The 72,089-nt window shown below is 42.4% G+C and overlaps 1 protein-coding gene across 1 annotated transcript; it reads right to left on the bottom strand.

Moving 5' to 3' along the window:
* Positions 1 to 13,015: 13,015 nt before the first annotated feature.
* LOC309556433 (mycolipanoate synthase-like) lies at positions 13,016 to 64,907 on the bottom strand (the record flags this gene model as incomplete). The annotated part of the gene is made up of 6 exons (XM_082258896.1): positions 13,016 to 18,505; positions 22,391 to 22,572; positions 37,917 to 38,120; positions 38,680 to 38,840; positions 50,239 to 50,392; positions 64,850 to 64,907. The coding sequence occupies 6 exons, from the start codon at positions 64,905 to 64,907 to the stop codon at positions 13,016 to 13,018; spliced, it is 6,249 nt and encodes a 2,082-aa protein (XP_082115022.1).
* Between the last annotated feature and the right edge of the window lie 7,182 nt (positions 64,908 to 72,089).

Genomic DNA, 72,089 nt, shown 5'->3' with positions numbered 1-72,089 from the left:
AGGCAGGTGACTTTTACCCAGAGTTACTGACTTCTGAAGATTTCAGAAAGGAGAGTCAATTTCTAGTTAAACGCTTTGCCCGTTGAAACGATCAAGTGTCTTCCTTCTCGCTTTCTTCTTTGTTTTTAAGCTTTTAATATCCTGCTGCCAAGAACATACACCGTATCCTGAGCCACCGCGGCCTTAAGGGTCCTGCATCCCAGCATACGCCAGTTATTACCATCCGCTTGTCACCTATTGTCATCTGGTAAGGTCGTTTAGGGCATATGGTGTTATAATTACAGCATGTGTGTGATCTTGGTATCTCCTATGGGCATTTTGGATATAACTATCCGGTAAGCTGCAGTCCTGTTGGTGGAGGGTTTGTTCACATCAAAACATATTCACGTTTGTTTGATTTTTACTTTTGGTAAGGAGTATTTATTGGATTTGTCAGTGGAGGCTTTTCAATTTTTCACCTTTCTTTTCTAAACAATTTTTGGCACTGAGGTGACTCACTTTTTGAGATAGTGCTATCCTATATATACCTTTATTACTCCAATTTGGTGTTTGGTTTTACGCTATGGCGTTTTCACTTTTATCCCGCATATAACCCCATCATCGAGAGGGATTGGTCTGGACCACAAGATCCCCTGTGGATTGTCCTTGGTGAAAACGTCAGGAGTTGTGTTCTCATTTTGCACGTGTTTATTTGGTTTCTGGTAAGCCTCTCATTCATAAGGCTATTCACAAGTCACATTTAACAGTTGATTCTATGGACTATATGGACAACGTGTTTAAAAGTTGATATTGTTTTGATCATTTTTTACGTTTTACAAGTCACCTTGTATGGACTATATGAACAATTTATCCAAAGTTTGATACAATTTGAATATTGTTGAAATCATCTTTAGCGTGACTTTTTTAATATTATTTAATATTAATATTAATTACTCTACAGAAACTGCCTTATTAAAACTCACAAACGATCTACTAACTGCTAAAACCAATGGCCACTACTCCATACTTCTATTACTTGACCTTTCTGCGGCCTTTGATACTGTTGACCACCCGCTCCTTCTTAATAAACTCTGTTCCCTTGGCCTCCAAGATTCTGCTCTATCTTGGTTCTCCTCCTACTTATCACAGCGCTCCTTTAGTGTTACCCACAACTCTACCTCCTCCTCCCCATTGCCCCTTTCTGTGGGGGTTCCCCAAGGCTCTGTTCTTGGACCCCTCCTCTTCTCTATCTACACCGCCTCCCTTGGTCACTTGATAACCTCCCACGGCTTCCAATATCATCTATACGCCGATGACACTCAAGTCTACTCCTCACCTCACTCCTTCAGTCTCCTCTCGCATTGCTAACTTACTTACTGACATATCAACATGGATGTCGCACCACTTCCTCAAACTAAATCTCTTTAAAACAGAGCTGGTAATATTCCCTCCCGTCCGTGCCCCCCTCCATGACTTTTCTATCAAAGTTAGTTATGCAACCATCAATCCCTCCCCTCATGCCAGGGCACTAGGTATAATCCTGGACTCTGACCTGTCCTTTCAGCCCCAAATCCAATCATTGTCAAAAGCTTGTAGACTTCACCTCCGCAACATCTCTAAAATTCGCCCCTTTTTAACAACTGAAACCACCAAGCTACTTATTCACTCCCTAGTTATTTCTCACCTCGACTATTTCAACTCCCTTCTCATAGGCCTACCACTTTATAGGCTATCCCCTCTTCAGTCTATCATGAACGCTGCTGCCAGGCTTATCCACCTTACCAACCACTCAGCGTCTGCCTCCCCTCTCTGCCAATCCCTACACTGGCTCCCGATTGCCTAGCGAATTAAATTCAAAATACTAACCACAACATACAAAGCCATTCACAACTCTGCCCCGAGCTACATCACCAACCTTGTCTCTAAATATCACCCAAATATCACTCTCAAGCTCCCTTGTCTCCTCCTCTCATGCTCGTCTCCAGGATTTCTCCAGGGCCTCTCCCATCCTCTGGAATGCTCTACCTCAACCAGTACGGCTATTTCCTACTCTAGCTGCTTTCAGGCGATCCCTGAAAACTCATCTCTTCAGGGAAGCCTATCACACCAACAACTAATCTGCCATCAGCTGATTCCCTACACTTACCTCTTGTAACGCCTGCCCCACCCCATAAGATTGTAAGCTCTTCTGAGCAGGGCCCTCTAAATCCTCTTGTATTTTATTGTATTGTATATGTACTGTTTCCCTCTATTATTGTAAAGTGCTGCGTAAATTGCTGGCACTATAGAAATCCTTAATAATAATAATAATATGTGCTGCTGTACAGAACCCAGTGTTCCCAGGTGGTCCCCCATTCATCCACTAACCAGGTCTAAACCTGCTTAGCTTCTGAGATCAAGCAGAGTGGTGTGGTGTGGCCATAGGCTATCTCCACTAAGGCAACTCTGATGCTGTAGTCCTGGGCCATCTCCAAGAGCCAGGCAAACAAGCCTTTACCTGAACTGAGAAAACTTAACACAAGCTTCCCAACCAGAGCCATTTCTCCTCCACTCACGGAGAACCTTATCTACTCTAAGCAATAAGTACTAATAGGATAGGCACAGGCTGCACATAAAGTGCCAGTTTATGCTGTTGTCTGTTGCCTACAACCAGAAGTAACCTTGCTGTTGTCTCTGCAGCAGGTAGCAACAATATTGTAAAGCAGTGCAAGCTATATGCAAACACTTGGGAATGGTAACTACATCCAGTGTTCACAGTAACTTTGAGGCTATAAATAGTGGACAAGAGAAACTCTGACTACTCCATTAAGGCATAGACACATTCTCCTTCCTGGCAACGTATCCTCCCAGCATCTTATTGTGCTAAGCATAATGAGAGGAAGATCCTTGGACTACCTCCTTAACCACTTAACGACCAGCCACGTAGATCTACGTCGGCTGACTTTGAGTGGTTATACCGGGATGATGCCTCTAGCTAGAGGCATCATCCCGGTACCGTTGTTTGAAGCCGGCGGTCGGCTTTCCGTCGGTAACGATCGATGCGGCTCGGGAGCCGCTCGATCGTTACCCGGGGGGGCGGGAGGGGACGTCCCCCCCCTCCCGCCGCCTTCCGCGGCTTTGCTCGGGGCTCCCGTCCCACCGGGAGCCCCGAGCACCCAGCCGGCACGTCCGCCGGCTGGATGGAGTCCCGATGAATGCCGGAAACGGCATCGATCGGGTCTCCGATGACGTAACCCGGAGGCGGCGTCCATGACGTCACTTCCGGGTTACCGTGCCGCAAAAGGCGGCAGATTTAAAAAACGGCTGTATGCAAAAATGCAGTTTTTGGCGTTTTGCATACAGGGAAGTGTAGTGGAGGGGTCTAGGGTCTTTTAGACCCTCGATCCCTCCATAAAGTGTACCTGTCACACATATTGCTGTCACAAGGGATGTTTACATTGCTTGTGACAGCAATAAAAGTGATCAGATTTTTTTTTTTTAAAAAAACCTGTAATAAAGTTAAAAAAAAAGAAAAAATAAATAGGAAAAAAAAAATAAAAAATTTAGCCGCCCCCGTCACCGTTAGCTCGCGCACAAAAAAAACGTATACGCAAGTCGAGCCGCAAATGAAATCGCTGTTCAAACCACACATGTGAGGTATCGCCGCGATCGCCAGAGCGTGGGCAATAATTTAAAAAAAAGAGCTACACTCTAACTCAAAACTGGTAACCGTTAAATAAATTTAAAGCGTCGCAGATTGAGATCTCTATTGACCGTAGTTTGTCGCCATCCCACGGGGGGGCGCAATTTTAAACCGTAACATGTTTGGTATCTATTTACTCGGCGTGACATGTTCTTTCACAATATACAAAAAAAATGGGCTAACTTTACTGTTTAGTATTTTTTTAAATTAGTGAAATGTGATTTTTCAAATTTTTTCCAAAAAAATGGCGTTTTAAAGACCGCTGCGCAAATACCGCGTGACAAAAAATTTTGCAATGACCGACATTTTATTCTCCAGAGTCTTTGCTAAAAAAATATATATAATGTTTGGGGGTTCTAAGTAGTTTTCTAGGAAAAAATACTGGTTTTAACTTGTGAACAAAAAGTGTCCGAAATAGGGCTGGGGGTAAAGTGGTTAAGGTATTGCTGACATATCCTCCAAATTAGTGAGAAGATGATGTGAAGCATTTGCCAAGTGACAGCACTCACCGTGTCAATATTTCAAGTGACAGCCGTGTCAATATTTCAGTTTGTGATCTCCTGGGGAATTAAAATCAAGGTTGCAGGGTGCTTAGTTCACATTCATCCCCACTACACTGTGGCTCCACACTCGGTCAGGTCTATGCGGAGTGACCAACTGACGAAAATGTATTCCATCCTGGCCAAATACATTGCTCTCTTTTTTTTTTCCAAAAAAGATAAAGAAAAACAAAAACACATTCCTTCCCATAAAATCTTCAGTGCTTTGAGGCTGGTGGCAGCTTTAGACAAAAATACCCCAAGCTTCAACACAGGCAAAGTAGACCAGGATGTGAATGTACTCACAGTGAGGGGAGCAGAGACCCAGTTACACACAGTGTATGGCCACAGAGAAAAAGGAAGCCAACTGCACCTGCAGACTGCCTCCACTGATTAACCAACAGCTCCATAGTGATCAGAGGAAGCCTGGGCTGCCCCCCTCCCCCATACTGGAGCATGCAAAACCACCATCTCTAGTGAACTACAAGAGCCAGCAAGCATGTTTAAGGGGAGAAAAATACAGCAAAGAAAAATCGCCAGCCAGCTTCATCATTCATACTGTAACAAAAGCGAGGAAAGAACCTCCACTGGAATACGGCATCTGTGGCAGTTTTAACTGTCAAGTAATGGTATCAGTATGAAATGCAGCAATTTATATTGCAATGTAACTTACCCCCAGCACCAAGGGGAACCCACCATCGAGGGAGATTTACAGCCCATAAGAGGGGTTCTTTTTACCCAGGAGAGAGGCTGAACCTGGGAAGGCTACAAGGAAGGATAAGATTTTTTTTCCTTTTTTTTTTTAAAGTTGTCCGGAGCGAGGACGAAAAAAGAACAGCTCCACCAGGTACTGCCTGCCTTTTATGCTATTTCAGGCATGTCCTATGGGGGTCAGAGGGGCGGAGTTGACCCCTAGTCTGATGGCATGACGCAGAGCCAGGAAATGTATATATGAAAATTGATCGATCCTGATGTACTGACGGCCCCTCTCTCATCTCATTTCTTGATGCCTTAACCACTTCAATACCGGGCACTTTCACCCCCTTCCTGCACAGGCCAATTTTCAGCTTTTAGCGCTGTTGCATTTTGAATGACAATTGCCTGGTCATGCAACACTGTACCTAAACCAAATTTATGTCATTTTTTCCCCACAAATAGAGCTTTCTTTTGGTGGTATTTGATCACCGCAAGGTTTTTTCTTTTTTGCTAAACAAATTTAAAAAAGACTGAAAAGTTTGAAAAAAAATTTTTTTTTGTTTATGTTATACAATATTGTAAATAGATCATTTTTTTTCCTGCACTGATGAGCACTGATGAGGCTGCACTGATGAGGAGGCACTGATGGGGTGGCACTGATGGGGTGGCATAAATATGCGGCACTGATAGGCAGCACTGATGGGCACTGATATGTGGCACTGATAGGTAGCACTGATATGCAGCATTGGTGGGCACTGATAGGCGGCACTGCTGGGCACTGATAGGTGGCATTGATGGGCACTGATAGGTGGCACTGATGGGAACTGATAGGAGGAACTAAACGGCTGATGGGCGGCACTGATAGGCGGCACTGGTGGGCAATGATGGGCACTGGTGGGCAGCACTGATGGGGAGGGTACTGGCGGGCTCACTGAGCACTGATTGCCATAACTGATGGCCATGGTGGGCATCCCTGGGGTCATGGGTGGTCATCCCTGTGGTCATGGGTGGGCATCCCTGGTGGTTCTACTGGCACCCCCTCCCCCGAGGGTCTGCACTGGTAATCAATGATCTGATTAATCTGATCACCAGTGCTGACCCCCCCCCGTCATCAGGAGAGCCGCAGATCGGCTGTCCTCTACTCGTGCCTGTCAGGCACGAACTAAGGAAAGCCGATCAACTGCTCTTCCTGTGTACTATGTGACCAGCTGTGATTGGACACAGCTGGTCACATGGTAAAGGGCCTACATCAGTAGGCTCTTTACCGAGATCGGAGATGCGGTGTGTCAGAGTGACACGCCGCATCACCGTTCGCCACTCTGGCGCATTATCCTGCCGCCGTCATATGACGTCCGGTCAGGATAATGCAATCACTTTCCCGCCGTCAATCGCCTATAGGGCGGGCGGGAAGTGGTTAAAATGCCAGTACAGTATAGATATCCCCAAAATTTTCCCTTTTTGGAAAACAGACAGTCTAAAGTATTTAGTAAGAGATGTGGTGTGTTTTTTTGAAGTTTTAATTTTTTGGCAAAATTATTTAGAATATAAGGAAATGAAAAAAACTATTTTTTAAATACTGTCACCAGTGCAGTATAGCATCATCATATGACTGGTGTGGTGATGATCAGGGACATTGACTAGTGAGAGTATGTAAAATAAAATAAAAAATCATAATATCTTTTTTATTTTACGATTTTCTTTTTACATTTTGTGACTAGAGCATCACAGTGTTCAATAGTAACACTACTACTCTGGGGATTTTTTTTTTTTTTACACATTATGATCACTTACAACTGTGATTATTTCGGTTATTAACAAACATTTGTTGTGCATTAACCTATTCATATCAGTGTGTATTGTTGTGATTAGCTGTGATTGGCCTCCTCTCTAAGTCATGGTCACATGCTCGCCCCTACCATGTACAATGCAATGTTAATAGCCATTTGTACAGGATGAGACTGACCACTCACAGACTGGAGCTTCAGGAAGAAAAGGGCAGCACCAGAGAGGGGAATGGAGCAAGTAATCTTGCCTGTTCAAATAACCCCTACACATAACAATCATATAACCCTTGTGGTGCAGAAGGGCCTGCTGCAAGGGTAGATTCTTTCTAATTCCTGGAGTTGAGCTTCATAGTCCTCTTTCAGAAAGGGGTTTGTAATAACCCTGAAACATTGAGTGAATTGGATTTCTTTTTCTCAGCCTGACTTTGAACCAAGTATTTCCTATACGTATATGTTTGCTACAGCTTTTGTGCATTGTTGCTCAGTTGATCATACACGACTACTCCTTATATCTTCTGCCCCTATGCGTATGTAGAAATACACACTGTGGTGATGTACCAGTACAAGTAGATCCTATTTGAATGTATACATTTGAGCTATCTATATATTATTACTTTTTGTATTAATTTTTGCAAGTACATTGTCTGGTGGATGTACTTATTCACATTTATAGAAAATAAGGGGGGAATTACCGCGCTTCAAGGGATGGCTATGTAATGTACAGTGATGATACAAATTATGTTGAAAAATGTGCAATGGATATAAATCAGTAAAAAAATGTGCTGATAAAAAAATAAATAAATATTCAATGTGTTGTATCAGAGCATGGATTGGATAAACTTATGATATGTGATATACAGTAAAACCTTGGTTTGAGAGTAACTTGGTTTAAGAGCGCTTTGAAAGACAAGCAAAATTTTCAAATAAATTTTGACTTGATATACAAGCGATGTCTTGATATACAAGTAGCCTCAAGTCACAGCTAAGTATAAAAGAGAAGAGAGGCGCCTCTAAGTGTAGCAATATGGTTACATTTAATGAAGGTACAACTTTTAGCAATTCACATGGTTGATGATTGGAACAGGCACATCTAAGGATTCAGGCATCCGGGGTAAAGCTGTCCACATAGGACCATCCTCCGCACCGCCATCTACATCATCCCTTCCATGCTGCCCCTCACTTTCAGATCTCTTTACTGCAGGGTGGTCTTCCCGGTCAGGATTACAGACTGCCAGCTGGCGGTGCAGAAAATAGTCTATGTGGACAGCTTTACCCTGGATGCCTGCATACTTAGATGTGCCTGTTTTATTCATCAACCATGTGAGTTGCTACTTGTTGTACCTTCATTAAATGGAACCATATTGCTACACTTAGAGGCGCCTCTCTTCTCTTTGATACTCTGTAGCTCCTGCTGGATTTTGCTTCTAATCCCCTTATGGAAGTGGCTATTTGTGGATGGACATTTTATGCAACCTATCGCAATGCTATAATCTTTTTATATGGACTATAAACTGAAGGACTTATGAATAAATGGTTGTGGAACGAATCATCTGAGTTTCCATTATTTCTTATGGGAAAATTCGCTTTGATATAAGAGTGCTTTGGATTACAAGCATGCTTCCGGAACGAATTATGCTCGCAATCCAAGGTTTTACTGTATATCTTCTAAAAAAATGTAAAATTCATTCCGTGTACCAATAAATATTAACGTGCTAAAATATGTCTGATAATGTACAATATTCAATAAAATTAATCAATAAATATATAAAAGTATATAGATAAACTGATATACAGAATATATACATAAGCTGCTTATGGTGGTATTGTGTTCATTATAAATTAAACCAATATATATGTGCCAATAAAGTGATCAGTGCAGATATAAACCAAAATATACTTTAGTGTATAACACAAAGTGCCAAATTATATATATATATACAGTGGGTACGGAAAGTATTCAGACCCCCTTAAATTTTTCACTCTTTGTTATATTGCAGCAATTTGCTAAAATCATTTAAGTTCATTCTTCTTCCTCATGAATGTACACATAGCACCCCATACTGACAGAAAAACACAGAATTGTTGACATTGTTGCAGATTTATTAAAAAAGAAAAACTGAAATATCACATGGTCCTAAGTATTCAGACCCTTTGCTCAGTATTTAGTAGAAGCCCCCTTTTGATCTAATACAGCCAGGAGTCTTTTTGGGAAAGATGCAACAAGTCTTTCACACCTGGATTTGGGGATCCTCTGCCATTCCTTCTTGCAGATCCTCTCCAGTTCTGTCAGGTTGGATGGTAAACGTTGGTGGACAGCCATTTTTAGGTCTCTCCAGAGATGCTCAATTGGGTTTAAGTCAGGGCTCTGGCTGGGCCATTCAAGAACAGTCACGGAGTTGTTGTGAAGCCACTCCTTCGTTATTTTAGCTGTGTGCTTAGGGTCATTGTCTTGTTGGAAGGTAAACCTTCGGCCCAGTCTGAGGTCCAGAGCACTCTGGAGAAGGTTTTTGTCCAGGATATCCCTGTACTTGGCCACATTCATCTTTCCCTCGATTGCAACCAGTCTTCCTGTCCCTGCAGCTGAAAAACACCCCCACAGCATGATGCTGCCACCACCATGCTTCACTGTTGGAACTGTATTGGACAGGTGATGAGCAGTGCCTGGTTTTCTCCACACATACCGCTTAGAATTAAGGCCAACAAGTTCTATTTTGGTCTCATCAGACCAGAGAATCTTTTTTCTCACCATCTTGGAGTCCTTCAGGTGTTTTTTAGCAAACTCCATGCGGGCTTTCATGTGTCTTACACTGAGGAGAGGCTTCCGTCGGGCCACTCTGCCATAAAGCCCCGACTGGTGGAGGGCTGCAGTGATGGTTGACTTTCTACAACTTTCTCCCATCTCCTGACTGCATCTCTGGAGCTCAGCCACAGTGATCTTTGGGTTCTTCTTTACCTCTCTCACCAAGGCTCTTCTTCCCCGATAGCTCAGTTTGGCCGGACGGCCAGCTCTAGGAAGGGTTCTGGTCATCCCAAACGTTTTCCATTTGAGGATTATGGAGGCCACTGTGCTCTTAGGAACCTTAAGTGCAGCAGAAATCTTTTTGTAACCTTGGCCAGATCTGTGCCTTGCCACAATTCTGTCTCTGAGCTCTTCAGGCAGTTCCTTTGACCTCATGATTCTCATTTGCTCTGACATGCATTGTGATCTGGAAGGTCTTATATAGACAGGTGTGTGGCTTTCCTAATCAAGTCCAATCAGTATAATCAAACACAGCTGGACTCAAATGAAGGTGTAGAACCATCTCAAGGATGATCAGAAGAAATGGAAAGCACCTGAGTTAAATATATGAGTGTCACAGCAAAGGGTCTGAATACTTAGGACCATGTGATATTTCAGTTTTTCTTTTTTAAAAAATCTGCAACAATGTCAACAATTCTGTGTTTTTCTGTCAGTATGGGGTGCTATGTGTACATTCATGAGGAAGAAGAATGAACTTAAATGATTTTAACAAATGGCTGCAATATAACAAAGAGTGAAAAATGTAAGGGGGTCTGAATACTTTCCGTACCCACTGTATATATAAAAGTGTTCAAGTGTCCCAAAACATCAGAGGAAACAAAGAACGCTGATCTTCCTCTTTCAGGTGTTTCAATAAACCTTCTTTCACCTTTACACCAAGTGATAATGAGGGGTGCTCTTTGGTGCTCTTCACCTATGGGTGTGCTACATGCTCACCTCAAGCTTTTAGGTAATGCGCCTTTAGATCTATAAAAGATCTGATCTCTCCTCCTTTCCTTCTTAGGGTGTATATGGTGGGGGGATAATGGTGTACTCCGCCTTAACTGGATCAAGTTGAGGACCCTCCGGTAATACCTCGGATCTCAAAATAAGGGGCCGATATAGTGCAGTAATTTCAATCAAGAATTTATTCAATATAAAATTGTAACAACTCCCATTTTAAAACTGCCATTCAGAGCGGTTTGCATTCAGTTGCGGGACTTCCGCCTCCCGTACGTCACTTCCGGTGCTATGCCCTACGCGTTACGTCACGATCGCTCACGTGACTTCTTCAGGGGATCATGTGCTAAATGCTCACCTCCATGTCTTAGGTACTGTGCCTTTAAGAACTATCAGGGAGTCTCCTCCTCTGGACATATATACTGGGTCACGAGGATGGTAGTATATTCCTCCTTGCAGGGATCCACTTATGGGACCACGGATCTCGAAATAATGGGGCCAATATAGTGTAGTATTTCCAAACAATATTTATATAAAAAGATGTAGCCACTCACATTTAAAACTGCTACAGTGCGTCTATCTGCTGCGGGACTAATCCTTCCTGTCCTCCGCTACGTCACTTCCGGTGCTCTGCCCTACGCGTTACGTCATGACCACACATGACTTCTTCAGGAGATCCCCCTGTACAGTGTATTATCACTGTACATTACATAGTCATCCCTTGAAGCGCGGTACTTCCCCCCTTATTTTCTATAAATGTGAATAAGTACATCCACCAGGCAATGTACTTGCAAAAATGTATATAAAAAGTAATAATATATAGATAGCTCAAATGTACTTCCCCCTTATTTTCTATCTTTTTTAACTGTACAGTTAACAGTAAATGAGTACAAGCTGCATTAAGGGTATTCACACCTACACCTCTTAGGACAGCGCGAGATTCACACCCGTACATATATATTCACATTTATAACATTTATAATAAAAACATTAGGTTGCCTAGGGTGATTTAAACCACTATTTTTCTTTATTATAATGCTTTAAATCTGTTTGTTCTGTGAAGTGCATATGCAGTTATCATGTTCAATGTAGACCTATTTAATTTGTTGAAAAAAATAAATTGATATTATTTAAAAAAAAGCTGCCCAAGGACTAGCCAAAGGCCAGTAATATCTCTAGTGTTGTATTTATTTGAGTTTTTGAACGGGCCAAGTGTCTTTCATTACCCTGCAGATGAACCAGATACGGTTGAGCAAATAAAAAAACAAAAGAAGTCTTGGTTCAAAAGTGCCATTACTTCAAGCAATGTTTAAGATGCCTTTCATGGAAATGATATATGCATATACACTTCTAAATTGCATGTATAAATCATATAGACTTCACAGCGCAAGATACTCTGCTGAGCAAAAATCACTAGAAATGTTCAGAAGCCCTCTAAAGAATCTCCTGTTGCTTGGAGCTGCCTTGAAAACCCAATGCTTGTCAATGGGTTTTCAGGGCCCAGCGTTGTTGGAGTATGGGAAGCTGATATCCAAGTGATGTTAGCATCTCAGTTGTCCCATAACGCTGTTAAAACAATGGATGCTCAAAGCAGTAAAACCCTGATCAATGAAGGGTCCTTGTATATAGCTTTGCCAATTTCTTTATAAAAGATGGAAAATCTATTTAATGTATATCAGATATTAGTGCTCCTTTTCACCTGCAATCCCCACACACAAAATTATAGATGATGGTAATGTGATGATGGATACTGCTTGGAACATTTAAGATTTTGTTTTGGGTAAAACAAACGTGGGTCTTAACTGTTGGCGCCCTTACCCTATGTTCCATATACCAAATTTTGGATACCCGTGAAATGCAGGGGAAAGGCAGTAGAAATGCTCATTACTGGGTCCCTTAGGTATGTACTTAGTTGTGGACTGCAATCAGTAAATAAATGAAATGCCACAGTGTATTTGATCTTGTTTATTTTATATCCGATCTCACAATTTCTAGTAAATAGAAAAGAAAATCAATCGCAGTACCATTTACATACACTGATAAAAATATTAAACACAAATGTAATATTTTCAAATGAATAAACATAGGTCCTCTATGATTACAATTTTTTTTAGGAATTTTCCTGGAAACGTCTTTTAGCTTAATAATATTGTTTTTTATAGTTCTACCAAAACTTTTTGCTATAAAGTTTTTTTTTTTTTTCTTGGATAGAGTAAGGAATGAATAAAACACCTGTAAATTACATCTGTGTCCATTGAGGAGATTCCAATCACTTCCTGTCCCAGGAATTGTGAAGAAATTTTCCCAAAGTAAGGTATATCCTTTCTGACATAGTGGTTACTGTAACAAGCATTTTTATTCTAAGACTCCCCCTCTATTCCTAGTCCAGCAAAAACTCAAAATTTGGTATTTTCCCTTAGTTTCAGTTCTGGTAACAATGGTCACCAGACTAAACAGAGAGGGTGTATTTCCCTAGCAAATACACAGAGAGCAATTTCAATCTGACACAGTTGCTTATTCTTCCCCACTCTATCCAAAACACAAAACAAAGATCTGGGATTTAGATACACTTTAAATGTATGCTTGAAAAGTCCTATTACAGCCTGGTTTCCAATATGATGTTCCCCACCAGCTTTTCTTCATCAGGAGAGTTTTGTTTAATCAATGATGCCACATCTAAAACAGTTGTGTTGGGATCCAGTAGTTTGACAACAGGAACATTTACTTCTTTCTCTTCAAAGATACGATTCTGTAATGTCATTGCCAACATGGAGTTAATCCCCAATGAATTCAGAAGGCTGCTCATTGTGATGTCACTTGTTGTGACACTTGTAAGTTCACTTACTAAAGACAAAACATAATCCTCTGATTTTTGTTTAATAACTTTGGATTGCTTTGTTTGGTTTTTGTCATCCAAATTGTTGACATATTCCATAACCAAACTGTAGAATCGCCTCTTCATAGCTGGAATGCGTGAAGCCAAACTGTCATACATCAATTTAAAATCAAACTTGGCTATTGCCTGTTGACAATTGTCTATAAGGAGGCTTCTCTTCAGGTATTTATGAATTTCTGGTACAGTAAATAGAAGTATTCCTTTTGCTTGCAAAATGTTATGAACCTGTGTTTGATCAAGTAACAGCCCGGTATTCAGAGCTCCCCAATTAATTGATTTGGCAGGAAGGCCAAGATTTCTTCTGTATTGGCAGAAGATGTCCAAGAAAGAGTTGGCAGCAGCATAATTAGCTTGTCCAGAGTTTCCAACAAATGATGAAACAGATGAATAACAAACAAAATATTCCAGTTTTTGATTTAATGTGGCAAGATGAAGATTGACAGCTCCATCGACTTTTGGACTCAGGACCTTCTCAAAGAGTGACAAATTTAACATTTCTAAGATGCTGTCATGCAGGACAACAGCACTGTGAAAGACACCTTTGACTGGAATATTTTGAAAAATCTTTTGTATTGAATCAGTTGCTTTTTTCACGTCAGCATACTGGCTTATATTACATTGTAGAGTTATTATCTTAGTGTTCTCATTTTCACTTCTTGCTTTGGCTATTTGTTGTTCCATTTCATTGTTTGGGTTTCTTCTTGAGAGAATAACAATGTGACCACCTCCATTGTGTAGAATAAATTTCACTGTTTCAAATCCCAACCCAGTCAGGCCACCTGCCACAATGTAAACAGCATTGTGCTTAAAAAGAACTGCATCAGAGATAGACATTGGTATCTTTCTAATTGTGTTATTGTCTAACTCAATGAGTGGTAAATATTGTGCTTTAAAATAACTAGACACTGGATGGCTCAAATTGGAAGTACTGTTGGAAGCCTGAATTATAGATTTAGGTAAGATGAGGTGAATATCTGAAGACAGTGACCGAAGCCATTTGTAAATGTCTTTGGCAAACTCTTGCAGGTATGCTCTTTGGAAAACTGTTGCAAGGTCAAGTATGTGTATGTGAATGTTTTGTCTGCAGTTACTTGCTAAACTGTGGAAATAGGTAGAATGTTTGTGGTCACAAATGATTACCACATCTTTAAGAATGGAAAGCTGGGCAAGGTCTTCTCCTGATATTATTTCTGATGTAGGAAGTATAATCATGGCACTGCACTGCTTGCCATTAGCTGTAATTCCTGGAGATATTGTTGTTTCCCAGCCTCTTTGTTTTGCTGCCTTTGATAAAAGTGTACTCAAAACAGACTTTTCTTCTGTTGTTACAATTGTGAGTTTAGGTTTATTTTTTGCACGTGGTAGTCTCTTATGTAAAATTTCCCAAGCCAAGACAAACAGAGAAACAAAAGGTGCATCTCTTAGCATTGGTAACTTCTTAGTTAAATAGCAAACCCTCTCTGGAATCCTCACTTTGGAATTTGCAACTGTTGGATAACATGAAGCAACTCTATCTCCAACTTGAATTTTCTGGACATCTCTTCCAATGGCTGTTACGGTTCCTGCTAAATCTAGAGCAATTAGCTTATGTTTATCAGAAGCCGCACCATTCCAGTACAATGTGTTTCCATATTGCCAGCTAGAAAGACTTACAGGAAAATAGTCTTCAGTGTGGGCACCTAATTTTTGAATTCTTATCTCTATATCTTTATCTGCGAGCTTATTGAGTCTAGAATTATTTGGTTCAGCAGAAAGGTCAGCTATAGTGTGAATATCTGAAGTGCACAAAGTAAAATTATCGGACTTCTCCAAGGGTGCTGATAGTTGTCTACTGGCTTCAATGTCTGTATATATTACATCACCTGTGTAAATACATCCGTTTTTTATCCAAATTTCTGGGTGGTCATTTGGTTTGTAATGAAGGAGAACTTGAGCAAGTGCTGCCACATCTTGTGGACTTGAAGAGTTAATATCGATTAGCTGAAAGGTAATGTTGGGCACTTCAGTTATACAAGCTCGTGTCATCCCAACAAAAACAAAACCAGGATTAATGTGATCTACAGTATTTTCTGTTGTTCTGAATGTGACTGTCTTGATAGATGCTTCAGAGCATTTCTGTTTTACTGCCAAAATTAGTTTTCGGTAGACCTCACAACATTTTGCTAGATATTTTGTTAAATTGTTTGGAATTGTATCACTGAGTCTATGGATCCCCCACATAAACACAATATCTTTGCATTCACTGCTGAGGAGTTCATGAAATTGGATGTCTGAATCCCAGTTGCTAAAGTTAATGTAGCTCACTCCCTCATTTATGTATGCAGATAATTGCTGACTTACTCCAGATTTATCTGCATAAACCAGCAAGCTTGGCTTCTCATTTGATTCACTCTTTAAGCTTGGTATCTTTGTCCAATTAATTTGAAAAAAGTAATTTGTTGGTGTTCTTGCTGCATGTTTCATGAAGGCCATCCTGGCATTTTTTATCTCTGCTAACACCAAACCATTGTTATCAGAAAAGCATCCACAGACTTCAATATAACTTTCAGTGATTCTTATTTTTTTAATGTAGATTACCATTTCCTCCTGAAGAGGATGGAAAATGGTCAAACCTCCTATGGAAGATGGAAAGATCGCTGCAGCTTCTATTTTTTTAGAACCAACCACACAAACAATCATTTGAAGAAAATAGTCCAAAATCACTGGGTGTATGTGGTATTCATACATTGTTTCTTTGACTTCTCCCATTTTAATCTTAGCAATCCCTTCATTCAGCTCTTCCCCATAGTGAACATCACACAGTTGTTTGTAGATCTTCCCATAGTCAAATCCAAAAGTAGCTAGTAATTCATAGACATCTTCCTTTTTTAAAACAGTTTGACATCTCTTGACAATATGCTGAATGTAAATTCTTTTGTCTCCGTCTGTTCTACTGTTATGTTTTTGCACATGCCCAGTTGCATAGACATGAGATGTCAGAATTTCATAATGAATTACTTGGTCTTGTTGGTGTATCTTGACATTTAGGTCCTGAGATTCTCTTTGAAGAATACAGGGATTCAAAAATGTTACACTGATTTCCAGGGAGTGTAAGGGAACCCTGGGCCTTAAGCTTATAACTGTAGCTGCCAATGCAAGTTCTACAAAGAATGCACCAGGAACAAGGGTGGACTCTAAATTTTTGTGCTCATAGACATATGGTGTCAGTGATTTTGACAGAGTGCATTTAAACTTGGTGAAATCTGCACTCACACTGTGAACCAGTGGATGAATGAGAGAGCATGCAGATTGGTTGCCTTGCCTAATTTCATCGAAACGGATATCTTGCTTGTTGTGCTCAAACTGATATCTTGGAATGCAAGATGGAGAGGATTTGTATTCAGAAAAAATATTGTTCCAATTAGGATTATAACCCTTTTTGAAAAGAGCACTCAGCAATGAAAAAAGAGTTTCATGCTCATTTTTCGGATGTGCTGCAGGCATAACAAATGTCTTTGATCCAAGGATGTCAACAATGTTTTTTTGGAGTGCTCTGCGTGGTCCAATTTCTATAAAAACAATGTGTTCTTTTTCATTTGCAGAAGCTTTTATAGCTTGTTCGAACTCAACTGGATCACGAATATTTTTGGCCCAGTATTCGCCAGTTGTAAAATCTCCTTTTGTTGCAGGCTTACCAGTTACTGTTGAAATCAACTCACATTTCTTACTCACATTATTTGCATGTAAGTTCGATAAAATGCATTTTATATCATCCAGTATTGGGTCCATCAAGTGGCTGTGGTATGCAGCTGGGACATCTAGAACATGGAGAAATATATTCCCTTTCTTGTAGTGTTGAGATAAGTGATCACTGATCTGCTGTATAGCTTTTCCGTCTCCAGAAAGTGTACATGATGAGGGACTGTTATATGCAGCAATGCATGCTTTTCCATTGCTTGACAAGACTATATTTGATATTTCTTTTACTGGTACATTTGCAACCACAAGCATTTTCCCTCCAGTGACTGTACACTGCAATTTGCTCCTGTGATAAATAACTTTAACAGCATCTTCAAGTGAAAGAAGACCAGAACAATATGCGGCAGCAACTTCACCTACTGAATGTCCCACAACACAGTCTGGATTTACCCCCCAGTGTCTTAGAAGATCCACCAGTGACACCTGGATGGTAAAGAGCAACAACTGTGCAACATCTGGACTGGAAAAGTCATCATATTCATTGTCTAGCAATTGTACAACAGAAAGGGAAGTGTAAACCTGAATCATCTTGTCTACCTCTAAACATTTAGCTTTAAACACTTCCTCATTTTCTAGCAATACCTTGCACATTCCTTTTGAAAGGACTCCATTCCCACAAAACACAAACACAATGTGAGGGATTTTTGTGGCTGGGGGTGTCTCTGTATTTACAGACTGAAGTTGTTGTTGCAGATTAGGCAAGGAAGAGGCCAGAAATGCTGCTCTGTGTTTGAAATTAAGATGACTTCTTCTGCAGGCAGCAGTGTACACCAGGTTTTCCAGAGATAATGATGATGATATTTTGCTCAGCTCTTGCTTCGTGTCTTCAATGCTGAGCTGAAGTGACTTGCTGGAGCAAGCTGAGAGAACAAATATTTCAGAAGGTCTTTTGGAGAGATGTTTGGAGTTTTTCTCTTTATATTGTTTAATGACAACATGAGAATTAGTTCCCCCAAAGCCAAAGCAATTAATGCCAGCCATTCTTCCAAATTTTACATCTTCATGCCAATTTTCTGGAGCTGTTGGAACAACTAGTTTGGATTCTTCAATTTGCTTAATACCAAGTTCTTTTGAATAATGTAAAGATGGAGGAATCACTTCATGACGCATCATTAGTAGAACCTTTATCAATCCAGCCATTCCGGCAGCTGATTCAGTGTGTCCAATATTTCCTTTAACGGATCCAATCTTCAAAGCTTTCATTCCACTTGGACGTTTTTTCCCAATGATGTTTCCTATACTGGTGACTTCTATCGGGTCCCCAACAGGTGTTCCAGTGCCATGAGCCTCAACATACTGTAAAGAACATGGATCTATAGCTGTGTAGATACGCTTTAATAGTTTCTCCTGCTGGTCTTGGGATGGTTTGGTAATTGGTGTTACTGACTGCCCATCCTGGTTAACTGAACAGGCACATATGACTCCCCAGATTTTGCTGTAATCTTCTTTAGCCTGTAAAACAGAAACAAATATGAATATGTAAAAATAAAGTGGAAATGAAGTAAAGTAGAAGAGTGGGTGCCTAGTAAAAGGCAAATTATGTGTATAAAGACTTTATATGTATGGTGACATAATGTAAGGATTACATATATTTCCTGTGCACTCCAGATTTTATGCTAGACATGAATTATAATTCAACTTTTTTGATCTGAAATGGTCTTATTTTAGCACATTACAGTGCTGGTTTCTAAAAGTTTTCTTATAGTCTACCATGGAGGAGTCTTAAGAAAGTTGGTTTAGAAGTATTAACCTGATCAAGATAATGTTTTTTTATTAGCCCATTTAAATATCCACACAAAAAGTCCACTCAAATTGTGTATTGTAAATATTTGTTGGACTTTAGATTAGCCTTGATCATTTTGTAACATTTTAAGGTCATCAATAATATCTTAAACTGTTAGGCAAGACTTACAAAAGAGCGCTTAAACTAATTTCTAGACAAGAGAAACAAACTGGGGGGACAAACTGGCCGGTTCTCCGCTGCTGGCTGGCCTAGGATCCTCCATATCAGTGCTACCACCGACAAAGAGACTCCTCACATGGACATAGCACACTGGACACCCTCTGGACACCTCCTGGACACCACTGTGACTCACTGACTTTGATGACTCTGATGAGCCTTTATACCTACTGTTTATAGTAAGTGTTTTATCTCCTTGAGGCAATAGATGCACTTAGAAGCACATTCTGCTGTTGCTTTTTTGTTAAAACTAATTTCTGAGTGCTATAAATTAACAAATAAATAAAGCAGCACAACATTTTATGTTATATATATAAGTATTGCTGGACTTTTTGTATAACTTTTTTTCGAACATGGCGTGACTACTTAGCATTATTATTATATATATCTACATTATATTATTTATATTATGCTCTGAAAAATCAGTGAAAGATAAACCATCACAGTGCATGATATGTTTCCCCTGTTGTTTGTCTCTATTGGCTGCAAAAGTTTCCTTTTACAAAGACATGAACCCATCTCTTGCTTGCCTTCTTTTTCTTCTTAAAGGTTAAGTATACCGTTTCCAAAGAATAGCCCATATGCAGTCAATGGGCCCTAGTGGATATTAAAAAACGGCAACTTTGTAAAATGTTAAATAGTATTATTGCCATACCTGTAGGTCATTTGGTGGCCTGAAAACCCTCAGTTAGCAAACCCATTGTCTGGCCTTGTTGCTAGGATGTGAAAACCATTGGATGCTCACTCCCAGCATTGCAGCAGTGAAAATCAACAGTTTTCACATCCCAACAACAAGTCAGGACATGAGGGTTGCTAACTAAATATTTTCAGGTCAGGCTTCTGAGGAAACCCAAATGGCCTACAGGTATGACAATAAAATATTTGAACATTTTACAAAGCTTCACCGTTTCCTGATATCCATTGGGGCCCCTTGACAACGTAGGCTATTTTCTGGAAAAAGTGAACTTAGAGTATCAAACATATGCTGGCTGATTCCAGTGTGAAGCACCAAAATGCTCCACCAGCTAATCTCTCTAAAAAGAAAGCAATTTTAGTTTTTGTCACCAGCACTGGTAAAGAATGACTGATTAGTTCCTTACTGAACTTGTTGTACAAATTTGTAGTTTACATTCCTAGATACCCATGAGGTTTAACCACTTACCGCATTCTAACGTACCGGTACGTCGGTACACTTTGCGGGGTTATACCGGGATGATGCCTCTAGTTAGAGGCATCATCCCGGTACCGTGGTTTGAAGCCGACGGTCGGCTTTCCGTCGGTAACGGCCGATGCGGCTCGGGAGCCGCTCGATCGTTACCCGGGGGGCGGGAGGGGACTTCCCCCCGTCTTCTGTGGCTTTGCCCCCCGCCTTCTGTGGCACGTCCGCCGGCTGGATGGAGTCCCGATGAATGCCGGAAACGGCATCGATCGGGGCTCCGATGACGTAACCCGGAGGCGGCGTCCATGACGTCACTTCTGGGTTACTGTGCTGCAAACAGCGGCAAATTTAAAAAACGGCTGTATGCAAAAATGCCGTTTTCTGCGTTTTGCATACAGGGAAGTGTAGTGGAGGGGTCTAGGGTCTTTTAGACCCTCGATCCCTCCATAAAGTGTACCTGTCACTATATATTGGTGTCACAAGGGATGTTTACATTGCTTGTGACAGCAATAAAAGTGATCAGATTTTTTTTTAAAAAAAAATCTGTAATAAAGTTTAAAAAAAATAAAAAATAAATAGGAAAAAAAATAAATAAATTTAGCCGCCCCCGTCACCGTTAGCACAAAAAAAAAACGTGTACACAAGTCGAGCCGAGAATGAAATCGCTGTTCAAACCACACATGTGAGGTATCGCCGCGATCGCCAGAGCGTGGACAATAATTAAAAAAAAAAGAGCTACACTCTACCTCTAAACTGGTAACCGTTAAATAAATTTAAAGCGTTGAAGATTGAGATCTCTATTGACCGTAGTTTGTCGCGATCCCACGGGGGGGGGGGGGCGCAATTTTAAACCGTAACATGTTGGGTATCTATTTACTCGGCGTGACATCATCTTTCACAATGTACAAAAAAAATGGGCTAACTTTACTGTTTAGTATTTTTTAAATGCAGTGAAATTTGATTTTTTTCAAATTTTTTCCAAAAAAATTGCGTTTTAAAGACCGCTGCGCAAATACTGCGTGACAAAAAATTTTGCAATGACTGACATTTTATTCTCCAGAGTCTTTGCTAAAAAATATATATATATAATGTTTGGGGGTTCTAAGTAGTTTTCTAGGAAAAAATACTGGTTTTAACTTGTAAACAAAAAGTGTCCGAACTAGGGCTGGGGCTTAAGTGGTTAAGAAATGAGGGAAGAACCATCCAAACCTTTCACCAAAGAGCAAACAAAAACAGATCTCACATCAGACATGGACACAGCTTGTTAAAGGGGAAGTTTGGGGTATATAGAAACAAATACACATACTCACCTCTGGTGCAGCATTGGTGTGATGCTGCAGCTGTCCCACGTTGGCTCTAAGGCCTGAGAAATGATCAATCACATGACCGCTGATCGCACGGTCTGCTTGAAGCAGAGAGCAGCAACTGGCACTTATCTTGCATACTAATTCAGTCCAGCATACAGTCTTTTTTCATCTTAAAGTGGAACTAAGCCTGTTCATTTTAACTTCTTCCAATCACTGTCAAGGTGCTTGTGATCTCAACTAGACTGTCAAATCATTAAATGGCTGATGTCATAACTGATCACATGTGCAGCGCCATGGCAACTGCACATCAAACAGAAGCTAAGATGGAAGCTTCATTGGCTGTAAAGGTAACAAACATTCATTTACTTTTGTTATAGTAAACAGTCTTTTACAGCTTTTGTTTTAACACTCATTTATTATACATTGGATTTCTCTTTTAAAAAGTTATAGTTTTATAAAAATGTTTTCAAGATTTTGTATTTCATACCATACCATATACCACTATTTAGAAAAAAATGTTTAGTTTTTTTTTTTTTTTCTTGTACCACACGTACATACTTTTTCATTTTGATTTTAATATACACGGCATGACACTTCGCCCACCCTATTAGGATTGTATAGTATATTTATATATTTTGTTGCATTTTCATGGCTATATGAAAATAAAAATATACACACACTTACGCTGGTAAAGTATGTGTATATTATGTTGCATTTTCATATAGACGCAGTAAGGAGTTTGCCGTACATTATTATTTGTATTTATCTAATATTAAAAGCAATCTATCTATATATATTTTGTTTCAATCATGGTTATTAATTATTGTTTTAAAATTCACTAGTATTAGGTATTTTTCAAATTATACCTTATTTTATTGAACAGGTAATATCTTGGTAAAAATGCACTTTACCTGTTTTAAAGGTTTAAGAATGACAATGCCACATCCTTCTCCTCTTCCATAGCCATCGGCCTTTTTGGAAAATGGTTTACTTGTTCCTTCAGGAGAGATCATTCTTGCTTTACTGAGAGCAACATAGATATGAGGATCTATGATACAGTTGACACCCCCGCATATTGCCATCTCACAATCTCCTGTTAACGGAAAGAACCATTGTCAGGCGTTATAATATTATAAAGTACAATTCTGGTTGTAAGAATATGTAATGTACAGTGGGTACGGAAAGTATTCAGACCCCCTTACATTTTTCACTCTCCAGAGTGCTCTGGACCTCAGACTGGGCCGAAGGTTTACCTTCCAACAAGACAATGACCCTAAGCGCACAGCTAAAATAATGAAGGAGTGGCTTCACAACAACTCCGTGACTGTTCTTGAATGGCCCAGCCAGAGCCCTGACTAAAACCCAATTGAGCATCTCTGGAGAGACCTAAAAATGGCTGTCCACCAACGTTTACCATCCAACCTGACAGAACTGGAGAGGATCTGCAAGGAGGAATGGCAGAGGATCCCCAAATCCAGGTGTGAAAGACTTGTTGCATCTTTCCTAAAAAGACTCCTGGCTGTATTAGATCAAAAGGGGGCTTCTACTAAATACTGAGCAAAGGGTCTGAATACTTAGGACCATGTGATATTTCAGTTTTTCTTTTTTAATAAATCTGCAACAATGTCAACAATTCTGTGTTTTTCTGTCAGTATGGGGTGCTATGTGTACATTCATGAGAAAAAAGAATGAACTAATGATTTTAGCAAATGGCTGCAATATAACAAAGAGTGAAAAATTTAAGGGGGTCTGAATACTTTCCGTACCCACTGTAAGTACGATGATTACTGATACTGAAAGTATATCGAGTGGCAATCTTTTTACATTTTGGATAAAGGGAAAAATAAGAATCTCTGTTGTTTTTTTTTCCAGCCCTGTATACTATGCAACTAAACACTGCGGACCATGACAGCATTCATGAATCTTTCAGCAATTACAACAGCTTCTGTGTTTTTTTTTTCCACTAGATTTTCTTTCATCTGAGAATAATTTAAAGCTCCACCCAAAACTGGAACTTCTGTTTATCTGATTGTTCCTGTTTTTGACAGGTACCCATCCCCTCTTCCAGTGGATTTGGCCGTGGCAAAGAACGTCACAAGTCCGGCCCCCTCCTCCGTCGCCCACCGCCGCACCATTCAGAATGTGCAGCCCGCTTCGCACATGTGCAGTAGGGAACCAGCTATGAAGCCGCAAGGCTTCACTGCTGGGTTCCCTTACCGGCAATGGCGGCGGCAGCACCCGTCTGCCGATGAAAACATTGTCTGGGGTGCCGACATTACTGAATTCCAGGACAGGTAGGTGTCCTAATATTAAAAGTCAGCAGCTATAGTATGTGTAACTGCTGACTTCTAATTTTTTTTCTGGGGGTGGAACTCCTCTTTAAGGAAACCCTGTGCATGTTAGGTCATGGATAGGCAGAGCTTGCTGCCTGCAAAATCTGTCCACCTTAAATTTTTTGCACTATGACAAATACTTCAACTGTTGCTATGCACTTGGCTAATTATTATTTTTAATTATTATTATTATTAACAATATTATCACATTGATCTCACACAAACTGAAAAGATTGTTCTCTTTTCAAATGGTAAAATTCTGTGTCTAAGCCCTCGATCACACTGAATATGGCTTTGAAATTGTGGGACTTCACCTGTTAATTCGACTCCTTGTTAGATGGTGGCTCCATGGTCTTACTGTATGTAGGATGCTCCCTCCCAAGATGGCTGATTATGAGATTTATAGTGTGCATAGAGAAGTGCACATGACTGCAATTAGAGCGGTGCGGGAACCCCCCCCCCCCACAGAGAGGAGCAGAGGAGACTAGCTGACAGGGAAGTGACCGAGGGAGGCGGGTGCAGAGAGGAGACTGGCCGACTGAGGGAGAGGGAGGAACTGCAAGTGACAGGCTTAAAGGGACACACATTAGGTAAGTAAGACTGGTGACTGAGGTTGAACACTGACTGAGGGTGTACTGTAGTGTAGTACCTGAGTGTCTGGGAGTACCTGTTACTGTCTGAGTGTCTGGGAGTACCTGTTACTGCCTGAGTGTCTGGGAGTACCTGTTACTACCTGAGTGTCTGGGAGTACCTATTACTACCTGAGTGTTGGGAGTACCTGTTACTACCTGAGTGTTGGGAGTACCTATTACTACCTGAGGATCTGTGAGTACCTATTACTACCTGAGTGTTGGGAGTACCTATTACTACCTCAGTGTTGGGAGTACCTATTACTACCTGAGTGTCTGGGAGTACTTATTACTACCTGAGTGTTGGGAGTACCTATTACTACCTGAGTGTCTGGGAGTACCTATTACTACCTGAGTGTCTGGGAGTACCTATTACTACCTGTAAGATTCTGGTACCTCTGGTACCCTTATTTTCTATTTTCTTTTGATATGCTTCCCACCTTTCTAATTAGGTGGTACGCATACACCTTTAAGACGGATGACGTCATCGCCGAGCGCCGCAGAGTGGCTATTTCAACCGCCGGCGTTCTCTCTCACATTGTTCGTTCAACCTGTCTGTGTGTCCACATGCTTACAAGCTTGTCTTGCTACCGGAACCTCCAGCTATTTTCTTTTACTTGGAAACAGACCGGAACCTCGCTACTGATCCCTGTATCTCGCTACTGGATCACTCCCTCACTACTGGACCCTTCTACTACTAACCTTACTAGTGATAAGTACCCCACAGGGGAATCCTCCATAACCTTACTTACACTATCTACCTCTGCACATTAAGGACTGTTACTATCTATGCATACTAATTCTATCATCTGCACTGTTACATAGATTGCTAGCTCTTGAGTCTACTACCATCTATCCTTGCACTATCCTGTATTTGTCATCTGCTGTCCTTACCACCTGTTACCATACTCGATTACTAACCTATCTGCATTCTACCTAATACCATCTAATACTCTCCTGAACATTTCTATCAAGTGCTTACCATCTCTGTCACTGTTCACACCTGTCCCTTCAGCACATCATCTTCATACTAACATATACATCCTATCACTCCAGGAACATCTTATTGAGTGTGTATATCTGTTTGCTGAAGCTGACAGGCCCACAGTGATGAGTCTGGAGAGTTGGATCTGGTTATTCAACACATCTCTACATGACTACTGAGTGGAGATTCTGCAGCTGCAAATCCAGCCTACTACAAAAATGCAGGAGCGTTACAGATTGAACGAACCTAAAAAATGGATTCAGCAGAATTACCCACTCAAGTGACACAATTAACACAACAAGTAAATGCATTAATGCTTGCTCTTACTGAAGTAAAAGAAGAAAATCAGACTCTGATACAGCAGGTAACCCGTCTTTCACGGCTCACTGCTGCTCAACCCCCTAAACCTAAAATAAACCCTCCTCTAGTGTTTACAGGTGATCGGAAAAAATTTTGTGAATTCAAAAACGCATGTCAATTGCTTTTTTTGTTAAAACCTCGTACATACCCTACTGATCAAATTAAAGTCTGTACCGTTATCTCATATTTAACGGGTGATCCACGGGCCTGGGCAGACTCTCTCTTTGAGAAAAATGATCAGCTTCTCAACTCCTATTCTTTATTCCTAGCGGAACTCGCTAGTTTATATGATGACCCCAACAGGCAGAGTACTGCTGATATTCAATTGAGGGCTTTAAAACAAGGAAGGAGACCTGTAGAAGACTTTGTAGCTGAGTTCAAAAGTTGGACCCTTGATTCAGGGTGGAATGATACATCTCTGCGAACTCAATTCAGACTCGGGTTGTCAGAAGCTGTTAAAGACGAGCTCGCCCGAGCGGATTTACCTGGCACCTTGGATGCCTTAATACAACTCAGTATCAACATCGACAGGCGACTGCGTGAAAGAAGGGCTGAGAAAATGGGAATGCCATTGTCTAGTCCTTCTCGGATTTCGGCCGTTGACCCTACTCCCATGGAGGTAGGAACCATACGTCCACCTTTATCAACTACTGAACGAGCCAGAAGAAGATCCAGAAACCTCTGCATGTACTGCGCATCCCCGGATCATTTGATAAGCGTCTCTCCCCTTGTCCGCAAAAAAGAGGGTGAGTGTTCACATGTCTTGCTAGGAGGATTAACGACTTCCTTTTCTAACCCCTATCTCTTTGTTCATTTGACATTACAGTGGGACCAGACTAGGATTACCACCAAGGCTATGATCGACACCGGATCTTGTGGAAACTATATTGATACATGTTTTGTTACCTTAAATAAAATACCTATTATTTCAAAACCTAAACCTGTTTCTGTTAGTTTCATTAACGGTATCCCACTATCTTCTGGTCCAATCACCAACCAGACACAAGCACTCCTCGTCACTACTAACGAGTCTCATATGGAGACCACCACTTTTGATATACTATCTTCACCCCATTTTTCTATTATTTTGGGACTCCCCTGGTTACACACACATCAACCAATCATAGATTGGAAAAGACGGACTTTGTCTTTCCCTTCTCACTATTGTGAGATTACGTGTAACCTCCCATCTTATGGAAAGATCCTGTCTGTGGTGTCAGATGAGATTGCACCACTATGCTATCAGGATCTGTCCAAAGTATTCCTTGAAAAAAATGCTCAAATGTTGCCTCCCCATAGGGATTATGATTGCACTATCGATCTACTCCCTAACAGCAAATTGCCTTTCGGTCATGTTTATCCTCTTTCACAGGATGAACTTTCTCATCTCAAGGAATACTTGGATGAGAATTTGACAAAAGGGTTCATCAGACCCTCTACTTCTTCCACAGCTGCAGGACTTTTTTTTGTCCGCAATAAGGATTCAAGTCTTAGGCCTATTATCGATTATAGGCAATTAAATACGATTACAATAAAGGATCGCTATCCTTTACCGCTCATCCCTGAACTCATTGAACAAGTGCGTGGGGCTACTTACTTCTCTAAATAAGACCTGAAAGGGGCATACAACCTAATCCGAATCCGTGACGGAGATGAGTGGAAAACAGCATTCAGAACCAGATACGGATTATTTGAATATCTTGTGATGCCATTCGGGTTGTGTAATGCTCCCGCAGCCTTCCAAAGGTTCATAAACGACATCATTAGAGACTTACTTGATGTCTGTGTTGTAGTATATCTGGACAATATACTTATCTATTCTCGATCTCTCTCTGAACATATAAAACATGTAAGACTTGTGTTATCCAGATTACTCGCACACAATCTATACGTGAAATTAAAAAAATGCCTATTTCATAAAGAAGAAATATTATTCCTAGGATACATCATATCCAAAACCGGAATTAAGATGGATATGAGCAAGATATCCTGTATTCTGGACTGGCCTATAACAACAACTCGTAAGGCATTACAGCGATTCCTTAGATTTTCAAACTTCTATAGGAAGTTTATCAAGAACTTTTCTGCCATTGTGAGACCTCTCACACAACTGACAAGTATAAAGAAACCATTCAAATGGTCAGAAGAAGCAAATCGAGCTTTCTGCTTGTTAAAATCAAGCTTTACTTCTGCTCCCATACTACGCCATCCAGACCCATCCCTCCAATATATTCTGGAGGTAGATGCGTCAAATATGGCAGTAGGAGCAGTTCTCTCCCAACGACCAACAAATACTTCACCACTCCACCCAGTTGCTTTCTTTTCAAAATCATTAAGCAGCCCAGAGGTGAATTACCCAGTGGGTGAAAAGGAGTTGCTTGCCATAAAACTGGCACTGGAGAATTGGGGACATCTAATTGAGGGTACCCGGTTACCAATACTCATATATACAGATCACAAAAACCTTCAATACCTCCAGACTAACAAAACTCTCTCCCACCGGCAGGTACGATGGTCATTATTTTTCCTACGATTCAACTTCTTAGTGACCTACACGCCTGCAGACAAAAATAAAAAAGCGGATGCGCGATCACGATTAACCGAAGATAACTGCGCTGAAATCCCTTCTATTCCTATAATACCCTATGAACGTATTATTGGGGTTGTTCGTTCCCTGAAGAAAGAGATTTTGCACAGTATAAAATTGGATTCACCTCCACCACAACTAAGTACTGATGCAAAAGGCTTCCTCTACTACAACGACAAACTCTACATACCCCCTACTATGCGTACCAAGATCTTGGAGTTATCACATGATGTGCCCATGGCAGGACATATGGGTATGACGAAAACCCTTAATTTGCTTACTAGGCAGTTTTGGTGGCCTGATATGAAGACGTCTGTACAAAAATTTGTATCTTCATGTGACATCTGTGCAAGGTCCAAAATTGACACTACAAAACCATCTGGTCTACTCTGCAGTCTACCAATACCCCAGGTTCCATGGGAAGTTGTGTCCTTAGACTTTATAGTAGAACTACCAATTTCTAAAGGATTTAATACCATTCTAGTGTCAGTGGACCACCTGACAAAGATGGCACATTTCATCGCTATCCGTAGACTACCTTCATCTAAACAAACAGCGGAACTACTGATGAAACATGTGTTCAAGTTACACGGAATTCCAAAGACTCTTTTATCCGACCGAGGTTCACAGTTCATCTCCAAATTTTGGCAAGCTCTTTGTCAAATATTACGGATTGAGCGAAAGCTCACTTCTCCCTACCACCCTCAGACCAACGGACAGACTGAAAGAGTCAACCAGTGTATAGAACAATATCTGCGTTGCTACACATCATACCTACAGGATGATTGGGTGGACCTTCTCCCTCTGGCGGAATTTGCTTATAACAACGCAACCCACAGTACTACTAAGCAAAGTCCGTTCTACTTGAACTATGGGTTCCATCCCACACTTCTTCCACCACGCATCCTACCATCAAGTAACCCAGTAGCCTCATACTATCTTACCCAAATAAAGGACTCTCTGGGTTTACTTAATACCACTATCTCACACGCCCACAGCCAACAAAAAAGGTACTACGACCTACGTAGAAGACCTTCTCCTCAGTATGCTATTGGGGACCTCGTTTGGCTATCGACAAGAAATTTAAGATTAAAGATCCCTAGCAAAAAGCTTGGACCTTTATTTCTGGGACCCTTCCCAATTAAGAAACTTATTGGAAAAGCTGCAGTACAGCTCACCTTACCAGCAGATCTCAAGATCCATCCCATCTTCCATGTGTCGCTACTGAAACCCCATGTTCCTAATCAAGGAATAAGGCCTACCATCTTGCCTCCACCTCCAGTACAAGTTGAAGGCGGAAAAGAATATGAGATTAAGGAGATTTTGGATTCTCGTATCCACAGAGGAAGACTCCAGTATCTCATAAGATGGAAGAACTATGGACCCCAAGACGACACCTGGTTGGATACCACTGATGTTCACGCACCTAGGCTTATACGAAGGTTTCACTCGAAATACCCGGAGAAACCAGTGCTATAGGCCTTCCGGAGCCGGCCTTAAGGGGGGGGTACTGTAAGATTCTGGTACCTCTGGTACCCTTATTTTCTATTTTCTTTTGATATGCGTCCCACCTTTCTAATTAGGTGGTACGCATACACCTTTAAGACGGATGACGTCATCGCCGAGCGCCGCAGAGCCGCTATTTCAACCGCCGGCGTTCTCTCTCACATTGTTCGTTCAACCTGCCTGTGTGTCCACATGCTTACAAGCTTGTCTTGCTACCGGAACCTCCAGCTATTTTCTTTTACTTGGAAACAGACCGGAACCTCGCTACTGATCCCTGTATCTCGCTACTGGATCACTCCCTCACTACTGGACCCTTCTACTACTAACCTTACTAGTGATAAGTACCCCACAGGGGAATCCTCCATAACCTTACTTACACTATCTACCTCTGCACATTAAGGACTGTTACTATCTATGCATACTAATTCTATCATCTGCACTGTTACATAGATTGCTAGCTCTTGAGTCTACTACCATCTATCCTTGCACTGGGTTAGTCTATCCTGTATTTGTCATCTGCTGTCCTTACCACCTGTTACCATACTCGATTACTAACCTATCTGAATTCTACCCAATACCATCTAATACTCTCCTGAACATTTCTATCAAGTGCTTACCATCTCTGTCACTGTTCACACCTGTCCCTTCAGCACATCATCTTCATACTAACATATACATCCTATCACTCCAGGAACATCTTATTGAGTGTGTATATCTGTATGCTGAAGCTGTTTTTGGAGTACCTATTACTACCTGAGTGTCTGGGAGTACCTATTACTACCTGAGTGTTGGGAGTACCTATTACTACATGAGTGTTGGGAGTACCTATTACTACCTGAGTGTCTGGGAGTACCTGTTACTACCTGAGTGTCTGGGAGTACCTTTTACTGCCTGAGTGTCTGGGAGTACCTGTTACTACCTGAGTGTCTGGGAGTACCTGTTACTACCTGAGTGTCTGGGAGTACCTGTAACTACCTGAGTGTCTGGGAGTATCTGTTACTACCTGAGTGTCTGGGAGTACCTGTTACTGCCTGAGTGTCTGGGAGTACCTGTTACTGCCTGTGTGTCTGGGAGTACCTGTTACTACCTGAGTGACTGACCGGGCTGTGTGTCTGTGAGTGTTGTGCGACTGACCGGGCTGTGTGTCTGTGAGTGTTGTGCGACTGACCGGGCTGTGTGTCTGTGAGTGTTGTGCGACTGACCGGGCTGTGTGTCTGTGAAGTGTGGTGCGACTGACCAGGCTGTGACACTGTGAGTGTGTGCGACAGGAGTGTTGTGCGACTGACCGGGTGGTGCGACTGGGAGAGTCGTGAGACTGACCGGGCTGTGAGATTGTGAGTGTTGTGCAACTGAGTGTCAAGTGAGGGTAGCGGAGTGCCAGAGGGTGAGAAGGTAGAGATAGGAAGCTAGGAAATAGCCACATAGGATAGACTTAAATCACTGAATCCCCATTAGATTAGATTAGTAGGTACAATGCCAGGCGGGTGTGGAGATGCGATTTGGTGTACATCTTGTGCTATGTATACGTTCCTCGATCATGAGATCGAGGGCGAATACAAATGCACAAAGTGTAAGCACGTTGTTTCCCTGGAAGCTCAGGTCCTGAATCTAGGGAAGCAGCTGGCAACACTAAGACGTATGTCCATACTGAAGGAGAGCTGGGATCGTACCCGCCAGGTGCAGGCAGGGGTCTGCACAGAGGTGGGCGGAATGACGGAGGTGCAGGCAGCAGAGCAGAGTAGATATGTGACAGTTAGGAAGGGTAGAGGGCAAAAAGGCAAGGAGGCTGATCCTGGGCTGGAGCACCCCAATAAATTCGCCCCGTTGCGTGATGTTGGGGAAACCAGTCAGGGACCAGCATTGCTGGAGCAGAGCGACGCCCCTAGCTGCCAGGGGAAGAACTCCTCCAGTGAGGCTGGGAGAAAGGGAAAGGAAAGACAGGTGCTGGTGGTAGGGGACTCAATTATTAGAAGGACAGACAGTGTAATCTGTGACAAAGACCGTGTGTGCCGAACAGTCTGTTGTTTGCCGGGCGCTCGGGTTTGGCACATTGCGGATCGGGTGGACAGATTATTGGGTGGGGCTGGGGAAGACCCAGCTGTCATGGTACACGTGGGTACCAATGACATAGGCAGAGGAAGATGGAGAGTCCTAAACGATTTCAGGGACTTAGGCGCTAAGTTGAGGAGAAGGACCTCCAAGGTAGTATTTTCCGAAATACTACCTGTACCTCGAGCCACACCAGAGAGGCAGCGGGAGATTAGGGAAGTTAACGAGTGGCTGAGGAGCTGGTGTAGTAAGGAGAGTTTCGGGTTCCTGGAGAACTGGGCCGACTGGCTCTTTGGTAGGGACGGATTGCACCTAAATGGGGAGGGTGCAGCCGTACTGGGTGAGAGGATGGCCAAAAAGTTAGAGGGGCTTTTAAACTAGGGAATGGGGGGAGGGTACAGATGTAGAATTAGCCAGTGGAAAGCAAGTTTCAGAGGGCAGAAATGGGGGCATTAGCGGTAGGGTGTTTGGAGCTCCTATACCCAGGGTGGGTATGGGGAAAAATCAAGTGAGCAGCCTAAAAACATCAAATGAGGATAAATGTAACCGGTCAAAATTAAGAGGTTTGTATACCAATGCCAGAAGCCTGGCCAACAAGATGGGAGAGCTGGAGCTACTGATGTTTGAGGAGGACTTAGATTTTGTGGGGATAACTGAGACTTGGTTTGACAGCTCTCATGATTGGATGGTGACCATTCAGGTGTATTCCCTTTATCGCAGAGATAGAGAGGGTAAAAAAGGGGGAGGGGTATGTCTGTATATTAAGAAAAGTGTACAGGTAAATATGAGGGATGATATTAATAATGGAGCTAAGGACGAGGCAGAATCCCTATGGGTAGAGCTTCAAAGGGAAGGCACGGTGGGGAAGGTAATATTGGGCGTATGCTATAGGCTCCCCAACCAGAGGGAGGAGGGGGAGGCGGACCTCATTTTACAGATAGGATTGGCAGCAAGGACAGGAAACGTCATTATAATGGGGGACTTTAATTATCCAGATATAGACTGGGCAGAAGGAACCGCACACTCAGCCAAGGCTCGGCAGTTCCTAAATGTTTTGCAGGACAATTTCATGGGTCAGATGGTGAATGCACCGACAAGAAACAATACGGTACTTGACCTACTGATTACCAACAATACAGACCTGCTCACGGATATAGAAATACGGGAGAACTTAGGAAACAGTGACCATAGGTCAATAAGTTTCAGTATTAATTACAGTTATAGGAAGCAGAGGGGTAATATAAGGACGCTGAATTTCAAAAGAGCCAATTTCCCAAAACTGCTAGAAAATATCAATTGGGATTGAACCCTGGGAACAAAGAACACGGAGGAAAAATGGGAGTGCTTCAAGAGCATACTTAACAAGGGGATTGACCAGTGCATTCCAAAGGGAAATAAATTTAAAAGAGCAAAATTAAACCCTGGGTGGCTAAACTCCAACATAAAAATGCATATTAATGCTAAAGAAAAGGCCTTCAAAAAATACAAGACTGAGGGGTCATTGGCAGCATTCAAGCATTACAAAGAGTGTAATAAGAAATGTAAAGACGAAATCAGGGCGGCTAAAATAGAACACGAGAGACATATAGCGGAGGAGAGTAAAAAGAACCCCAAGAAGTTCTTTAAGTCTATAAACAGTAAGAAAGCGAGGCCAGATCACATTGGCCCCATAAAAGATGACAAAGGAAATATGGCCACTGAGGACAGAGAAAAGGCGGAAGTGTTAAATCATTTCTTCTCTTCAGTCTTCACAAAAGAATCGGGGGGCTACACAAACCTTGCTTGTAAGGTCGAACTAAACAACACACCTCAGGAAGTGCCTCCATGGCTAACAGAAGATAGACTTAGAACTAAACTAGAGAAACTTAACATAAATAAATCACCGGGACCGGATGGCTTGCACCCGAGGATTCTTAAAGAGCTCAGCCAGGTGATTGCCAGACCATTATTCTTGATCTTTAAGGATAGTTTACAGACGGGTATGGTGCCAGCTGATTGGAAAAAAGCCAACGTGGTACCAATATTTAAAAAGGGGCCGAGGTATATCCTGGGGAACTATAGGCCGGTCAGCCTAACATCTGTAGTCTGCAAGATTTTGGAGGGGGTTTTAAGGGACCACATACAAGACTTTAGTAATGAAAACAGTATAATTAGTAGTAATCAGCATGGATTTATGAAAAATCGTTCTTGCCAAACCAATCTATAAACCTTATACGATGAAGTGAGCTGCCACCTAGATAAAGGAAAGGCTGTGGATGTGGTGTATCTGGACTTTGCAAAGGCCTTTGACACCGTTCCCCACAAACGCTTACTGTATAAACTAAGGAAGGTAGGTATGGACCATAAGGTGAGTACCTGGATAGAGAACTGGCTCCAGGGGAGAGTCCAGAGGGTGATAATTAATGGGGAGTACTCGGATTGGGCGGGTGTGGAAAGTGGGGTCCCCCAGGGTTCGGTCCTGGGACCAATCCTGTTTAATTTATTCATAAATGATCTAGAGGAGGGAATATCTAGTACAATCTCAGTATTTGCAGATGACACTAAATTAGGCTTGCCATTATCTTCTATGCAGGATGTAGAAACCTTACAAACGGACCTGAACAAAATAACGGGGTGGGCAACTACATGGCAGATGAGGTTTAATGTTGATAAATGTAAAGTAATGCACTTGGGGGCCAAAAACAGAGAGCAAGCTACTCACTAGGGGGGGGGGGGGAACCTCTGGGTGAGTCTAGGATGGAAAAGGACTTGGGGGTACTGGTAGACAACAGGCTTGGCAGTGGCATGCAATGCTAGGCCGCTGCAAGTAAAGCCAACAGAATACTGGGATGTATAAAAAAGGGGATTCACTCCAGAAATAAAGAGATAATTCTTCCACTCTACAAGACTCTGGTCCGGCCACATCTGGAGTATGCTGTCCAGTTCTGGGCGTCGGTCCTCAGGAAGGATGTGCTGGAACTGGAAAGAGTCCAGAGAAGGGCAACAAAAATAATTAGGGGAATGGAGGACATCAGCTATGAGGAGAGGCTACAGGCACTGAACCTGTTCTCTCTGGAGAAGAGAAGATTGAGGGGGGATATGATATCAATGTACAAATACTGTACTGGTGACCCTAGCATGAGGAACAAACTATTCAGAGTAAGGGAATACAATAAGACACGTGGCCACTCACTAAAACTAGAGGAAGGGCGGTTTAACCTTAAAATGCGTAAGGAGTTCTTCACTGTGAGAGCGGTAAGGATGTGGAATTCTCTTCCACAAGCAGTCGTATCAGCAGGGAGCATTGATAGTTTCAAAAAACTGTTAGATGGACACCTTAGAGACCACAACATACAGGGGTATACAATGTACGGTTAAAAGCAAACACACACACACATCATAGGTTGAACTGGATGGACTGTTGTCTTTTTTTCAACCTCACTAACTATGTAACTATGTAACAAGTAATGGGGGGGGGGGGGGGGTAGAGGTTTAGGAGCTCAGGGAAGAGGCAGGAAAACACAGTAAAAACAATCTAATGAAAAATAGATCACAGGGACAATAAGCAGTGGATGCGTGTGAATTATTTTTGGAAAATAATTATATTGTTTAGTATCACTTTTAAATTTTAACAGGCTTTCGGATAGACCTCCTACTTTGGATAGCTGGAAGAAATTGCTTAATTTAGCGGTCCCATTGTATAACATGACATATCTGTCTCAAGGTCGCCCCAAAAATTTCATGAGGGCTGGGACATTTAGATTGAATCTCCCTCCACTACTAATGCTAGGGACAATACTGTGCTTGAATAACGTGGATGGTGTGTGTGACAGTACTCACTGTCACTGGGAATGAAAGACGGACAATATGCTAATATCATCAGCTGACAAACGGTTTAGTGGACAGCAGAGAAACAGCCTGGGCATGACGTCATGCACTCGAGGAATCTCCGTCTGAAGCGAGGTTTGAGCCGCTTTGCTGGATTACCTCACAGCAGCTTGCACCACAACACCGTCCTGGTTGGTTGAGTTCCCTGTTACAGCACGCCAGAGGAGATCTATCCTGTCAGTCTTTGCCCCATTATGGTTCACTAGTGTGGCTAAGGGGAGTTTTGCATATTTTATCACTGCACTTTTGACATGGACTAACTGCTCACTTATGGGATTGTTTCCAATAAACTTTTTGATGTTTTATCATTTACGCTGATGTCATCAAAATTGACTACATTGCTCATAGTTTACATTCACAATCCACATCACTGGGTCCATTCAGCACTTTCTTGTGGTTATATTTGGTGTGACTGTTTACTTTATTCACTAAGCTAATGGAAAATTCCCTTTCAAAGTGGAAATTACCTTGCCAAGTAAACAGCCTATTTGACTTTAGTAAATCAACACCCCCACATTTATCATTTCATGGAGATTTTCTGAGGTAAATATGTACCTACGGACATCAGGTATAAGTCATCAGAAACAGGACTTTGGCATGTTTAAGATGTTTTTGAAATGCAAATGACAGTTCTAAAAACTATTTGCCCCCGTATGTATGCACATTTTCCAGGATGTATTTTTCAGAAATTTGAATTAAAGGTTTTGTAAACCTCAGTCATGAAATGTGAGCAAAGCACATATATCTGAACTGTGTTTACTTATCTCTCTCAAAAGCTCTAAGTGTTTTTTTCTCTCTGGTGCTTTGTTCCTTTGTTACCAGCATGAGTCACTTCTGAGAGGTTTTCCCAGCACACAAGATAAACATTTGTGTTGGGGGGAAGAGCTCAGCACTTAGCTTGTCTATTCAGAACACAGTTCTTCTGCTTTGTGAAGGGAGGTGTGTTCCTCTCCTCCAATCAGCTCTCACGCACTTTACCTGCAGCCTCTCCACCCTCCTCTCTGCTCCTCACAAATTCGGAAGGGTTTTAACTCCATTTTCCCTTTTGAAGGGTTGTAGGGAAAAAAAGATTGCAGATAAACAAATAAAACCTATGTAGGAGGATTTGTTTCATCTCTGTGTATCACCTGAGGCTGTTCGCTTCATTGGGTATATGTGAGGGTTTTAACCACCCTTACACTGGATAACACCCCTGTAAAGGTCATATTTATATACATAAATGTAAAGCACAGTAAAAAATTGATGATCAACTAGAACTCCACCAAGGCTAACAATAATCATTACTTTATTATTGTTACCATTAAAGTTATAGAGACTACATAGCTTAAACTATCTTGATGAAAAAATAAAGCATCTTCAAAGAAGCAAGTGCATACTTAACTCTCTGACTGCCTATGCCACCAATTACCATTCCATTGAGGAGAAATTACCAGGTGAAGTTTCTTCTGATGCAGATACTTTCGGGATCGTGCCCCCTGCTGTGCTGAGTGATGCTTCTAATCAAACTCTTTGCCAGTATTGTGCTCTGTAGTGATGTGGGGGTCAGTGGGAATAACATCTGAGCACAGAGAGATTGGCATTCTTGAAGGTTTGGGTTTCCTGAGGGAACTTCACCCAGTGACAGACAGCATGAGCGGTAACTATTCACTTGTTTACAGACACTTATTTTTTTTTTAAAAGTTGCTTTAAGGCTTACAAAAATTCTTCCTTGTATCTGACATACCTGTCCGTAGTCAAAGCATGTAAAATAATGCTGAGGGGCACAGGTAAATAGCACATTGCTTGTAAGCAACCCTGCCATATTCCTATTAGACACAATTATATAAGCCAAAAAAGTGTATGCATTAGGCTGCCTAATAAAGTACAACTCCCGATTGGACTAGCTGGTAATTCAAGTTTTTATCACATTCATTGTGTGGGTAGTCACATAGACCAATGCATCTAGCATTTCACATGGATAACAGATGCACTATAGTAAGTGAGCTGTACCTTGCCTTTTCTAAATTCAGTTTTGAAGCAAATAACAGTAATTGTCTGCCATGATTATGGATCATTGGCTACACAAAAGCTGTAGGTTTACAGCCTATTTTATAAGAGTTCTGGTTTGACTCTAATTAGTACCTTGTCTGATGGCTTGGCATGCTAAATGTAGAGCAACAAGGGAGGAAGAACAAGCGGTATCCAGTGATAAAGAAGGCCCAGTCAGATTGAATTGATATGATATCCTGTTTGCTGCTATGCACATTGATGTGCCAGTTGCATTGAAGTGATTGATGTTTTCAGGATAATTATTGTATATAAATTCTGCATCTTTGTTCATTAAACCTGTGAAATAAGGACAGATAAAATTTAAGTCGAATCTTCTTAAACCTCTTTGTTGGGTCAAATAACTCTATGGTTTAACTCAGCCCACTCTTCCACCAAGTGCTTTTCTACTAATGCAAATGAATGGTCCTGCTCTTTTACATTCTCCATAGTGAAAAGTATAAAAATAACCATCAATAATAATTATTATCCCTCATAATGATCCCCAAAGTTATATAAGTATTGGAGGTTAAACAGTTAAATCGATTGGTGCTAGTAAGAGTTAGTGCATCATCTAAATCACTAACATGGCTGTTTGATATCACTGTGGAAATTTATTAGAATGCAAATTAACTTTGTGTCTTGTGTTCAACAAAGAATCAATAAAGTATAAACAGTAGAATTTCTAGGAAATAAGAATTCATCACCCACTTATTCCTGACTTCCTCGATTTCTGATTTGGTTACCACAGATTACTGCACATTGTACATCATTGTTCTTTGGTTGGCCAACCTGAATTACTACTGAAATCTCAGATGTTGACAAGTTATTTTTGGCAGCATACATTTTTTTTGTTTACCTATGTAGACTCCAGTATTGCTTCCACTGATGCTCTCCATGGCATAACCAGCATCTTCCAGAGCCCTGTATGTACACTGCAGCAGTAGTGTGTGCTGTGGATCCATGTGATCAGACTCGGAATTATGAATTCCAAACAGTTTGTTGTCAAACATGTGAATTCTAGGATACAAAAATTTGTGTCATTTTAGTGGTGCTCATTCATTTTAGATAAAGAAATGGTAGAGAGCTTCTGGGAACAATTATAAACACAAAGTATCCAGAAGTCAAGAAGTACGACTCAGGCTTCTATTTGGAACAGCAAAGATGAAATACCTTTAAATTAACTTCAAAAGTACTGATGTGTCTATAAGTACACAATGAAAATGATCAAGGGCTATAGTATTTTTTGTCACTCTCTATGGATGTGAAAGATGGACAATGAAAAAAATATTTCTAAGAATATTCTAAGAATATCCTTGACAGCAAGGTAAACAAACAAATGGTTCCTTTAAAAACCCATGCCCAACCTTTCACCAGAAGCTCAGATAACTAAAGTATAGCCAATCCTTTTTTGGACATATTATGAAAAGCATAAACTCACTGGAAAAGACAATAATGCTTTGAATTGTTGTAGGGAAAGCAGAAGAAGATGACCAGCAATAAGGTGGCTGAGTACAGTCACAAAAAGTAAGTCGTTGTAAAGACCCAAATTGAAGGCCAATCATTTTGGAGAGCACTATCCATGAGTACGCCAAGAGTCATCATAAACTTGATGGCAAATAATAATAATAAAATAAATTATTTAAAAATATAAAACATATTACTTTCTCTATAAGTGTAAATCCCAGTATATCCTGGAGCAGTGGTTCTCAAATCCGGTCCTCGGGACCCACTAACAGGCCAGATTTTAAGTATTACCTTGGGGAGATGCAGACTAGAATACTGCAATCACTGAGAAGCAAATGAGATCACCTGTGATGTAATTTAGTTATCTTGCAAACCTGGCCTGTTGGTGGGTCCCGAGGACCGGATTTGAGAACCACTGTCCTGGAGCATGCTCGTAATTTTGCTCAGAGGTTTATTACAGGATGTGCACTAGCACATGCATGCAAACATATTAGCCTGCATGCTAATCGACGCATGCACACGCATATGTGAACACAGTACTACCATTACCAATAAATAGCCTATTTAAGCTGGATTGTGATATGAAAATATTGCTGAGTGATCTTAACTTAGTCCCTGCTTTACTGGTGCCCTGACCTGCTATATTTTCCTTCCTGTGCACAACCCAGCTTGCCCCTGACCTGTCTCTGGATTCCTGCCTACCTGTTGTGACCTCAGCGTCTACATTCCTTTAACTTGCTGCCTGGCTGTTTACTGATACCAGCTTGTATCCTGACTCTGCCTGATGTTCCTGTACATCCCTGCCTGGCTGTTGATTACATTTTGGCGTGTATCCAGCCAACACTCCTATCTGCTGATCAAGTGTCACCATGTTCTGGTCACTAGTCCCTGTCTGAAGAGATCTACAGTCATCTGCATCCTGTAAACCAACAGCTGGCATTGCCCACTACACTGGCCCTCATGCCGCTCTGTGTCCTGACACCTTCTGTCACCACTACTGGAGTTGTTGGATAAGAGGTGCAAGAGAAGCCCCCTCTCCAGCTAGATCGCCACCAGGTACGTGACAAAGGTTTTTTATGCATTTAAACCTGTTCTGTTCTCACTACACGTATGCCCCAGGCGTGTGCAGCTCAACATACAGCTAAACCTTTAATCCTACAATAACCAGTCCTTTTGTAACTTAAGGCTTTATTCCAGTGAAAGAATGATAGTCACGAGAACAGGTTACAAGTCAGATGGATATGCAAATAGGATTGTGAATAGGTGAAACTGTAAATAAACAGGTAAAGGCATACATTCAGTATACAAACATAAACAATATATGCACTGAGTATATAACTGACAGTTCATAGGCATACCAGCGATGCTTCAAAGGGGGGTTCAGGAATCTCCCACAACAACATCAGATGCTGACTGCTCCTTCATGAGGTAAATCTAAAATGGAGATTCTCTCACAGAGAGGGGTGGAACTAATATCCAGCAATAGAGAACAGGAAATACCATAAAGTGCTGTCCAACAATTGTATTGTCACAGTGGCATCTCGTGGACAATATTGGTATTGCAAGTTCCACTAACATTCATTATTTCCTTATGCTGGAGGCATGACACTCCCCGTCTGGTATCATTAGATAACACTATTTATTCCTTAGACGACAACAACAGAACTAGTTCAGAAACTGGTCTGAGGAACAACTTTGTCTCCTTGATTCTCTGGATCTTGACTTCCACTTTACATGGGAGTGATGATGTGATACAATTAAGTGAGCGATGTGGTGGTGACCAGGAATTATTAGAGGGTTTCTCTCGTCTGAATCTAGGTTGGCTCGTCTTAGACGACCACCTAACCCAAGTAGTCCATTTTGATCAAGGAATGGATCAAGTTTCCTCAGGGCACTGTCTCTAGGGATAGGTTTTCCGTTCAAGATACAGTCAATCTCCTTAGCATAGGCTTCATGCTGTACAGTGCGGATGATAAGATCCTGAGACTGCTGTAGCTCTAATACCGAACTGATCCTTTGACAATGGTGCCATCCCTTGCGGTCACAGCTGTTTGAGTCACCTTTAAAGGAGCGAGCTATATGGATAAGACAAGAAATAGCTCGTACAAGTGTCCTCCATTTTGAGAATCTGGTAAATCTGTCAGATTTAAGCTGGCAGTCTGAAGTTGTAGTATGAAATGTTGAGATCTCAGGACAGATGTCAGTATCTGAGTCTGGATCTACTAGTTCAATCGTGTCACTTTTAGGAAAAGTCTGTTCTGCATCGTACAAGAATGCAGGTCCAGTTAACCATGTTGTGTCTTTAAGGTTGCATGCAGCAACAGTTCTTGTAGCATGGTCTGCAGGGTTATAGTCAGTAGGTACGTAGTGCCATTGTGTTGGAATGGTGGATCTCCTAATCCTCAACACTCTGTTGTTGACATAAACATAGAAACGTCTGGTCTCATTGTAGATGTAGCCTAGCACTACCTTGCTGTCTGTGTAGAGCTGAATATCCTTGAGGTCAATATCCATCTCTGTGGCTATTAGTTCTGCTAGTTCAACAGCTAGTACTGCAGCACAAAGTTCTAGCCTAGGTATAGTGTGCTCAGGGTGTGGAGCAAGCTTTGCCTTGCCCATGACGAATCCTACGTGGCATCGTGCTTTTGTGTCAACAGTTCTTAAGTAGGCCACGGCAGCTATTGCCTTGACAGAAGCATCACAGAATATGCAAAGGTTTTGACTCTGTATCTCTGTAGAAGGTACAGGAGCATATGGGCGTGAAACATGGTGTTTAGATAAGACTGATAAAGAGTCCCTCCACTCTACCCAAGAGTTTCTCTTATCAAGGGGTAGTGGGGCATCCCAGTCGGATGTTTCACGAATCAAGTCTTTAAGTAAGGCTTTACCTTGAATTGTAACAGGTGCCACAAATCCTAATGGATCGTACAGGCTATTGATTGTAGACAAGACACCTCTGCGAGTGAAGGGTTTTTCTTCTCCATTTACTTGGAAGGTAAAGGAATCGGATTTCAAGTCCCAAAGTAGACCTAGACTGCGTAGTACAGGTAAAGAGTCTGTACCCAGATCTAAGTCCTTTAGATCACTGGAATGGTCTTGAGCGGGGAAAGCTTCCATTACCTCTTTGCTGTTGGAAGCAATCTTGTGAAGCCTGAGATTGGAACAAGTGAGCATTTCCTGTGCTCTTTTAAGAAGACAGATTGCAGACTCACTGGAAGGTAATGATTTTAAACAGTCATCCACATAAAAGTCTTTCTCTACGAATTGTCTTGCATCTGAGCCAAACTCAAGTTCACCTTCTTGGGCGGAATGTCTGAGTCCGTAGATAGCGACTGCAGGTGAAGGGCTATTGCCAAAGATGTGTACCCTCATGCGATACTCTGAGATATCTTTGGAAGGATCATTGTCTTGGAACCAAAGGAACCTTAGGAAGTTCCTGTCTTCCTCTCTGACCAAGAAACAATGGAACATCTGCTGGATGTCAGCTATGAAGGCAATAGAATCTTTGCGGAAGCATAAGAGCACTCCCAGGAGTTTGTTGTTGAGGTCTGGGCCTGTCAAGAGGACATCGTTTAAGGATATACCCTTGTATTTGGCACTAGAGTCAAACACTACTCTAATTTGACCTGGCTTTTTTGGATGGTACACTCCGAATATCGGGAGGTACCAACACTCTTCAGAGTCTTTAGGGGTGGGAGCCACCTCGGCATGACCGTTCTCAAAGATCTTCCCCATGAAAGAAAAGAAATGTTCCCTCATCTCTGGATTTCTCTGCAAATTACGTCTAAGGGAAGCAAAACGTTGTAACGCTTGTTCTCTGTTATTGGGTAAGCGTTGTCTCTGTGGTCTGAAGGGAAGAGGTCTGACCCAGCTGTCTGTGCTGTCTTTGACTAGACCTTGCTCCATTATTTCTAAGAAGAGTTTGTCTTCGATAGACATTGCCACACAATTGTCATCTTTAGTTCTCTGAAAGACTGTGCACCCTAAATGGTCTTGGTCACTGTCACAGGCAAAGTTTTCACTAGTGGGGCTTGTGAAGGGACAAGATGAGTGGGTGGCATAGGCTGATTCCTTATCAAGGAAATGGTTGTGGCATGGCTGGAAAAGAGAGGGACGTCCATTCTCTAGGGTATTTGTGAGCATGCTGCTAACGGAGTTAGGTTTGTGCACGCTTCCTAGACAGACATCTCCTATGATGACCCATCCGAGGTCTAACTTCTGAGCATAAGGAGCGTTATTGGGACCATTAATCTGAGCTCTTGATTTGTGTACTTGTAAGATATCTCTCCCAAGGAGTAGGATGATCTGAGCCTGAGGATCAAGTTCTGTTATAAGATGTGCTATGCGTTTCAAGTGTGGGTGATGAGCAGCTACATCTGGTGTAGGAATTTCAGATCTATGATCAGGGATCTGATTGCATTCGATAAGAGTTGGCAAAGACAAGCGAGATCGCCCGCCGATGGACTTGATTTGGTAGCCGGATGCTCTCCTACCAGCCGTCTCCACTATTCCTGCACAAGTTTTTAAGGAGTAGGGAATGCTGGGGCCTTTAATGCCGAACATGTCAAAGAAAGTTGAGCTGGCTAATGACTTGTTACTTTGGTCATCCAGGATTACATAAAGCTTAATAACTTTTTCTTTTTGGCCTGCTGGGTAGACTCTGACTAGGCAGATTTTGGAGCAGGACCTACCACCTATGGCTCCTTTGCAGATCTCTGTACATTGTGAAGTGACCTCTGGTGTAGTTGTGGTGGTGTGCTCCTCCTCCCCGCCATGCTCACTAGTGCTGAGGGTGTGTTGTAAAGTCCATGGAGCTGGCCCAGGATGTAACCCTGTGTTGTGATCTGAGCTGTCACATTCTGTACATTTTAAACTGACCTTACAGTCCTTGGCGAGATGAGATGTTGAAGACCAGCACCTGTAGCAGATGTGGTTCTCCTTGAGGAAGGCTTTGCGGTCCTGCAGGGTTTTCTCTCTGAAGGCTCTGCATTTTAGGAGAGGATGTGGCTTCCGATGCAAGGGGCACTGCTTACCAGGATCGTTGACCTTTGTCTCTGAGTTAGAGAAGTTGGCAGACCTGTGAAAGGAACCTGGAGGAGACACATTCGTTTTGTGTACTGCTACTGGAGGTTTGCGAGGGTTAAGTCCCACAGGAGCAGCACACAACAGCGTAAAATCAAAACTTGGATCATTTCTTGTTTTAGCTTGCTGGCACACAAAGTCCACAAAAACAGAAAAAGGAGGGAATGGAACATCATGCTGTCTTTTAAATCGGGATCCATGTGTAATCCACTGCTCTTGCAAGTTATAGGGTAACTTTTGCACGATGGGCTGTGTCAAGGAATGCAATTCCTTGTAAGTCTCCCTCGGATTTAGCTACTTGAAGTTCCATTAACAAGTCACTTAACTCTCTAAGTTTATGGTAGGCTTTACTAGGTATTCTGGGAAAGTTATCAAGTCTTTTGAATAATGCATTTTCTACTGCTTCTGCTGAACCATAACACTCATCAAGTATATCCCAGATTGTTCTAAGACCAGTGTCTGGGTAGTTTATATTTATTGTCCTAATTCGCCTGGCGTGCTCGGCAGACTCATTTCCAAGCCATTTGATCAGGAGGTCTATCTCTTCGCTGCAAGATAGTCCTAAGTCTCTGATAGTGTTTTGAAAGGATGACCGCCAGGCTCTGTAGTTTTCAGGGCGGTCATTAAACTTTTCAAGTCCTTTGGTGACTAACTCGCGTCGTGCAAAGAACCTTGCAAAGTCTATTGTGGCTTGGTTAGCCTGTTGTGTGTTGTCATGGTAAGATGGCTGTGTGTAGTCATACCTTTTGCTGGCACCAAGCTGTCCTCTGATGTACCGTTCTGGCTTGGGCGTTGGTTCTGGAGGGCGATTAGAAGGTGATTCTATTATCTCACTTGTGGAGAGTCTGTCGTAGGAGATGTCACTTTGTACGGATTTCTCCATTTTGCAGGCTTGAGGCTTGTCACTGACTTGCGGCGGTACCTTGTGGTGACTTTGGCTTGTCTCTTTGACATCATCTTTGACACTGCTTGTTTTAAAGTGTTGGTTGATGTAATCTGAAGTTTGTTGTAGAGAATTTGGAGTTTCAGCTGCTGGATCGAGAATATTGCTGCGTCTGCTGCATTCACTTCTTGGGTATACAGCTAATTCTAAGGCCTCTGCTTCAGCTATAGCTGCTGCTACTTCCTTCTCTACAGTCAGTTTCTCTAGGGCTACTTCTAGGAGGGCTTCCTCTTTCTGCATTTTTAAGAGGGCTTCCTCAGCTTTTTTCTTTAGTCTCACTTTTAGGAGGGCTTCTTCGGCCTCAGTCTTTGTTTTTAAGAGGGCTTCCTCTGCCTCTTTCTTTAACCTCACTTTCTCCTGTTTAATTAGCATTTCTTGCTCAGTAAAGGCTGCTCGCGCCTTAGCGGCTTCAGCTTTCGCACGTGCTATGGTGAGTGCATTGCTTGCGGAGGAAGATCTAGAGGAGCCGGAAACTCGGGACCTTGTCTTGAGTGAGGATGTCTGGCTATGTGACATGCTGCTTGCAGGAATGCTTGACTGTGTAGAGACTGCTGAATTGCATATGCAGATGACTGCGCTGGCAGGGTAGCAGGCCTCTGTATAGTCGCTGTCCTAAATCCCACTTGCTGGCTAGCCGCTGTTTCACTGTTCTGTTCTCACTACACGTATGCCCCAGGCGTGTGCAGCTCAACATACAGCTAAACCTTTAATCCTACAATAACCAGTCCTTTTGTAACTTAAGGCTTTATTCCAGTGAAAGAATGATAGTCACGTGAACAGGTTACAAGTCAGATGGATATGCAAATAGGATTGTGAATAGGTGAAACTGTAAATAAACAGGTAAAGGCATACATTCAGTATACAAACATAAACAATATATGCACTGAGTATATAACTGACAGTTCATAGGCATACCAGCGATGCTTCAAAGGGGGGTTCAGGAATCTCCCACAACAACCTCAGATGCTGACTGCTCCTTCATGAGGTAAATCTAAAATGGAGATTCTCTCACAGAGAGGGGTGGAACTAATATCCAGCAAGAACAGGAAATACCATAAAGTGCTGTCCAACAATTGTATTGTCACAGTGGCATCTTGTGGATAATATTGGTATTGCAAGTTCCACTAACATTAATTATTTCCTTATGCTGGAGGCATGACAAAACCTATTTTGGTTACCATTTCATCCACAAGCTTCTTAGGTTGGAAATATAAGTGAACATTTAGAATAACTGAAATGTGGTCCTTGCTTGTCTAGTTAATAGTATTAAAGTATAACTAAAGACAAAACCTTTTTTTTAGATTTGGATAGAGTGGTGAGAGGCTAGAACTACTGTTGGGTTTTGATTGCTGTCTGTGTCCCCATTAGGGAGATCTACTCTCTTTTATTGTCCTGACCACCAATATCACTTCCTGTTTGGTCTAAAGGACAGAAAGTGAGTTAAAATATCTCTAATGGGAAACAGATAGCAGAGAAAAATCTGACAGGACAAGGGTGTTTACTGAAATCAGTTGGCCTATGTGCATGATCTGAGTGGGGCCCCCTGTTAGCCTACAACAAGGAAGAGCCATGCCAAGCTCCAGCCACCTACACAAGTAACTTTAAAAAAATATATAATTTTAGTAATACAGTGCACCGTGCCAAATGGTGAGTGTGCTAACAGTGGAAAGAGCCTTGAATGGTCATGGTGGGGTTGGAGCTCATGTTGTGTGTCCAGTACCCTCCGGTGTGACAGTGTAGAGGATCCTGGCTGGGAGCACGGTACAGGAAAGTATGACTCATTACATACGAAAGGGAAAGCTTTTTTTTTTTCCATACTCCATCTATTGCATGTAGGTCTTGCCAGGTTTGAGACTGCTGTGGCAGTGGAAGCAAGGATAAGGAAAGATGCCCTAGGGCCGGTCCTGGATATCCACATACAGCCAGATGGAGCTGTGAATGCTGGTTACTCCCTTGAGGGGAGACATTTCTGGTGAGTGAAGCAACGGGGGGGGGGGGGGGGGCACGTGTGGAGACACCGGGCACACCGTATGATTCTGTGGATATCTCTTCTGTTGCGTCACGACCAATAAATGCTTTAATAGCAGCACCACTATAAGGACTCTTAGGGTGGATACATGATATTTGGAACACTGGATTAATTACGCAATATTGCCACTTCTGTATCACATAAGGATTTATTATTCGGAGCACTGGTCACTTTATATGAATTCTGGCAATATTGATTTATTGTTGTTTTTTAATCACATAAGGCTTTCTGCTCTGTAGCACTGGTCACTTTACATGATCATTTGGAATACATAGTTTCTATTATAGCACTGGTCACTTTAACTTGGCACTAGCACACATTATTTTTTTTATAAGGCACTGTATATGCTTTTTCGTACACTGCGATTTATGAATTTTTGGCTTTTTTTTTTTAAATTATTTAACACTATTTAGGCACGTAAATAGCAGCGCCAAACCCACTTTTTTTTTTCTCAAATTACCATGTGCTATCAACACAGCATTCATAATGTGAAAAAGGCATCCACAATATTCAAAAATGATAATAGAAAATAAATCAGTGTAGATAAAGTCCATTGCAAAAGAGTCCAACAAATAAAGAAAGTGTCTTCAACCAGTTAATGCAAATTCTCTCCACATACCCCTTAACAAAATTTCTGTTTAAGGGCACCTATCCACACAGACTATTACAGGCATCACGGCCCACATACTAGGGTCAGAGGGACCCCTGGGCAGATGTCCCCTTGTGGACATATATGAGGGCTGTGGGTAAAGGTGCAGCGCCAAACTAGGCATAAATAGACAATTCCTCATACCCCTAAGGATTACAAATCATAGCAAATGAATCAGACAAATAAGTTATAAACTGCTAGAAGTCCTTAAGAGCGAGAGAGATTAGACGATCCATCCACGATCAGAGAAACCATAAGCAGACATAACATGAGTCCCTTAGTGAGATAGATCACACAGGCGAAGGTATGGAGACAAAGGAAAGATCCCGCTTCCCAGGATAAAAACGAAATCCACCATCGTGCTTCACGTGGATAAACCCTTACCAGAAGTTGTGGACCCCCAAATTAATAAGTGGTAAGATGGGCTTGTACGTATATTAGATGGTCAATGTGTCATCCGCACCCCATGCTGAGCAATCTCACGCTTCTCCCTTATGTTCATTGGAAATGGGATACCCCCCTTCAGGGTTGTGCCAGTCAATAGCAGTCAAACAAATCTCCCAGTGCTCCTCTCTCTCTCTCTTTCTCTCTCTCCTGTGTTCTAAAATCAAACTGAAAGTCTTCAAAAGAAAGATCTTATCCAAATGGCAGTAAGATGATTGTCACAACAAATAAAACAGTGCACTTACAAAGAGAACCACCAGTTCCAAGCATAGACGTGGCGGTGAAATGTCAGCGTGTAGTTTCTGCCCCAGCACGTTTCATGCATATGCATGTTTTCAGGGGAATAGTAGTAGTAATAGCATTTTATTTGGATGAAGTTTCTTACTTTTTTTTGTAAAATCTATACTTTTTAATAAATATACTACACTATATGTGGTCCCCTGCCTGTAGCTGTGGGGTAGTGAGCACTTTTATTCCCCAGACAGTATTAAGCAAATCATCTGACTGTCCCCAGTGCTGAGAAGCAGCACTTGTGGGTGTCCCCATTGTGAGAATAGAGCTGGTTGACCACGTGTGAAGGATCCTGTTGGCACAAATGCGCATGTTGCTGCTTTCCTCTGGCAGCTCTAATGTGAGCACATTTTAGCTCTGTTGCTCACATGTGGTGGAGAGGATTTTCATTAGCTGGTGGAAGACTCTTTCTTTATTTATCACATTATTTGAACTCTTTTGCATTGGACATTTTACATTTATTTTTTAATATTTGAATATTGTAGATGCTTTCTGCATATTATGAATGCTGTGTTGATAGCGGTTGCTTTAGCTTTTATTATTCTATATTTGGAGGCACTGCATTATTTTCTTTGTTTATTGCAAGGATTTTAACAAACTTTGTTGCAAATTCTTACCTGTTTCGGCTCCAAAGAAAAATATGTTTGTTCTTACATTGATCGATTGAAGTCCCTCTGTAGATTGGTGGTTAGTGAGGAAATTCTGCTGTTACATTGGTGGTCGCTATAGTGGCCCCTTATATTAGTGGTAAGTGGATCAGTGCACCCATTACATTGCTGGTCATTGGAGAAGTGCCTCTGTTACATAGGTATTCAGGATAGACATGCCCCTTTCATTGGGGGGTCAGGGACAGATTTTTTACACATAAGTTCTGAGGTCTATACAGGAAGAAAGGAGGTCACTGGGCACACCAGCCTGTTCAGTAGAAACAATATTGTTCAGCCAAAAAAATGAATCCCAGCTAATCAATTTTACCCCGAGCATCCTCAGACAGGAAACTTCAGCCAGGAGGTAAGAAAGGCCTAAGGGTCCTTTCACACGGTGTGCCGTCCGACAACGTCCATTCTCCCGGGGGATTGATGCGCCGATCCCCGCTGAGCAGGTGGATGACAGCTCCGTCTCCGCTCTGTGTGCGCAGACGGAGCTGTCAGATCCCCTCTGATCTCTATGGGGAGATCGGATGAGAATGGGCCGCCTGTCCATTCTCATCCGATCCCATCCGATCCACCAGACGGATGGAAAATAGGGTTTCCATCCATCCGGATTTCACAGACAGGATCAGATCGGAGAGCAGCGGGTGTCAGTGGACATGTCTCTGCTGACATCCGCTGCCCCATAGGGATGCATGGAGCATCCGATCAGGTCCGCTTGAAAAACTGACATGCAGATCCGATTGGATCGCCCGTGTGAAAGGACCCAACTCCACACTGAAACTTTGCTAGATTGTATCACAATATCTATCTGACACAGCCATTTTAAGGCTGAGTTCATTATATTTACAGAATGCACTTACCCCTTTACAATAGCTGCACGACTGGTGCATATTTTACCCGGCTTGCTATAATCGGAGTCATACCAGTGTTTGATGTTGAATCTTTCATCAGGTATCTCAACTGTGCAGTTCCTTCCTTCAGCAATAACTTTCCAAAAGTTATCAATTCCTTCCCCTGGTACATAGAAAAATCAACACAACAGAATAAACAGCATTGGAAATCAAATATACAATTTATTCTTTGACCATTTTATTATAAACTCTACATGGGCTGTGACCCATATACCCTTATAAATACACCCATTTCTGCTGAAGAGGATGGATTTCAGAAGAATAAATTGCCGACATAACACATCTGTCTCAGTAGGAATAAACTAAGGAAGGCAGAATTTGAGAAACAGTGTAGGCAGAAGCTCAACAAGAAGTTTTCCCCACAGTCATGCATCAAATGGCCGAGCACCATTACTGAACTGTACATTTATATATACGGTAAATAGATTTCAGAACAAGATGTTAATGCACAAGAGAAAAGTGTGTCTTTTTCCTATGTAGCTGTCAAAACAATAGCCTCTTTTCAATTTTGCAGTATCAAACCAGTTGTGGTATAAAACAGCTGCATTTTTTTACCAAAATAACTTATAAAGTATTTTTAAATTAGCTGAATTAAAGAAAAGTTTTAACTGAATTGAATGTGTTCGTGCTGTTGGCTGTGATGTGAGAATGTTTGACTATCATCATTTGAAAGTTACAAAGAATATAGCAAAATATGTAACAAGAAAAAAAAGATATGCATTTTGGGCGCCAAAAACATGCATGCATCATGCACGCTAACAGGAGAACAGCTGGGGGAGTCAATGGTGGAAAAGGATCTGGGTATTCTTGTATTTTATCAAACTTTGTTGTAGGTTCCTACCTATTGTTATTCAGAAGAAATCCCTGTGTGTTTGTGTCTATGTGGGAAATCAAATCTAATGATAAATCAGCTGCTGCACCTGCAGGGCTCTAATGAGGAAAGTGGCAGGGTCTGCATCCCTTTAGACCTAATTTCCTATTGGGGGTATCTAACAAAAAATTTAATTTTTGTTGGAGGAGATGCTGGAAATCTGACTTGTATCTTAGTGCAGACTTCTGGGAAAATCAGTGAGCCGATCACACAAGCAGGAAATTATGTTTCTGGGGTGTTTAGTACACATTCTGTTTACGGAACACCTCCATGTAGTCATATTGCATTGCATTTACTGAAAATTACAGCTTCTGTAGATTGAAAAGGAAAGGCTATTTTTAATAATGTTCAATTACAATATGACGTGTTTCGTAATTGTATACGCTATATAATTACTATTTTTATTCCCCACAAAAAGTGGAGTTACCCTTTAATAATAGCATGCAATGCCATGCTGCAGTTTTTACAGCTAGGAAAATAGGTTCTTGTATTAAAAGAGGCATAGACTCCAGAAAGAGACCTATTTTTGCCCCTGTACAAAAAAGTTGTAACACAGCTCAGTTTTGGGCACCAGTTCACAAAACGGATATCAATGAACTGGTAAGAGTGCAGAGAGGGGCAACCTAACTGATAAGAGGCATGGAGGAATTCAGATATAAGGAAAGATTAGAATGTATTCACTTGAGAAGAGGAGATAAAGTATTACTAAACCCACAACAGTAAAATCAGTCTGTACATGTAGTAAAGCATGCTTGTTATAATCACTGTGGAACGTAAGAGGTTAATCCTTTTTATTGTGTATAAGGGCTGTTTGATCCTGTATCCCCTGAACCTCCTCTTCTTTCACTGTCTCCAAAAAATAACTGGATATTTACGACGCCAGGGAACGGGCTGTATATGCTCAGTTAGGCATGTATTGCTAGAGAGTTTTTTTTTTTTTTCTTGGGAGGGTACATGTGATTAGCACAGGGCCAATGAGCACTGTCCAGACAGAGGATCAGGGGAGAATGAAAAATCCACCTACAAGCCTTACTAGGAACTAATACAAGTCACAAGACTGCTATATACTGCTGATTAGGAAAAGGTATTTATCCATTTATACAGTATTTACTAAAATAATAGCATTTCCATGTTCTGTGTACTGTGGGAGACCAGATATAGTGAATGCAGATTCTGGGTTTAGTAACAGTTTAAGGAGGGATATGATTAGCATGTTTAAATATATAGGTGGTCCATATAGTGAACTTGGTGTTGAGTAGTGTTGAGCAAACACGGACTGTATTATTCATGTTCGTACCGAATAATTGGATTTTTGTTACCCGAACACGGACCCGAAAACTTTACTGTATGTTCGGGTTTAAAATCTGTGTTCGGTCATTTTATTTCCTGTTTTGTATGTAATAGCGCGCTTTTAATGGCGGGCTTTCAACAGCCAATCAACAAGTGTTTAACTGGTGTGCCTTAAGCCATCCCAGCCGTGCCTACTAATGTATTAGTAGCTGTGATTGGCCATCTGAAGCATGTGACCATGTCTTTATAAGTTCGAGAGCCCCAGAGCGCTGCGTCATTCTGCTGTAGATTAGGGAGAGAGCAGACATCATGCGTGCTGGCTGATGATTAGGGACAGACAGTGATTCTGTGAAAAATTGTGTCCGAAAAGAATGCAGGGACAGGTCGGAGTGCAGGCAGGGAGAGTTATTAGAGCATTTTAGGGCGAGACTGGAGATTAGGCAGGGTCAGTCTTCTACATCGATTTTGCTGTGTGGGGGGTGGTGCGGTGAACGATCTTATTGAGCATATTAGGGACAGGCTGGAGATTCGGCAGGGTCAGTCTTCTACATCAATTTTGCTGTGTGGGGGGTGGTGCAGTGAACAATCTTTTTGCCCTCACTTGAGCCCACTGAGGAGGAGGAGGGAGAAAAAAATCTATTTTTATCAGTCAGTTGTGTGCAGCGTTCACCTTAGATCTATTTTACTACAAGTTAAAAGGGTTTTTTTTTTCCCCCTTCATAGCCTTTTTGCTCCAGTGCTGACTGTGATAAGACACTGCTGTGTTCACATGTGCTATTGAGTGATTTTCAATTTTATACACTTTTTTCTATTCCACTATTCAATATACACCCTTTTGGGTTAAAAAAAATAAAATTGTGGCATGGTCTGTACTAATCTATTTAAAAATTACAAACTTAAAGGGGAATTTTCTTTTTTTTTCCCTTCATAGCCTGCTGCAGAGTTGACTGACATAAGACACTGCTGTGTTCACATGTGCTATTGAAAAATCACCAATTTTATATCATATTTTTGGGGCGCATCTTACACTGCCGAGGATTGCAGGGTGTTTCAGTTTGCCTCCTGCCTGTTCCAAACTCCTCCTACTCCTCATCCTGCCTTTGGGGTACAAAAAATAGTAATCGGGGCCTAGTCTGGGTCTGTACGTGTGAGATAGATACACCTTTTGATATCATATTTTCTATTCCGCTATTCAATCTACACCCTTTAGGGTAAAAAGAATTAAATTGCGGCATAGTCTGTATCGGTACGTGTGAGATACACCTTTCCAATTTTTGGGGCTCATCTTACACCGCCGAGGATTGCAGGGTGTTTCAGTTTGCCTCCTGCCTGTTCCAAACTCCTCCTACTCCTCATCCTGCCTTTGGGGTACAAAAAATAGTACTCTGGACTTAGTCTGGGTCTGTACGTGTGAGATAGATACACCTTTTGATATCATATTTTCTATTCCGCTATTCAATCTACACCCTTGGGGTAAAAAGAATTAAATTGCGGCATAGTCTGTATCGGTACGTGTGAGATACACCTTTCCAATTTTTGGGGCGCATCTTACACCGCCGAGGATTGCAGGGTGTTTCAGTTTGCCTCCTGCCTGTTCCGAACTCCTCCTACTCCTCATCCTGCCTTTGGGGTACAAAAAATAGTAATCGGGGCCTAGTCTGGGTCTGTACGTGTGAGATAGATACACCTTTTGATATCATATTTTCTATTCCGCAATTCAATCTACACCCTTGGGGTAAAAAGAATTAAATTGCGGCATAGGCTGTATCGGTACGTGTGAGATACACCTTTCCAATTTTTGGGGCGCATTTTACACCGCCGAGGATTGCAGGGTGTTTCAGTTTGCCTCCTGCCTGTTCCAAACTCCTCCTACTCCTCATCCTGCCTTTGGGGTACAAAAAATAGTAATCGGGGCCTAGTCTGGGTCTGTACGTGTGAGATAGATACACCTTTTGATATCATATTTTCTATTCCGCTATTCAATCTACACCCTTGGGGTAAAAAGAATTAAATTGCGGCATAGTCTGTATCGGTACATGTGAGATACACCTTTCCAATTTTTGGGGCGCATCTTACACCGCCGAGGATTGCAGGGTGTTTCAGTTTGCCTCCTGCCTGTTCCGAACTCCTCCTACTCCTCATCCTGCCATTAGGGTACAAAAAATAGTAATCGGGGGCCTAGTCTGGGTCTGTAAGTGTGAGATAGATACACCTTTTGATATCATATTTTCTATTCCGCTATTCAATCTACACCCTTGGGGTAAAAAGAATTAAATTGCGGCATAGTCTATATCGGTACGTGTGAGATACACCTTTCCAATTTTTGGGGCGCATCTTACACCGCCGAGGATTGCAGGGTGTTTCAGTTTGCCTCCTGCCTGTTCCGAACTCCTCCTACTCCTCATCCTCATCCTGCCTTTAGGATACAAAAAATTGTAATCGGGGCCTAGTCTATGTTTGTACGTGTGAGATACGCCGTTTTATAAAAATTGTTCTATTCCGCTACTCAATATACACCCTTTTTGAGTGTAAAAGATTTAATTACGGCATAGTCTGTACCGGTACATGTGAGATACACCTTTTAAATTTGTTTGGCGCATCTCCTTCCACCGCCAAGGATTGCAGGGCGCTTCATTTTGCCTCCTGTTCTGAACTCCTCCTACTCCTCTTCCTCATCCTCCCTTTAGGGTACAAAAAATTGTAATTGGGGCCTAGTCTGTGTTTGTACGTGTGAGATACACCGTTTTATATCCTTTTTTCTATTCCGCTATTCAATATACACCCTTTTGGGGTGAAAAAAAATTAAATTTGCGGCATACTTTGCATATTTGACTGTGAGATACACCCGTTGTATTTGTATACTGTTTTTCTATTCCGCTATTTAATAAACACCCTTTTGGGGTAAAAAAAATTGAATTGCGGCATACTTTGCATATTTGACTGTGAGATACACCCGTTGTATTTGTATACTGTTTTTCTATTCCGCTATTTAATAAACACCCTTTTGGGGTAAAAAAAATTGAATTGCGGCATAGTTTGCATATTTGACTGTGAGATACACCCGTGCAATACTGTTGTTGTTTTGTTCCGCTATTCAATAAACACCTTTCTAGGGCAAGATCATAAATTACAGAAATATGAGGAGACCGTCAAATAGGGGCCGTGGCCTGGGTCGTGGTGCTGCTGGTAGAGCTCCTGTTGCAAGGAGAGGACGTGGTCGATCTGTGCCAGCTACACCCACAAGTGAAACACCTTCCTCAAGTGTGAGTAGGCGACAGAACCTGCAGCAGTATTTGGAAGGGCATCATGCGCCTCTAGAAGTCATGAGGCCAGAAGAAGTACAGGCGATAGTAGATTGGGTTGCTGACAGTGCCACCAGTTCCTTCACATTGTCTCCCACCCAGTCTACTGCAGAAAGGTCAGAGTTGGCACCTGCAGCCGATGTCCAACCGTCTTTCACCTCACCCCCTTGCAAATCAGGCAAGCAGTCTGAGCCCCAAGTCATGCAGCAGTCTCTTCTTCTTTTTGATGACTCTGTCAGAAGGGTTTCCCAGGGCCATCCATCTAGCCCTGCCCCAGAAGTGGAAAAGATTGAGTGCAGCGATGCCCAACCATTTATTTCTCAAGATGAGTACATGGAAGGACCATCGCAGCACGTCTCCGATGATGACAAAACGCAGGTGCCAACTGCTGCGGCACTCAGAATTGTGGAGACCGACAAGGAGGGCAGGGGTGAAGACTGGGTGGAAGATGATGTGGAGGACGATAAGGTCCTCGACCCCACATGGAATGAAGGTCATGCAGGTGACCTGAGTAGTTTGGAGGAAGAGGTGGTGGTCGCACAGAGCCACCAGCACAGCGGAAGAGGGAGCAGGGTGCAGAAGCGGAGCGGCCGTGCCCTAGACACTACGCCTGCTACTGCCCAATGCAGCAAGGGACCGAGCGCACCAAAGCCAGCTCAAAGGAGTTCTCTAGCGTGAAAGTTCTTCAGAAAATGTGCTGATGACAGGACACGAGTGGTTTGCACCCTGTGCAATCAGAGCCTGAAGCGAGGCATAAACCTTCTCAACCTGAGCACAACCTGCATGTTCAGGCATCTAGACACCTTCAAAACCAAGAAAGGTCTCTCCTGCTTCCTCTTCTGCTGTAGTCTCGGCCTCTTCATCCACCTCTGTAGTGATACCGGCACCTGCCACCCCGCAGACAGACGATCTGTCAGCAACACCACCACCTGGGTCACCAACCATCTCCACAATGTCCCCCGTGGAAGCGTTCAGCTTTCCATCTCCCAAACACTTCAGAGGAAGAGGAAGTACCCTCCTACCCACCCGCGATCCCTGGCCCTGAATGCCAGCATTTCAAAGTTCTTGGCCTTTGAAATGCTGTCATTCCGTCTGGTGGAGACACACAGTTTTAAAAGCCTTACGTCGGTGGCTGTCCCACAGTACGTCGTGCCCAGCCGCCACTACTTTTCCAGGCAAGCCATCCCTTCCCTGCACAACCAAGTGGGGGAAAAAATCAGGTGTGCACTGCGCAACGCCATCTGTGGCAAGGTCCACCTAACTACCGATACGTGGACCAGTAAGCACGGTCAGGGGTGTTATATCTCCCTAACGGCACACTGTGTAAATGCAGTGGCGGATGGGCCTGAGGCGGATAGCAATTTGGCGCATGTCCTTCACCACTGAGGATTGCAGGGCGCTTCAGTTTGCCTCCTGTTCCTAACTCCTCCTACTCCGCTTCCTCATCCTCTACCGCCTCCTCATCCGGTCAGCGTAACACCTTCACCACCAACTTCAGCACAGCCAGTTTTAAAACTTGCCTGTTTGGGAGAAAAACCACACACCGCGCAGGAGTTGTGGAGGAGCATGGAACAGCAGACAAATGAGTGGTTGCTGCCAGCGAGCCTCAAGCCCGGCCTGGTGGTGTGCGATAATGGGCGAAATCTCATAGCAGCTCTGGGCCTAGCCGGTTTGACACACATCCCTTGCCTGGCGCATGTGCTGAATTTGGTGGTGCAGAGGTTCCTTAAAAATTACCCCGATATGTCAGAGCTGCTGCAGAAAGTGCGGGCCGTCTGTGCGCACTTTCGGCGTTCTCACCCTGCTGCTGCTCGCCTGTCAGCGCTGCAGCGTAACTTCGGCCTTCCCGCTCACCGCCTCATATTTGACGTGCCCACAAGGTGGAACTCCACCTTGCATATGCTGGAAAGACTGTGCGAGCAGCAGCAGGCCATAGTGGAGTTTCAGCTGCAGCACGCACGCGTGAGTCGCTCTGCAGAACAGCACCACTTCACCACCAATAACTGGGCCTCCATGCGAGACCTGTGTGCCTTGTTGCGCTGTTTTGAGTACTCCACCAACATGGCCAGTGCCGATGACGCCGTTGTCAGCTTAACTATCCCACTTCTATGCCTCCTTCAAAAAACGATTTGGGCGATGATGGAAGAGGATGTGGCACAGGATGAGGAGGAGGAGGAGGATGAAGAGGTAACATTTCCAAGGCTTTCAGGGTAGTCATTCGCAAGTGGCTCCGAGGGTGGGTTCCTGCACCCACAAACGCCAGGGACACAATTGTCCAGCAGGGGCACAGTTCTGGAGGATGAGGAGGATGAGGAGGAGGAGGAGATGGAGGAGGAGATGGAACCATGTTCACAGCAGGGTGGCACCCAGGCCAGCTCATGGCCATCACTGGTGCGTGGCTGGGGGGATACAGAGGACACAGACGATACACCTCCCACAGAGGACAGCCTTTCGTTGCCTCTGGGCAGCCTGGCACACATGAGCGATTACATGCTGCAGTGTCTCCACAACGACCGCCGAGTTGCCCACATTCTAACTTGTGCTGATTACTGGGTGGCCACGCTGCTGGATCCCTGTTACAAGGGGCAGCAGCTCATATGGAACGTCTTAGCAAGAGGCAGCATTTCACCAACATGGTGGAGCAGTATGTGTGCACATGCCTACATGTAGTGAATGACGGGTCTACCCCCTTCAACTTCTGGGTCTCCAAATTGGGCACATGGCCTTAGCTTGCCCTTTACGCCTTGGAGGTGCTGGCGTGCCCTGCAGCCAGTGTATTATCTGAACGTGTATTTAGCACGGCTGGGGGCGTTATGACAGACAAGCGCAGCCGCCTGTCCAGAGACAATGTGGACAAGCTCACGTTCATTAAAATGAACCAGGCATGGATCCCACAGGACTTTTCCATACCTTGTGCAGAATAGAGATGGATATCGACCTTACCCAGCCATTGTTCTATTTTTGATCTTTCTCACTCTTTTGGGGTGTACCCTCATTTAAAATGACTGAAAAAAAGCAGTGTTGGCTACCTCGTCCTCCTCCACCGCCGCTTCCACCTACACCGCCACATCCACCGCCACCTCAACCTCCCTCCTACTCCATATGGGCCTCGTCCTTCACAGATGAAGAAAATTGTTTTATTTTTCAGTTTTTTTTTGTTGTTTTAAGGTATTTCCCTATCCACATTTGTTTGCAGAGCACTTGTCATGCTCTTAACTACGTTTTGCTGCCATTTGCAGCACTCTAGCCCTTCCCATTGGTGTTTTAGAGCCATTTTAGTGCCTGAAAGTTCGGGTCCCCATTGACTTCAATGGGGTTCGGTGTCCGGGTAAAGTTCGGAAAAAGTCCGGGACACGGACCCGAACTTTTTTTCAAGTTCGGCCGAACCCGCCGAACACGGACATCCAGGTGTCCGCTCAACTCTAGTGTTGAGTTATTCACTTTCAGCTCATTACAGATGACAAGGGGGCACTCTTTACATCTGGAGGAAACTAGATTTAACCTTCACATATGGAAAGGCTTCTTCAAAGTAAGAGTTGTAAAAATGTAGAATAGACTCCCTCAAGAACTGGTTCTGGCCAGCTCAGTGGATGCTTAATAAAGGGCTGGATGCATTCCTAAATGTTCAAAATATTACTGGATATTACTATTTAGAGTAATAACGACAGGGGTAGTTGATCCAGGGAGCAGCCATTTGCCTCACGGGGGATCAGGAAGGATTTTTTTCCCCCACTGGAGCAACTTGGATCATACTTTATTATGTTATTTTGCCTTCCTTTGGAACAACTGTGGGTATAGGATTGTGTATATGGAGGTTTTCTATTTGTGTGTGGGTTTTTTTTTTTTTTTTTATTGGTTTAACTAGATAGACTAGTGCCTTTTATTCAACCTAACTAATTAGGTAACTATGTAATACAGTTGCCTTCTCACTGTCACTTGTGACCAACTTCCCCCCAATCATCTTTTATGGGGCTAATATGTTCTGACCTAGCCTTCTTAATATATAATACATTTGAAAAAAATTGGGTTTTTTTTCTTTACTTTCCTCAGACGGCTGTGTCCGTCATAATCTTATTTAGCCGCCCTGATGTTTTTTTATTGCATTCCTTGTAGTTTTAGAATGCTGGTACCCTTCAGCTTTATATTTTTCAAAGAACATTTGTTTTTCACTAATATGCCTTTTACCTTTTTTTTTTTAGCCACCAAGGTTTAACTGTTGTTTTTTTTTTTTAATATTTGCTACCCTGTAAAATGCACTGACAAATGTCATTATTTAACACGTCTTTAAAACAACTTCCATTATTCTTGTTGTGTTCTTAGCTGCAAGAATTTGATGCCAATTAGTATCATATAACATGGAGCTCAGCTTAATTAAGTTGGCTATTTTGAAATTAAGTGTACTTATCCTTCTCTGTGTCTCCTTTTCCTATAATTTACAGGAAACATAATTACTCTTTGATCACTATTGTCTAAATAATCCCTTCCACATCTGCAATCAGCTGTGCATTGTTTTAATTAGCAAGTCCAGCAGAGCATTATCTCTAGTTGGGGCTTCCACCGTTTGACACAGGAAATTGTCCTGCATTACATTTAGGAAATGATGACCCTTAGTCGAGTGTTCAGTTCCATCTGCCCAATCAATATCAGAATAGTTGAAGTCCTACATAAGTATTTGATAACTTCACCCTGCCTTCTATCCATTTCTAGCTGTAAAAGAAGTGGGGTCTCCTCCTCCTTTTTAAGGTTAAGGAGACTATAGCATACACCCACCATTAATTTAACATTTGCTTTGTCCCTTTAAAGCCCCAGCTGCCATGTCTCCACCTCTTCACTAGTCCCATTGGCAATGTTTTTCCTCATATTCACAATCACATCACTCTTCACATACCTCTCCCCCGTAGCTATGTACCCTACTCACGGAATAACCCACACCTCCACTCGAACTGCTGCCCGCTATGCTCGCTTACCAAACCTACTCTTGCCCACAGACTTTGGTCATGCCCCCATCTCTCCGCCTTCTGGTCTTCAGTTTAATCCTATGTCAAGGCAGTCACTGGCCTAGCACCCCTTGGTGATCCTTACCCACTCCTATTTGGAAACCTGGATATGATTCTCAACAAGCTACCTAAGAGTCAATGCCTCCTCATCCAGTCCCATAAATCTTGGCTACTAACCTGCTACATGATAGCCAGGACAATTATTCTAGCCAAATGGGCCTGCAACAACTATATGCAAGGGAAGCCCTAGAAATTAAAACTACCAACTCTCCCAATCTTGCCAAGTTTGATCGCAGATGGACTGCATTTTTATGCCCTCTGACGAACATGACCCTCTAATAAGTGACCAGTTATCTACCACCGCTTGCCACACGTCAACTAGCTTCTGATCCATAATGCGCTTTTGACCTTTTGTTATCTGACAGAGGTCCATCTCTTGTGGTGAATTTAAGGCTTTCCAGTAGAGTGTGAAATTTCACTTTTGAGTAATGCACATTTATGTGAGCTATCAACCCAGTATCTAATATTTCCACAATGTCCCCCCCAAATATCAGAAGTTCTAGTTCTTCCTTCATATTAACCAGGCTTCTGGCATTTTTGTACATACCCAATGTGACATCTGCGCAGGTACGGATGCAAGCACCCTGGGTACGTTTGGAGCCATGCACCCATACAGTTGTCATATTGGAAGCATCAGGTGTGTCCGTGTAGCTGCTGTGTCCCAGTTGACGGCAATGGGATTGCAAACTTAGAAATGCATGGAACATCTGTGCATCCCGGCCATCATACAGGACAAAGATGCATATGCCCCTTGAGAACAAGGCCTTACTGTGACCCAACTACACTTCTCACTTCATTTTTTGTTTTATGCATATACATTTTCTGTTCAGTAATTCTTAAAGTATATGAAAAGGCAAAATCTATTTTTCTAGTTTTGGATGTATTGGAGAAAGTTTGACCCTCTGTCACGTTTATACTGATATTCACGCTGCCTATTTGTGCTGGTGACCAAAATTATGGCAATTCAATGTTTTGAGTTGTCATCACAGCAAGAAATCAAGGTAAATCATTCATTTGGGACAAATATTCAGCAACAACAGTCTAAGACAAATTTCCTCTTAATTTTCTGAGATTTTTATTCTTCTATAATCCATATTCAGAACTAAAAAAACATTTTGGGTATGCTGTACATGCATTTTAAACAGTGGCGGCCAGTGTGTTGGGGGCGCAGGGGTGCAGCCCCCCTATCCATGCGTCTGGCCCCCTAATCTACATGCGGGGCGCCGGACACATGGAGTACAATGGGATTTTTTTTTTTTTAGCCATGTGATTAGAGCCAGAGGCTCTCACAGGCTAAAAAAAAAAGGGTGGACCCGGGGCGCAGAGCAGTGCGTCCCGAGCCCACCCATTGTGTGACAATAGCGAATGAAAATTCCCTATTGTCACACGGGTCCTCCTCCTGGCCAATCAGGAAGCGCGTCCGATACGCGCCTTTGATTGGCCGAAAGGCAAACCCCATGCCATTGGCTGGGGAGGAGGTGGGAGCCAGGAGAACAGAGGACTCGCCGCCACACCAGAGAAGCCACGAGCCACCGCTGGCCTGTGTCGGTCCCCCTCCTGGATCTTCCCGAGATGCTGAAAGTCACTCTGCTGATCCTCGTCATCTTCCTCCTCTTCCACTGCCTTCTGGAACCTCCAACTCCTCCACTTCTTCCAGGTCGGCCAGCGCTGCCCCCGACTACTGGATTGATGGCTCATTACTACGAGTTGGAGTCCGAGCTGGGAGAGTAAGTGGAGGGCATCCCCTGTCATGTCATGTAGAACATCCCGATGCTGCTGTCTCCTCTATGGCTGGATGTGCCATGGGGGGGTTCCCTGTCTGAACGGAGGAATACCGAGGGAAAGTTGTACTGGATGGAGGTCACCTAGCTATGCTCCCTGAGCTCTGTAAAAATGTTAATTGTAAATTAAAGAGATAATCTATGGCTATTATTTCGGTGTTCCAATGCTGGGGACCTTCTGGTTTAAGTTTCTGCAACATTCAGATGCTTTTCCCACCCCTTCCCTCCTACTTCCTAATCACAGGGCACTTTGTATTATGTCAGAGCCACAGGAGTATAGTGATAGCTGTAAATTGCCAGATGTAGCGTGCATCTTGTTGGTTTTGGAACTTGTGGAAGTTCAGTCCTAACTAAGGGTAAACCTACTCCCACCCCCATCCTAAGCCTATTCTATCTACCCTGTAAAAAGAAAGATGCCTATATTTACCTATTCTGAAGTTGCTCATGGTATGTCAGCCCAAAGTGGCTGAAATCCTGGAGTTAATCTTAGACCTGTGCACTACCATTACTTTCTACAGCTCTACAGGTCTATAGAGTAAGCACCTCTAACTACCATTTGAGATTGCTGATTATTCTTCTGGTACCAGTCCCAGGCAATCTGTTATGCCAATATAAACCACATTACACAGTGGTGTACCTTTCATATAATTTCCTATACCAGAGGAGATTGTATCCATTGTTCCAAGCACAGTATTGCATCTTCTTTATTGATGTGGGCTTACCTTACCTTCTGTGGTGGCTCCATAAAGTAGGCAAATCGAAGTACCTGCTGACAACCTTGGTTATTTATCAAATCTCTAAGGTGTAACCAAATCCTAGACTCTCTGTTATGCAAATATTGAACACATTATATAGTTTTTAAACTATTTAAATGTTGATACCACTTTCCATATCCTCTGTTCTTTTTATATAATGTTGCAGGCACATTAATGCATGTTCTAGGGTCACTTTAAAATTGACTTCCTGGCTCCCCTTGCCTTCTACTGTGGCATTAAGTTCAGGCAACTCCAGATACTTGGTTATATCTATGCTTTACATTCAAAACTTTTCTTCATAAAAAAATCCAGTTAATTCTGTTATACAACTATAGACCATCTGGTTCAGCCTGCTCCCTCCTACATTGCCAGCAATGGCAGGCTGGGAGAAGACAAGCGGTACCATACATGGTCAGGGATATGGGGACATTATGATGGATGGGATATGCTTTGATGACCACAGATGAAGATCTAATGTTGGCCAGGGATAGAAGGTGCTTAGATGGCCAGGGATGGGGATTTTGTGATGGCTGGGGATGAGGTTACTGTTACGGTCAGGGATGGGAATGCTGTTTGGACCAGGAACTGGAATGCTGTGACAGCCAGGGATGGAATTGTTGTGATGGCCAGGAATGGGAACACTGTAATGGCCAGGGCTGAGAACACTGTGACAACCAGGGATGGGAATACTAATGCTGCTGATGGATCAGCACACCGTCTATGGAGACAGCAGGCATTCATATGCACACCACATCCCAGGACAGCACAGGATGGCTTATCTGTCTAGGAACTGCAGTCTACCTGTTATTAAGCTATTAGGACTGATCTCTAGGGAGTGTTGCATTAGATTGTGTGCCGCCTCCCCCTCCCCCCCTCCCCCTCATTGGTGTCAGTGTCCATAATAATAACCCTCATCATTGGTTTGTTTGCGCCCCCCCCCGAAATTTTTGAGCACCAGCTGCCACTGATTTTAAAACAATTTTATATATCTTTCTACTATCTTACGGGTTTATATGTGTCATACAGTCTTATTGGGTACTTCAGTGCCACTTTATGATCCTAGATTGTGTCAACAACTAGCTTGTAGTAACATTTGGAAATGTCTGCACCACAGGCTATATATAGGGATGTATATTGCATACCTCGTAATCCTTTAATCGAAATGTACACCCTTTACTTATCTTTTTTTTTTTTCTTTATGTCAATGCCTTGTGACTTTTTCTGTATGTTTGACACAATAAAACCTTTTCCTGATTAAAAATCAATAAATCGTGTACTGCTTGTGTTCATTTTGCTATTTAAATATTCTAATTTTACACTTTGCCTATTTCCTGCTTTGTGATAATTGTCTCGAACTGAAAATACAAAGGAGAGCATAGTAAAATGTGTGCTTATATTGATACCAGCTTTTTTTTCCCACATATGCATATAATACAGCTTACTAAACACTGCATATATCATGGTTTATTTTTCCATCATGTGTATCATGGTTTGAAATACTCACCACCAGGAAAATTGCATCCTATTCCAACTATTGCTATTGCATCTTCTGGGTAATCCATCTTCCAGTATTTCTAAAAGGTAAATGCGAACCTTAAACTGTATGAAAACCATAAGGCGAGGAAAGTTTTTTTCCAAACTAATTAATGCTGGGAAAGAAAAGAAGAATGTGTTAGTCTACATTGGGATATCGCTCCACTATACCTGACAGAGTATCCACTAAGCATGTCCATTGCGTCAGCAAATGAGACCTCCATTGTGCTCTTCTACAACCCACACATTAGCTGCCTCAGTGTCCACCAATGTTTCCTATACCCAGTGTCCAGTACATGTGTTCTTTGAGGCACTAGGAGCTTACTGAAGTAGTGTTTAGGGGAAATTTGACCCAGAGAACAATAAAAATTCTAAAACTTCCCTAAGCGTCCTTAACATGTAGTTTTTTACTTACATTACAGCACCTTACAACATTAAACCCTCCTCACTGAATCTCTAATGCCCATTTCTGTGAATTTGTTTTTCTTCCAGTTTTCTTCAGGATTACATGAGTATTAGACCTGCTTCAAGTCTAGTTCTAGCTTGTTTTAGGTCTGCATGCACATGACCAATGAAAATAAGGAGCATGTATTTCACAAACTGAGGAGAGAGGGGGTGGCCTGAGGATGGTGCAGGGCTGCAGCTGAATAATGACATACGGAAGGCAGTCAAGACAAATGTATGCCTCATTTACCCAATGACAAGAAGAAAGAAATACCATGCCTTGGGCTGTATGCCTAAAACCTCAGGCCTCCAGTGTTATCCAACAACTTTGGCCCCTTTGAGCTCACCCAGCTGCCTCATGCATCAATGAAGATGAGACAATGGACTTACAGGTCGAGACTCTCCCTCCTGAATAATAGCTGACTGACCCATCACAAGTGCCACTTCTCCCTCAGAGTGGGACTCATCACGAGCTTCTGTCTGCCATTTCTAGGCAAAAGACTCGGATCTAAGAAAAATCTTGCACTTCCAGAAAGGACCTGGACTACCTCCCAACCAGTAAAGGCCCAGCAATCCTAGCCCAACGTATTGAAGGAGTGCTGTGCAATGATCTTGGAGGTGAAACTGAATCTATCTGCTGTGTAAACTATGGAGTCTGCCATGGAGGCTCATCAAAAGGCTGTAGGAATAATAAACAAAAAATGTGCAGTGCTAAACGTTGGACTACCTTTTACCATGTACTACTATATAACCTCATGAATATCACACACAATCCTCAGAAAAAACAAATCCTTAGAATTTATTTAAAAAAAGATTGCATAAATTCAACTATTAAAACCTATATAAGTCCCACTTTAAAAAGTCTAACTGCACAAGTCCAAGTGCTTGTGCAGTAAGCAAAAAAATGTTATAAGCCCAAACATCTTTTTTTCACCATGTGCTGGAAACAAAGACACACTTACACACTTACAAGAGTGCACAAAAACTATTTAAGGATTTGTTTGACAGATCCAAATTTAACTGATTTATTAACAATAGTAAGGAAGAACGGCAGCTTTGTGTCTGAATGGACACACAGAGCTTCAGCTCAGTTCGGGTGCCCCCATAACAAGCTGCCTGCTGTGGGGGGGGGGGGGGGGGTGGGGGGCGGGGGGGTGGGGGGCACTCCACAGGAGTGAGGGGCCAGGAGCAGTAAAGAATATACTTTTTAATATACTGTATATAAATTTATGTTTTTCATATATACAGTACTTTTAGCAAATACACTGAATTAAAACAGTTTGAACTTAAAAATGTGCAATGATGTAAATGCATTTAACCTGTGATCTATTTTCTTTGAAGCATAAACAGAAACACAAAATACAACTGAGAAACCATTCCCTAATATTTCATTCTAAACAACTGTATGAAAATTTTAGCCAATCGTCTTGCAATGATTCATCAATTGATTTATAGCTACATTATAACATGTAAGTTTATGACACAGTAAAAGTTTTTATTGATTTAACTGCAGAATGAATCACAGTAACTAAAATTGTGTTGATATTCTTTTTATCCCCAGTATAAAGTTATATGTCATTGACACCTATTCTGGTGTATTACTGGAAAAATAACTTACGTGTTTGAAAGCATGATAACATACTTGTCACTGTTACTTAACTACTGTTTTCTTCTAAAATAGGTGTTTTTTCGAAATGTTGTCTTGTGTACCACTTATGCAACAAATTTTTGCTTAGCCACTTTTCTACCAGGGAAATGTAAAATGAAAATTTTTTGCTAGAAGTTACTTTAAAGCTTCCTATCCTGCCCATGTACATAAACGGCTGGATAGGGCAAGTAGTGATATGGGTGGACGCATCTGTAGTACTCCCGCATCGGCTGCTTCCTCGGACTCAGCGGATCACAGAATGGGGTAAAGACCAATGAAATTGGCCCTGTACCATGTGACCAATCACACATGTAAACAAACACTGTAAGCAATCAGCCGTGAGAAGAGAGTGTAGAAAGAAAAAAAAATTGTGAGCAATACAGTGTGCAGTACTCCTTTCTCAGAGACATTAGATGTTACACTGATGTCAATGTATGTCAGTGCAGCAGCCATTGAGTGTGATTAACAATAGCCACAATAGTACAATGTCCCTATATATATATATATATTGTGAGGGATTAGCTCGGTGGTAGGCGTGGATGACCCCTTTGGGGGTGCGTTTTCACAGAGAGATAGCCGAGCAGAGGTTGCAAACAAGACTGATTTATTCATGCAATTTACTTCACACAATTGCAAGCGTCAAAACAGCCAAAATAAAATAAAAGACAAAATAAATCCTTGCCTCTGTGGGCGGCTACCTTCTCACGCTGGAACCTACCTAAGAGTCTGTCCCCAACCTACTGTTGGGCAGACTTTCTTATCCTACAGCGGATACTCAACAGTCCATGTTTTATCTCTTCACACAGCACATGTTCATTTATAACAGGTCCCTTTACTCTTCAGACTCTTCACATTGAACACAGTTCATTTAACAGGTCCCTTTACTCTTCACATGGAGCATGTCCCTTTGTTTTCTTTCCACATAGCAAAACAGTCCATGTCCTCACCTTTGAGACGCTTTTCACACTTGGTTACCCTCCTTAGCGCATATCACTTCAGGGGGTCTTCTCCCTTGCTCACCAGCTTGTCGGGAGGCACACATCTGACTGTCCTCCTTCTCCCAGCCCACATGGCTTCAGGATACAGCTTCCGGAGGCAGCAGTCCTTCTCCCATGCCCACACGGCGTCGGGAGGCACACGTATGTCTGCCCTCCTCTTCCCAGCTCACACAGCGACAGGAGGCAGCAATCAATAGGACTTCCTTTGGACAAATTATAGAAGCCTTCATTTCCTCATTCTGAACAGCTGAAGGCCTTTCAACTTCTTTACACCTTCCTGCTGCCTTTGGCAGCCGACACCCTATAGTAATTAGTGAACTTTCCAAAGCAGGTGGGAATGTGTCTCCTCTTTGTGACTACATTCTCAGATTCTCGGCCATTTGTTTGGCGTCCCGCGGGTTTGCACAAGGCGATATTTTTTCCTGTACAGTGTAAGTGTTATTTGTTTTGCGTGTGAATAAACAAGTCTTATATACTGCACGATGATGGCCCTTTCTTTTTATGAATCGTGAGAACATATCCTGGAGATAGAGTGTGAGGCTTGTGGTGCGTTACCTTGCTCCTGTTGGCGATCCAGTGAGGGGTCTACTCCATTTTATCTACTGATAAGGCGTTTTTTCATCCAACTTCTGGTGAGTGGGGAGCTGAGAGGGGAGCACCACTTCACCTGGATTGAGCACGAGCACTTTTTAATATTATTGGAACACGAAGCACTTAAATAAAACACAGAGACTTTTTTTCACTTTAACATTATCATGGACTATATAGTATAGAATACATATTTGTATTTATAAGTTTCTTATTTGCACAAGTTTTTTTATGTGGTATTTTCATATATGGAATTTATAACTGATATTTATTGTGTGTACTTGTGTAATATATATATAGGTTTTTTTAAGGCTGCACTCAGTATAATTTTGCACTAGCACTTTATATAATCACATATATTTCGAGGTGTTTAGACATAAGCAGCGCAGGTACATAGTTGTTTTATTCTCAGATTGACCTGACTTCCTGTCACATACCCCCCCCCCCTCTTGTTTCAACCCTAGGGTTGGGACACATATTTCCAGACACGCATGTGTCAGGCACTGCTCTTGACACTCACTGATACGCCTCTTAGTATCCTCAAGCTTCCGGATGAAACTGTTTCTGTCATCTTCATTGACAGATTTCTCATAAAACTGCCACACAGTTTGTCTCTCATCTCATATACACATTCTTCAACTGCATTTTTGGCATCATTTTGCTTCTTCTCGTTTCTGTCATCTTCATTGACAGCTTTCTCATAAATGTCAGACAGCTTGTCCCTCATAACCGTCTGCCCTATCCACCATGGAGGACCGTGATCCATAGGCAACTCAATTTTGCTAGTCTTAAAGTCTTCAACATTCTTAAGACGCCTCTCTCTGCAATCAACAAATGATTTCCACAACACTTTGAGAACCTCTGCTTCACTTGGCTTTGTTCCAAGTAGGGACTCTTGACATCCCTCTGTGACTTGAGTTGCCTCTCCATACAGCTGTACACAATCATTGACTCTTTGTTTCTTGAGCTTAGCTTGCTCTAAGATGCTGTGCAGAGGGCCTTTCATTTGCGACAACAGGCGGTCACACATTTCTTCAACGTGACCCCTGTTCATTTTTCCAGCGACATCATCAACTTTCCTTCCACCAACACATGGGTCAAAGGCAACAACACAGTTGAACCCAGCGATCTGGGTGGTATCCATTATAGACCTCCTCTCTATGTAACGCTCCGGCTTTTGTTTAGTGAACTGGATTTGCAGTTGCAGAATTTCCACTCAGTAGTCGTGTAGAGATGTGTTGAATCACCATATCCAACTCTCCAGACTCATCATTGTGGCCCAGCCTGCTTCAGCATGCAAATATACAGACACTCAGATAAGATGTTCCTGGAGTGATAGGTTGTATACGATAGTATAGAGGTGATGTGCTGAAAGGACAGGCGTGAGTAGTGATAGCAATGAAAGGCACTCAATAGTAATGTTCAGGAGTGTTAGCAGATGGTGATAGATAGTATGCAGATAGGTTAGCAATCATGTACGAGTAACAGGTGGTAGGGGACAGCAGATGAAGTGTACAGGAGTTGCTAACTTAGTGCAAGGATATAGATGGTAGTAGACTCAAGAGCTAGCAATCTATGTAACAGTGCAGATGATAGAAACAATAATGTATAGATAGCAACAGTCTTTAGTATGCAAGAGTAGATAGCGTAAGTTGATAGGAAGGAAACTGTTTTCATTGTATTTTCAATTAACTTCAATAAAGCGCTTTATTGGAAAAAAAAAAAGAAAAAAAAGGAAGGAATCCCCTGCGGGGTACTTATCACTTAGTTGGTTTAGAGAGGTGAGGGTTTCGGTAATGAGATAAGGATCATGTAGCGAGACACAGGATCAGTAGCGAGATACAGGATCAAGTAGAGAGATACAGGATCAAGTAGCGAGACTAGGATATAGATGGTAGTAGACTCAAGAGTTAGCAATCTATGTAACAGTGCAGATGATAGAAACAATAATGTATAGATAGCAACAGTCTTTAGTATGCAAGAGTAGATAGTGTAAGTTGATAGGAAGGAATCCCCTGCGGGGGAATTATCACTTAGTTGGTTTAGAGAGGTGAGGGTTCCGGTAATGAGATAAGGATCATGTAGCGAGATACAGGATCAGTAGCGAGATACAGGACCAAGTAGCAAGATACAGGATCAAGTAGCGAGACTCCGGTCTATCCAGATATTGCGGAAATAGCTGGAGGAGGATCAAGTAGCGTCAGGTATGGCTGCATTACAGGTGGCTTGCACGAACGCTTGTGAGTGGGAGCCGGCGATTGAAATAGCCGCTCAGAGCGGCGCCTAGTGATGACGTCATGCGAGTTAAAGGGACAGGCAGGTATATGCGTTCCACCTAGCTGAAAAGGTGGGACGCAATGCAGAAGAAATGGGCTGGAAGGGTACCGAAGGTACCAGAATCTTACAGTACCCCCCCCCTTAAGGCCAGCTCCGGAAGGCCTATAGCACTGGTCTCTCCGGGTATTTGGAGTGTAACCTTCGTATAAGCCTGGGAGCGTGAATGTCAGAAGTAGGCATAGCTTTCAATGCTTCTTCAAATAACCTCAGATCCTCCCTACGTACCACCGTGCCATTAGAAGCGCGTGTGCATTCAGGTGCAAGAATTTCAATGTTTTGATTGGAAGCTATAAGGGTGCTTGCCAAAACAGGAATTTCTTTAGGTAGTGGTACAGGGTTCACTGGAGTTGAAGGAGGGGCTTCTACAGGAGTATCTATTCCAACTTTTGCCAAATTCTGGGTGTCCTTTTCTGATATAGAACGGGGACAGGGCTGGCAACAGCCTTGGCAATTTCCAGGCTGTTTTTCAGGGAAGACAGCACGGATTTGCTTGGCTTCCACTGGGAGAGCCTTAGGCCTAGATGGTCGGGTTGGGCAAGATGTAATGAAATGTCCCCCCTCTCCACAATAAAAACAAAGGCCACAGATTCTCCTGTGATCTTTTTTTTGTAAAGACAGCCTAGTATGCACGGTACCAATCTCCATAGGCTCCTCATCAACTTCTGGAGGATCAGGGTCTAAAGAAGGTGTGTCAGAGTGACAAGGCCGACTGTTTAAGGCAGGCTTGTACCATGACCAGGCAGAATCACCATACTCATTTGGTTTCCTTTTTTCCCTAGGTACCCAGGGTCTGCGGGAACCTGGAGCAGGTTTAGGGGTAGGTTTTTGAGAGGGGAGACACTGAGAGTGCATGGCAATTGTAAATGACTCCCAATTGTCTAGGATAGGATTTTTCTCTTGCAGTTTCTGGTATGCCCATGTTTTCATCTTTCCAGAAAGCAAATTAATGGCAGCATGAACTTTAATAAAGTCATTATGATAGGTCCTGGACTTAAGCACAAATAGGAGCTCACAATCCATCCGGAAAAAAAAAAATAAGGAACGGGAACCATCAAACCTGTCTGGTAACAGGACAAGGGGTTCTGGGGGTTGAGCAGCAGTAGGCTGTGACAGAGCAGCTAATTGCTTTTTTAAGGTATGGTTTTCGTTTAGTATTTCAGTAAGAGTTTGAACTAACCCATCTACCTTTTGTGTTA

Source organism: Pelophylax lessonae, assembly GCF_965119305.1.
Source record: "Pelophylax lessonae genome assembly, chromosome: 5".
In the NCBI taxonomy this organism is placed as follows: Eukaryota; Metazoa; Chordata; class Amphibia; order Anura; family Ranidae; genus Pelophylax; species Pelophylax lessonae.
Note: the sequence above shows the minus strand (reverse complement) of the source record. Positions and strands in the feature narration are given on the sequence as shown.